General features: G+C 38.2%; 1 protein-coding gene and 1 non-coding gene across 2 annotated transcripts; both read right to left on the bottom strand.

Moving 5' to 3' along the window:
• Positions 1-5,650: 5,650 nt before the first annotated feature.
• Positions 5,651-5,757, bottom strand: LOC131224424 (small nucleolar RNA R71). The gene has a single exon (XR_009160909.1). It is a non-coding gene; the product is annotated as a small nucleolar RNA R71 (small nucleolar RNA).
• Positions 5,758-23,999: 18,242 nt separating this feature from the next.
• LOC131223573 (jasmonate-induced oxygenase 4-like) lies at positions 24,000-55,114 on the bottom strand. Its single transcript, XM_058219010.1, has 3 exons — positions 54,618-55,114; positions 53,915-54,245; positions 24,000-24,449 (listed from the first exon to the last, which is right to left on the bottom strand). Exons 1-3 carry the CDS (start codon positions 55,112-55,114, stop codon positions 24,162-24,164), a joined length of 1,116 nt encoding a protein of 371 aa, XP_058074993.1. The 3' UTR covers positions 24,000-24,161.
• Positions 55,115-72,089: the final 16,975 nt, after the last annotated feature.

Below are 72,089 nucleotides of genomic sequence, written 5' to 3' on the forward strand. Positions count from 1 at the left end.
ACCCTAAACCAAGAAGCCCTGACCGTGGGAACCTTGATGTATGTATTGTATATCCACTCTGTCTCTCCGTTTTGTAAGCTCAATTTAGGACATAAACCCAGGAAGGAAGCAGATCCAAATATCAGGTGGACCACACCATGGGAAAAAGTAATGGTTGACAATTAAAAACTTGTTGTGAGCCACGAAAGTTTCAAATCAAGTTAATATTTTTTTTTTCCCTTCATCTAGGGTCCGTGAGTCGTGCGATATATACTATCAACTGGTTGGATGGTACATAAACATTACAATGGCCCTAAGAAGTTTTCAATGGTGGGCGTTCAATCACTACTGTTTCCTACAGTGTGTTACACGTGAGATTTGTTAGATTTGTTTCTGCTGTATTTTTTGAGCCTTTTACATGTGGAATGGACATGGTTTGGCTAGTGACCCAACACCATCCAGCTAGATGATGTCAAAGATCTCTAGGCCGGCCCATGATGTTTTTGTTTTATCCATACCATCCATCCATTTTGTCATCCCGATTTAGGGCATGAACTAAAAAATAGGCAGATGCAAATCTCAGTGGACCACACCAAGAGAGACATTGGGATTGAATGCTCACTGGAAAAAACTTTCTGGAAATCACAAAATTTTTGGATCCAGCTAATATTTGTGTTTTTTCTTTCTTCATGTTTGTGTGACCTTATAAACAGATTAGATAGAAAATAAACATCACAGTGGGCCCTAAGAAGTTTTTAACGATGGAAATTCAATCAACATTGTTTTGTGGTGTGGTTCACCTGAGATTTGAATTTGCTTATTATTATTATTATTATTATTATTATTTTTGGTTCATGCTCTAAGATGATCTGGAAAATGGATAGACAGCGTGGATAAAACAGATACATTATGTTGGGGCCACAGAGCTTTGACACCAACTAACTAGTTGATGTTGGGGTCGCTAACCAAACTGCCTCCTGTACAGTACACACAGCGAGATAGGCTCCACACCAGGTGGTTGAGGCAGGGCTGTAGCTAATCCGTTACCCTTTACCCTGTATATGATGAGAGAAGAAAGACGTTTTGGAGCAAAAATCTTCATGCAATTAAAGTGTCCGACTAATTTTCCGCAGTTTCCCACATATTTTGCAGGGAAAACATTGAAGTTTTTATGAAGATATTAGTCCAAAAATTCTACTAAAATAAAATTATTTTGAAATATTTATTTTAAATTATTAAATCAATTTAAAATTTAAATATTATATTATTATAAAATTTTAATAATATTTTTTTAGAAGGAATTTCAAAAGAGAAACAATACCTTTTTCAAAAGGGATTTCAAAAAGCTAGCTTAGTAATCGGTATATATAATTATCATCGCACTCCCTTTCACCTTCTGTTACATTTCTTTAAAGGCAGGTGAAGTGTGCATGCTAACAAATGAGTTGGTTGCTTGGGTGGGCCCACTAAGATATTTATATAAAATCCATTTTAACTATTAGATGTGTCCGCTCATGTTAGGCCAAGGAACCCTCATTTATGATTCATGTGAACTCAGGCAATGTACAACGCATTGATTATTATGGCTGACCTGAATCATGAATAAGCCTTATTTTTAGGCTCTAGGCCCAAAATTTGGTGTGGCATTTAATGGTTGGAATGGATATTATCTAATCATCATGACAGGCCTGGTAGAAATCAATCTTACAGGTCTCTCTCCAGGGTTTTCTTTGGGGTGGTCCACCTGAATCACAGGTCAACTTGATTATTTTACCTGGCCTAAACTTAGATTACACATCTAATGGCTGCAGTAGATTTCACATACAGTTGAGAGAGACATCCAACATTAATTTTCTTCGGATTCATCATAATTAGTATATGAAATTAATCCACTTTAATTATTAGATTCCAAACAAAAATTTAGGCTTTAACCCAAAAATATACTCATCTATGGTTCACATGTGCCGTATTATTGAAAATAGTTTGGAGGGTGAACATTGCATTTTACACTATTTTCAATCATGTGGTAGATTGGAATCACAAATGGAGCAGATGTTTGGTGTTAAGGGTCAAATATTGTATATCGGACCCTAGTTATTGCCTGAATTTATGAACGTCATACTCTTTAATGGCCTGTTTTAATCGTGTTTATGTTGCAAGGTGGATTTATAAGCATGGACTGAAAAATGGTACTAAAAGCATGAATTTGACACTCATAAATCACCAAGGCAAGGGACAGACTCCAGGGGACCAAGATCGATGAATTTACACGCCAGAGATCTGAGAAAATCGAGAAACTGGAGCTTAAGTGGCCCGAAAGACATCCAGAATGCAAGATCATAGGGTTCCCACCATCCGTTCAGCTCGAAACTTCATACATGGCCTGAAGACCATAAATTAACCGTACATGTCAAATTTCATCCGTTCGATCCTTGTGAAAATGGCCCAACGGATAGATCAACCCCTAAAACTCTGATTTTGGGCCCACCTGCTATCTGAATATGCTTCAAAATTGGTATCAACGCGTTAAATGAGATGAGAATACAGATGGATGGAGCGGATTTCTCACAAACATCTTCAAAGGACTTCATGTACATCACGTGTGCACAGTAGACAAGTGCATTAGCCGTGCACTAAAATTCTCAAAGTCGATTAGCACATGCTGACCGACTGCATCTTCTCCAACTCAAAAAAGGACACAGCGTCCTCCATTGTCCGTCTGTTTTTCACTAGTGGGCCCCACTCGTTACCCTTTTGCAGAATCTAGACCGTCTATTTCATCCATAGGGGAGTCTGGACCCTCATCAAGGTCACCTCTTGGTCCCATGCACCTGATCACAAGAAATATCCTTTCAACATCAAGATGAACAGTGGAATGAAAATATCATGGGCCACCACGGTTTGGATCTAAAACTGAGCAAGTCTGCATGTTTTTTTTAAAGGAAAAGACAGTGGGCGGCATGGATTTTCCTACCTGCATCAATCATGGGACAACCAACTATCACAGCGCAGGACGTGCATGCTCTGTTTTGCGAAAGTGACTTGCGGACGATCTTTGTGGGCCACCATTTTGCATCATCAGCCCAATCCGGACCGTCCATTAGACTCCGATGGACATTCTTATCTAGACCTAGATGAGGAAATCGGACCTACACAGCAAGAACGACGTCCATGTGTTTAAAATGCAAGATGGACGGTACGAATAGGGAGCTGCAGTTCATCTCTGTGGGTCACGATTTCAATCTGAAATCTGTCCATTCCACCGAAATTTCACCATAAATCCGGTGGAAGGAACGGATTCCTCCAACTCTGGATAATATAGGGCCCACCATCAACGTGCGACAGATTCCTGCGTTCGGTTCCGCTGCGAACTGAACTGCATAAACCGACTCCCAGCACCGACTCTCCTCCTTTTGTCTATAAAAGGGAGAGGACTAGGACGTGCAAATGATCTTTGAAAGATCTAATCGTAGCTTGGAGCTTGGGATTTGGAACGTGGACGTGAAGCACAAATCCACGGCTGAGAAGTTGGACGTAAGAGACAGAGAGAGTATTGTATTTAGAGTTTTTATTTGTTTTTTTTTTTTATGAGATGTAGTCCAATCATGTTGGGCTAAACCTCTTAGCTAGGGCTAAGAGGAAAAGCTTGTAGCGTGATGGGAGAATTATTTGCTTGTGCCTTTTGTTTAGACTGAACTGATGTTGATTTTAGTTTAATTAAGGAAATGTTTCTAGTTTTTAATGGTCTGTTGTGACTAAAATTACAATGGGTCTACGATAGCTTTGAGCATGTTCCTTCCCTTTTTATGTTTATGACGTCAGGAAGCCCTATTGTTCACCATCGTCTCCTGGGCATGGTCGGATGACGGTACCTTTCCTAACCTTTATAGCATGTTGATTGGTTGGTAATTAGTTTAATTCTGTTGTTTGTCCATTCTAATTCATATACTTTTCATCTCTTTAAAATTATATCAGAGGAAGTTCAGTTTAATTTTCATGATTTTTGAAGCAGGCATAAGATCTCCCTGATCTCTACAAGTGGATCCTCGGAATCCTTAGTTTCTTATCTCTGATTTCTCTTAAGTTTTACATTAATCTCTCACCATTATTCATCAATTTATATTTGATTTAGATTTCATCTTAGGCTAGTTCTATTTTTACCTAGTTTCAGATTACATATAGGTATCAGTCCCTTAGGATTCGACCTCGGTCTCACCGAGTTTATTACTACATCACAACCCTATACTTGGGGAGTGAACAAGTTTTTGGCGCCGTTGTCGGGGATTGACGGCTACGATTCTTTGAAATTAATTAGTTTTAGAATTATTTTGAGATTAGGATTTTACTAACTTTAGTTTTAGATTTTTAATTCTATTTGATTTCTAGAACTAACTTGTTTCCTGTTTTGTAGGATCCTGACATAAACTTCTAAATTGGTAATCCTTTTCTAATTCCTCTACTTTTTCTATTTTTAGAATTAGGGCTTGAGTTTTAGAAATTTTCTAATTCTAGTAGTTTTCTATTTTTAGGAAATAGTTTATTTTTAGAAGCTTTCCTCTTTTGTTTTTAGAAACTAGGTTAGTTATTTCCCTTTTTAGAAATTCTTTCTAATTTTAGAAACTAACTTTCTATTTTTTTTTTTAATTTTTAGTAACTTTTTAATTCTAACTCTTTTAGAATCTAACTTTGTTTCCTAATTTTATTTTTAGAAATTTTCTACTTGTAGGCTTTTTTTAGAAACTAACTTTCCTATTTTGTAGGCTTTTAAGATAGAAATTTCTAATTTGGTAAGTTTTTTCTCTACTTTCAATTTTTCAGATCTCTTTTAGTAACTTACTTTCTAGTTTAGGACTTTCCTAATTTATTTTAGAAATTTTCACTTTCTTTTAGGAATTTCTTCTTTTAGAAACTAGTTTACTTCTATCTTTCTTTTTAAGGATTTTCTAATTCTAGACATTCTCTTTAGAAACTGACTTGTTTTGTTTTCTTTTGCAGGTTTTTAACTTAGGGACTCTAATTTGATAACTTCTTTCCAACCCTCTCTTTCTTTTTAGATTTTCTTTTCCTTTCTTATGATTAGGTTTCGAATTTGATTGAGGGCTGCAAGTGTTTCATGTCCAAGTGGGCCCATGAAAACACTCGACGTCTCTTGACTGAAGGAGGATTAGTTGAGGGGTTAACTATCCATCACAGGACTAAACACCACTCGAAATCCCCTGAGTTAATTGAAGTAATGGCTGAAAACTAACCTCTTCTACCCCAACCTAAGGTGGAGGATATTCAGGATGAGAATGAAGTGCATCAAGCACTCCCGCCTCGTACTTTACGAGATTATTTACAACCAGCAGGGGTGAGTACACCCTCATGCATGATTTTTTCTGAAAATACAGGACATATGGACATCAAGCCAGGGGTTATCCAACTCCTTCCTAAGTTCCATGGGCTTGAATCTGAAGAACCATATCTACATTTGAAAGAGTTTGATGAGATCATAGCCACTTTATATTTTTAAAATGTGTTTGAGGACACAGTCAGGCTGAGACTCTTTCTTTTTTCCTTAAAGGAGAAGGATAAGATGTGGTTATATTCACTGCGTCCTAGATCCATTGGCATATGGAATGATATGCAAAGGAAATTTATAAAGAAATTTTTTCCACATCATAAAACGATTACCCTTAGAAAAGCAATCATGAACTTCACTCAAAAGGAGGATGAAACATTTTACCAATGTTGGGAAAGGTTCAAGGATTTGGTCAGTTCATGCCCACAACACGGCTTTGAAACGTGGCACATCACAAATTTTTTCTACGATGGACTGACATCTTCCATACGCCAAATGGTCGAGACAATGTGTAATGAAGAATTCATTAATAAAAATGTTGACGAGGTATGGGATTACCTCGATAGTCTTGCTGAAAGAACACAATCATGGGACTATTACCCAAAATCGAATACCACGTCTAGGCCGACTCAATCTAAGGAGAAAGGTGGATTGTATCTCTTGAAAGAAGAGGATAATCTCAAGTATAAAGTGACTACGCTCATAAGAAAAGTTGAGGCCATAGAAGGAAAGAAGGATAAGGTTAATGAAAGTGTTTGCGGCATCTGTGATTGCAACATTCATACAACTGAAAATTGTTCTACGATACCCACCTTTCGAGAAGTGTTGAATGAACAATCCAATGCCGTAAATACTTATCAAAGACTTTTCAATGGACCAACCTCTAATACGTACAATCCTGGTTGGAAAAATCATCCAAACTTTAGTTGGAGAAATGGACAAACTGCTACCCCTCAAGGTTTCTTCAATCAAAATCCAAATCAGGGGAAACCTCAAGAAGAACCGGTTCAAAATTCCATGCAAGAGCTGACCCAAGCAATGCGAGATTTTATGTAAAAGATGGATTCACGTATGACGGTTATAGAAAAAGAGATGCTTCCTGCACAACCGCTCCCCAATCCTAAACCACAATACGAGATAAGTAATCCCAGCTCTTCAAATCAAATGGAGCATGCTAAATCCATCACCACTCTTAGGAGTGGGAAGATCATTAATAAAACCCTTCCGGTTAGGCCCGAAAAGTCTCAAGAACCAGAAGAGGACAACAATGATGGATCTAGTGAGGCCTCACAAAAATTAGAACTAAAACTTCTAGAAAATTGCTAGTTGCTCCATTTTTCCAACGGTTGGTCGCACTAAAACCTCTCCCTAACTCTCAGGATATCCTAGAGGTGTTGAAATAAGTGAAAGTCAATATTCCTCTACTTGATGTTGTAAAACAGATACCTTCATATGCCAAATTTCTGAAAGACTTATGCACGACTAAACGACAACAGAGTATTCAAAAGAAGATCTTCTTGACGGAGAAAGTGAGTGCCATCCTAAAGCAAGACGTGCCACAGAAATTCAAAGATCCCAGTAGCCCAACCATATTATGTGTAATCGGGGACCATCGAATTGATCATGCACTTCTTGATTTAGGAGCGAGCGTCAATCTGATTCTTCACTCGGTATACAGACAGTTAGGTTTGGGGGAATTAAAACCCACCCTAACCACACTACAACTTGCTGATCGCTCTATTCGTATACCAAGAGGGATAATTGAGAATGTGTTGGTCCAAGTTGATAGATTTTACTACCCTGTAGATTTTATCATCCTAGACACCGAACCCATCAATAACATGAACACTCAAATTCCTGTCATTTTTGGTCCCCCATTCCTTGCCACTTCAAACGCAATTATCAATTACAGGAATGGTGTTATGACTATGTCTTTTGGGAATATGATATTAGAGTCAAACATCTTTTTCAGTAACGCCAGAAACTTAGAGGATGATGATGACTTCCATGACATTAACATGATTGACTCTTTCGTGAAAGATACGACACCTCTGACCTTATCCTCTGACCCTCTAGAGACGTGTCTGGCCCACTCCCATGATTTTGATGATGACATGATTAGGGAGACGTGTGCCTTGCTTGATACTGCACCGGTACTTGAAGTTAACCGGTGGAGGCCACAATTTGAAGAGTTGTCCCAAACTGATGTAGTGCCTCTACCGTCTAACCTCAAGCCACCGAAGCTTGACCTAAAACCTTTGCCCTCTGATTTAAAATATGTCTATTTAGGTCAAGATGAGACATACCCGGTGGTAATCTCTGCCCACCTGGAGAAAGAACAGGAGAGTATGCTCATATCTACTCTCATTGAGCATAAGGGAGCCCTTGGATGGACGATAGCGGACCTTAAGGGAATCGACCCATCGATTTGTACTCACCGCATATATCTTGAGGATAATGCGAAGACTGCTTGGCAATCACAACGTAGACTAAATCCAAACATGAGGGAAGTGGTTAAGGCCGAGGTTCTTAAACTATTGGATATGGGAATCATATACCCCATATCCGATAGTTAATGGGTGAGTCCAACTCAGGTAGTTTCTAAGAAGTCCGGGATCACCATCGTAGCCAATGCCAATAATGAACTCGTGCCAACTAGAGTTACTACTGGTTGGAGAATGTGCATTGACTATAGGAAGCTGAATATCGTCACGAGAAAGGACCGCTTTTCTTTGCCCTTCATTGATCAAATCTTGGAAAGACTAGCTGGTCATTCCTATTACTGTTTCCTTGACGGGTATTCAAGCTACAATCAGATTGAAATTGCCCCTGAGGATCAGGAAAAGACCACATTTACATGTCCCTACGACACCTTTGCCTACAGAAGGATGCCATTTGGATTATGTAATGCCCCTGCCACCTTTCAGCGATGTATGACGAGTATCTTTTCTGACATGGTGGGAAAATATATAGAGGTCTTCATGGACGATTTCTCTGTTTTCGGTTCATCTTTCAGCTAGTGTTTAGAAAGTCTTAAATGTGTGCTGAAAAGATGTGAAGAGAAGAACTTGGTACTTAATTGGGAGAAGTGTCATTTCATGGTTCATAAGGGAATTGTCCTTGGACATATTATCTCGTCCAAAGGAATCGAAGTGGATAAGGCAAAAATTGATCTTGTCTCTAACCTACCTCCACCCAAGAACATACGGGACATGCGATCCTTCTTAGGACACACTGGGTTTTATAGAAGATTCATAAAGGACTTTAGTCTCATCTCTCGTCCTTTATGTAATCTACTTCAAAAGGATGCACCATACGAGTGGACTGAGCCATGTTAGGAAGCTTTCACTAAGCTTAAGGGCATCTTGACTAGTGCACCCATCATACAACCACCTGACTGGATCCTTCCTTTCGAGCTTATATGCGACGCTTCTGATTATGCTCTTGGAGCGGTTCTAGGTCAGAGAAAAGATAAGAGGCCTTACGTCATTCATTATACGAGTAGGACTCTAAATTTTGCCCAAGTGAACTACTTGACTTCGGAAAAGGAACTCTTAGCCGTAGTGTTCGCCTTGGACAAATTTAGGTCTTACCTGATCGGATCCAAGATCATTATCTACATAGATCATGTGGCACTTAAGTATCTTCTTTATAAGAATGATTCTAAGCCCCGCCTGATAAGATGGATCCTTCTACTCCAAGAATTTGATTTGGAAATTAAAGATAAAAAGGGAGTAGAGAACGTAGTGGCCGATCACCTTTCTCGCCTTAATACCTCTGATTCCCTTGAGGCGACCCATATCAATGATATGTTCCCTGATGAACAACTATTCAGAGTCTCCCATTCACCTTGGTTCGCTGATATTGCTAATTATCTTGCCACAAGTTCCATATCGATACATTAGACTGCGCAAGATAAGAAGAAATTCTTTATCAAGGTATGCAACTTTTTCTGGGACGATCCATATTTATTTAAATATTGCCCAGACTAAATCTTAAGGAGATGTGTGTCAGACGTTGAGCATCAGAGTGTCATCTCTTTTTGTCATTCACAGGCCTGTGGTGGTCACTTTTCTGCCAAAAAGACCACAGCCAAGATTTTGCAATGTGGCTTTTACTGGCCCACTATGTTCAGGGACACTCATGAGTTATGCAAAGCTTGTGAGCGTTGTCAGAAATTGGGAGCGTTGTCCCGTCGAAATATGATGCCCTTTAATCCCATTCTTATCATTAAGGCATTTGATTTCATGGGACCATTCCCCTAATCTTTTGAAAATCTATATATTTTGCTCGCTGTAGACTATGTCACTAAATGGGTTGAAGCGATTCCATGTCGGAATAATGACCATTGCACGATCATTAAATTCCTAAAAGAGAACATCCTTTCTCGATTCGGAGGACCTCGAGCTATCATTAGTGATGGGGGCTCACACTTTTGTAATAGGCCATTTGAGAGTTTAATGAAGAAATACGATATCTCTCATAAGGTGAGCACCCCATATCACCCACAGACAAATGGGTAAGTTGAGATTTCTAATAGGGAGATCAAACACATTTTGGAGAAAACGGTTAACCCTGATCGTAAGGATTGGTCAATCCGATTGACTGATGCCTTATGGGCTTACCGTACTGCGTTTAAAACCCCTATTGGAATGTCTCCCTTTAGACTTGTCTATGGGAATGCTTGCCACTTGCCTGTGGAGTTGGAACATAGAACCTATTGGGCAATCAAAAAATTGAATTTCAATTTGGATAACGCTGTCACTACGCAAACTTCAGTTGAATGAACTCAAAGAAATCCGGAACGACGCATACGAGAACTCGAGAATTTACAAGGACAGAATGAAGGCGTTTCATGACCAACGTATTCTACCGAAATCATTCACACCTAGTCAGAAATTCCTTTTGTATAATTCTCGATTACATCTCTTTCTAGGTAAGCTTCGATCTCGTTGGACTGGCCCTTACATTGTGGTCACTGCGTATCCTCATGGGGCCATTGAGATAAGAGATCCTGACAATGGCAAGGAGTTTAAAGTAAATGGACATCGCTTAAAGCCATTTGTCGAGAAATTTGATTCAGAGGACATGTCTATACCTCTGACTGATCCTGTTTACTAGGATTGATCTCATAGTCTGATGGAGGTATAGATAGGTTTCCTGTTTTCATTGGACTAGGGTAGTTTGCTTTATGCTGTTCTAGGTTAATTTATCTTCTACATTGTTTTAGGATAGTTTTCTTTTGTTGGTTTCTCTCTTGTGCTGACTTGCTTTCATGCTGAGATCTTTTTATAAAAACTTCTTGAATCTCTCGTACTGGTACAATCTTCCCATCACTTCTCATTTACTTTCATTGTCTCATGTACATTGCGAGCATATCTTTTACATTGAGGACAATATAGATTTTAGGTTGGGGGTGGGAGATTAGGTCTCCTAATCGGTGTTTTCTTGGTCTTAAGCGTGAAAATTGTGAAAATTTTTAAATTTTTCTGGAATTTCGTATGAATTCGAAGTGATTTTGACGACCATCTTGGATTTAGAATTACAAGATAAGTGATGTTGGAAATTTATGACTCTTGGATTCAGCTATTTGTTAGATTTCACAGTTAAGTTCGAACTATTAATCCATGGTTAGAGGTTTTAAATATTGATTGAGTCATGATTTCACAAAATACATCTCGCTTGCACATTAAGGGTTCAGTTCGATATTAAAGGATTAACTTGGTGATCATTAAGCTTGAAAGGAACCAACCTGAGAAATTGAAAGGATTGGGCGAATGGTCTACACCATAGGTTTGCTCCCTATAGGTGTAGATTTAATTCCCCATGGATGATATGTGAAAAAAGTTGGGTGTACAGTCGTCACCATGGGTTTTCTCCCTATAGGTGCGGATTTGATTCCCTTGCTCATCGATGGAAAAATCAGAAGTTGGTAGGTTGATCTATGGGGTAGGTTTTGGGTTTAGGTTTTGGTTGACATGAATTCTCTTATTAGTTACCAATGATATCACGAAATAGAGAAGTGAACCTTAATGATAAAGTGGAGATTACATTATACACTCATGGATCTTAATGTTTAAAATTTTTGCTAATTGCTGAATTAATACTTTGATCATGATTATGAAGTCTACTGTGCGCTTGAGTATCGGTGAATGTAATACCCAACATTCATGAATCTTAGACTTCTGGTATCTGGATTGTTTTCGAAAATCACTCGAGTTCTTAGAAATCGTCCTAGAAATCTCAATTTATTTTTCGCATACTTTGCTCAGGACTAGCAAAATGCTGGTTGGGGGTTGTGTTGAGGGTCAAATATTGCATATCAGACCCCAGTTATTGCCTGGATTTATGAACGTAATACTGTTTAATGGCATGTTTTAATTGTGTTTATGTTGCAAGGTGGATTTATAAGCATGGACTGAAAAATGGTACTAAAAGCGTGAATTTGACACTCATAAATCACCAAGGCAAGGGACGGACTCCAGGGGACCAAGATCGATGAATTTACACGCCAGAGATCTGAGAAAATCGAGAAACTGGAGCTTAATTGGCCCGAAAGACATCCAGAATGCAAGATTACAGGGTTCCCACCATCCGTTCAGCTCGAAACTTCATACATGGCTTGAGGACCATAAATTAACCGTACATGTCGAATTTCATCCGTTCGATCGTTGTGAAAATGGCCCAACGGACAGATCAACCCCTAAAACTCTAATTTTGGGCCCACCTGCTATCTGGATATGCTTCAAAATTGGTATCAACGCGTTAAATGAGATGAGAATACAGATGGATGGAGCGGATTTCTCACAAACATCTTCAAAGGACTTCATGTACATCACGTGTGCACGGTAGACAAGTGCACTAGCCGTGCACTAAAATTCTCAAAGTCGATCAGCACACGCTGATCGACTCCATCTTCTCCAACTCAAAAAAGGACACAACGTCCTCCATTGTCCGTCCGTTTGTCACTAGTGGGCCCCACTTGTCACCCTTTTGCAGAATCTGGACCGTCTATTACGTCCATAGGGGAGTCTGGACCCTCACCAAGGTGACCTCTTGGTCCCATGCACCTGATCACAAGAAATATCCTTTCAACATCAAGATGGACGGCAAAATAAAAATATCATGGGCCACCACGGTTTGGATCTAAAACCGGGCAAGTCTGCATGTTTTTTTTAAAGGAAAAGACAGTGGGCGGCATGGATTTCCCAACCTGCATCAATCATGGGACCACTAACTATCACAGCGTAGGACGTGCATGCTCTGTTTTGCAAAAGTGACTTGCGGACGATCTTTGTGGGCCACCATTTTGCATCATCAGCCCAATCCGGACCGTCCATTAGACTCCAACGGATGTTCTTATCTAGACCTAGATGAGGAAATCGGACCTACACAGCAAGAACGACGTCCATGTGTTTAAAACGCAAGATGGACGGTATGAACAGGGAACTGCAGTTCTTCTCTGTGGGTCACGATTTCGATCTGAAATGTGTCCATTCCACCAAAATTTCACCACAAATCCAGTGGAAGGAACGAATTCCTCCAACTCCGGACAATACAGGGCCCACCATCAACGTGCGGCAGATTCCTGCGTTCGGTTCCACTTCGAACTGAACTGCGTAAACCGACTCCCAGCACCGACTCTCCTTCTTTAGTCTATAAAAGGGAGAGGGCTAGGACGTGCAAATGATCTTTGGAAGATCCAATCGGAGCTTGGAGCTTGGGATCTGGAACGTGGACGTGAAGCATAAATCCACAACTGAGAAGTTGGACGTAAGAGACAGAGAGAGTATTGTTTTTAGAGTTTTTATTTATTTATTTATTTTTTTTTATGAGATGTAGTCCAATCATGTTGGGCTAAACCTCTTAGCTAGGGCTAAGAGGAGAAGCTTGTAGCGTGATGGGAGAACTATTTGCTTGTGCCTTTTGTTTAGACTGAACTGATGTTGATTTTAGTTTAATTAAGGGAAAGTTTTTAGTTTTTAATGGTCTATTGTGACTAAAATTACAATGGGTCTGCGATAGCTTTGAGCATGTTCCTTCCCTTTTTATGTTTATGACGTCAGGAAGCCCTATTGTTCACCATCGTCTCCTGGGCATGGTCGGATGACGATACCCTTCCTAACCTTCATAGCATGTTGATTGGTTGGTAATTAGTTTAATTCTATTGTTTGCTTTGTCTCCTGGGCATGGTTTGGTGATGGAATCCATTCTAATTCATATACTTTTCATCTCTTTAAAATTATATCAGAGGAAGTTCAGTTTAATTTCCATGATTTTTGAAGCAGGCATAAGATCTCCCTGATCTCTACAAGTGGATCTTCGGAATCCCTAGTTTCTTATCTCTGATTGCTCTTAAGTTTTACATTAATCTCTCACCATTATTCATCAATTTATATTTGACTTAGATTTCATCTTAGGCTAGTTCTATTTCTACCTAGTTTCAGATTACGTACAGGTATCAGTCCCTTGGGATTCGACCTCGGTCTTACCGAGTTTATTACTACATCACAACCCTATACTTGGGGAGTAAACATTTGGGCCCTTAACCTCTCACGAGGTGACTCAGCTGCAGTGAGGGTGGATTTTACATAAACATCACGAAGAGCTAAACATCACGAAGTGCGACGCCTAAGCCACCAACTCATTTACTTGATCTCCAAGGGAAGGTAGTGGAATGACAATTTCGGCTATGATCAAGAAATTTAAATTGATTTAAGACAACCATTTGATTTTACTGGTTGATTTGGACCACCACTGCCAACCTAATAATAATATTGGACATCAATTGGATGGTTAGGATTGTGATTAAGTGTAGTTGACCTCACCATTTGTACTTACGTATATCACACGTTTGTGGATAAGAAAACATAGCTTAGGACTAAGTGCATGAAAACCACCTCATGCACATAATCGTACGTGGACTTGTTGGCATGCACATCACTTATCTGAACCGTTCACTATGTCTCTTAATCCTTCAAACGGGAAAAAAATCATAGCAATTAGATGGTTCTAAGAAGCCCTAGCTGGGTCCATCTTCTACGAACAATTAATCTTCTACGTCCATTTTACATACCAGTAACTGGATGTTTTGGATCATCTGATTAATATGAATTTTTCAAGGCAGAGCATGGAGAGTGAACTGGACTTAATGACGGTCCAGACAGGTGATGTGGATGCCACTGAGGCCATATCAAACTCTGTGCACGGAAAGTTTTCGACAGGTGGTCGCAATTAGTCTTTCCTATCCTGGTCGTGGTGAGCTAGTTAGACATATGGACGTGCATAGCTGCACATGACGAGATGGGGTTTGTTATCGGTAAAAAAGGACTAGTCAATAAGTAAAAATCAGCTCGAACCTATATGTACAATGTGAGGAGGTCGGCTAACACTAGTCATGACCAGGGAGCTCCTTAATGACCAAGGAAAAATACTCTGTTATATACTTCACCGAACGACCCCGAGTTCGGCCATCAGGAGATGGAGTCTCTCTATTTACGTCAGACACCGAGCCCTTCCATGGACCTATACATTTCCGAGCTGATACTCGGAACATATCCTGGAAAAGGATCCCGAAATACGACCTCATGCCGCATGACAAAATGAAGTGGATAGTCACCCGTCTATATTTTATTAAGGAAAGGAGCTCGGTCATAACCCTCTGACGTGACTCCCCAAGAGCAGGTTGGTAGGTCGGTAATCTGCTTAACGTGAAGGGAAAACTCGACTACAACTCACTAGAAAATCTAGGTCGGCAAAACTCTCTATTCGGAATAATCGTTTCTTACCACATGCCTCTACTAATTCTTACCTGATTTCGACTGTAAGTACCCGGGAGATTCTAGCTGAGGATCTTGGAAAACGATCACAACATGGATCCGCCCAAGATCTCTGCTGAGGATGTCGGGTGATACTCATGACATGCATGGGATCCGAATCCCTCTGTGACATGCTCCTACTAAATAGGGAGATTGTCATCTATGCCACCACCCTATCTAAACCATAAAAAAAAGCCCCTAATAATGAAAGGTATGCACAATCCAACTAAGAAAATAGTCCTAAAAACCTAATGGATTGTCATCTATGCCACCACCCTATCTCGACTATGAAAAGAGCATCCCTAATGATGAAAGGTACGTACAATCCGACTAAGAAAATAGTCCTAAAAACCTATTAGGACTATTTTCTTAGTCGATTGTGCGTACCTTGCTTGTCTGACTTTGGCATCGGAGGGTCCCCTACTGCAGCTAAAATCTCCATTATTGTCTTGTTTTATAGGTCTCAACTAGTCAAAGAAGGACATCCAGATTTCTGCATCGGCAGGTTTATTGTCACCTCTTCAACGCTAAAAACACCCGTAGGAAGGCATCCAAGCTTTGTGGACCACCATATTGTATATTTAAATCCACTTCGTTCATCGTATCAAGACCCTTATTTTCAGTATAGATATAAAAGATTAGCGTGTAAAAAGAAAACTCCCATGGGAAACGACAATTTATTTTATTTTTTTTCTTTCGGTAGAAACGACAATGGGAATGATGTAACTGCTTGTAAAACCTCTAAGCTGGCGCATGCAGTGTGGCCCATTCGAGCTGGTGTTAATTGATTTTTGTATTTTTACTTCGTCCTGATGAGTTACATCTAATTAACAGCTTATACGAAATATACACGTTATAGTGCATTCTATTCCTGTTCTTTCCGTTGGTGTGATCCACCTGAGATATGGATCTGGATGATTTTTATCCCAAGGGTCTGAAAGAGAGGATAAAGTCTGACGAACGGAGTGGATAAAGCATTTGGGTAGTGGATGAGTTGCACATGTGGACATCCAAGCCTTAAAGCTGCACATGCATGAGATGGATTAATCCTCCCGATATTTTATAACACACGTGCTCAAAAAGGCATCTTGAAAATGATGGGCGGTGACAGAAACACAGGTGTATTCGTTTTATCCCCACCGTGCATCCATTTTCCGGATCATTTGATAGCATCAATTCAAAATGAAGAAGATTCAAAGCCCAATAGAATACAACACAAGGAATAATGAGGATTGAATGCTCTATTGAAAACTTCATAGGATCCGCATGGATACCATCAAATAAGTTTTTTTTTTTTTTTTTTTTTTTTTTTTTTAACGTACAACAGTAAATAAGTAACTTATTTAAGATAAGTAAATTTAGTTTAAGATAAATAGTAAATCAGATTTTTACACAAAGTTAATCACTTCAGATTAATAAGTGAAAATTAAAATAAGTTACTTAATGCATATGTAACTTATTTTTAGTAATTTATTATCCAAACGTTCCCTTAGGATTACAAAAGTGTTGAGTCAAGCTCTTTCATCAAATTTCTACATGGATATTGAGAGATTTGAGACATTTTAAGAGTTCATGTTGCAATTTGTGTTCTTAGTTTTTTTTTTTTTTTCTTTTTTAAATAAAGCTCTTTCATCAAGGTTTATGTGACCGTATAAACAGGTTGGATGGAAATTAAATATTACTGTGGCTCTAAAAAAGGTTTCAACAATGAGCGTCATCATTCCACTGTTTAATATGGTGTGATTCACTCGAGTTTCAAATCTACTTACTTTTTTAGCCTCATATTGCCATCCAAGCCATTGATAAGGTCTAACATACCTGAATGATGGAGAAAATACAAATACCTGTCTGTCCAAAACTTTTGCAGCCTACGAAAAGTTTTTAATGGTCTTCAACACGTTTTCCTGTGGTGTAGTTTACCGGAGATTTGGATCGGCTTATGTTTTGGGATAGTGCCCTAAAATGAGCTGAAAACGGATGGGTGGTATGGATATATGACACATTCATCAAGGTGGGCACCACACAGTAAAGGTAACACCCATTGGGGGCCACCTTGATGATGTGTTGTATATATATCGACACTGTTCATCTATTTTTTTGGGTCATTCTAGGATGTGATAAAAAGAAGTAGATCTAAATCACAAGTTCTCTACGCATTAGGAAATGGAATTGATTGAACACTACCCATCATTAAAAACTTCCTTAAGTCCACTTCGCTGTTAGAAGATCCAATATGTTTGTTTGCCATGGATAAAATGGGACAGATGGGAATGAAGGGAAAATACAAATACCATCATGAAAACTTTTATGGGCTATAAAAAGTTTTTAATGGTCACGCACCACTTTTTCCAATGTTGTGGTGTGAACGCTGGATGATAGATTTGCCGAGGGGATGGGAGATCGACTCTTACTTTTTCACCGGTTGTCTTGCTCGAGAGCTTTTGTTTGGGGTAAAATGGTGTAATATTTGACCAGAGTCGCTACTAACTAATTATCATGATTCTATAGTTGGTTAGACCCCGTAGAAATGTTTAAAATTAGGAATTCGATAATCTTTAAACCGAAGATAACTTGTGAATTTACGTTATAGAGATTTCAAATAAGGGACCTCAGTTAAGAGGAAGGGTGTTAGGCACCCACTCTACCCGTACGCACGTACAGTCTTTACTTTACAAGATCTAACTAATTTCTGATCAGGAATAAGATTAGTTTTTGCATATGAAAAATGTAATGCGTTGTAATGACAATGATAATTGACCGATCCAAATTTTTGATAGGCAGGATTCGATTATATCAGCAAGCCGCAAATCATACGTTCAAAACGATCAAGTGCATAGTGCAAAGTAGGTATGTCTGATATGCTTGATGCTGTATAGATGTTTATGATAAAATGACGCCTAACCGACTAAGGTTTCTAGTGGACCTGCTTCATATATGGTTCTCATATTAATGCATGGCGAATGATCATGGCCTTCATTTTTTACAGACATTTGCATGGAGTACTAGATGGTTAGGATGAATAACCCCTTTTTTGGGGAATGTCCTACAAAAATAATACGTTTTGGTTATTTTCCTTCATTGTTAATTTGTACGTTAGCAACCACCCATTGGAATTTTCAACCGAATGGAACTGTTATGAAGTAACATTCAACATGAAAAGTTACATAATAGTATAACAACAATCAACGTGCAAGATAATGAAGCATTAGTCAATGTGCAGTGATACCCAAATAAACATGCATGCTCTATTAAATTAGTTTTAGGGACTTCTTCAACCTCCTTTAACAATAAACTGGCACATGGGTCGTCGACTGTTGATTAGCAACCTTGAAATCCAATGGAGTCACATGCTTTGCATGCGCATGAGAAATGTCACAAATGACTCGTCTCTTAATACGGCAATGGATTAGAGACAATTGTGTAAAGAAAAAGAAAATGAACTTTTTGAGGATCAATTTAAGTAACAAACTTCCTGAAAAAAAGAATGAAAGAAAGACCATTGAAAGGTTACTACCTTGTGTATAATATGCATCCGAGTAGTTCATTTTCTTTGAATTTTTTGGTAAGAAATACAATTATTATTATTATTATTATTATTATTATTTTTGGTTTTGTTTGGGTGAGAAGTGAAGATCAATTTATTAAATCAGAAAAGAAGCACAAAAGAGACGATAGGGCAATACGTAAAAATTGGGCATGAGATGGAAAGCTATTGGAGTATTGCAAATAATAACATGGTTTTATTATTATTATTATTATTTTAATAACATGGTTTGTGAAATGGGTTTAGTGGCTATAATCTCAAAGGCTTGAAATGGAGTGTCCTTCACAACGAATTCTTTCTAGATTTCTACAGATGATCATATCCTTTCTTCCTTTGAGATTGCGTCTAGTTACAAAAATAAATCCAGTAAACTTTCCATTTTTGAGGAACTTGGCACTATAACAGGATTAACATTTTTCCTCAAACAGGAAATCCTGTGCTTCCATCTTCATGATTCCTGAGTTTGAGGATTTTAAAATCAGGTGTTATATTTAGGAAACTGTTAAAACTTGTAGCTTTTTTCTTTATGTATGGAGTCTTTTTCATCCTATAAGAACCCAAAGTTCCATTAATGAATTAATTATATATAGATTGTCCATTCCACATTCCCATTAATGAATTAATTACATATAAATTGTCCATTCTGCATTCCCATGTAAAGAGAGAGACTAACGATTTGGCCGGCTTGTTGGCCAAAGGGTCCTTAGCCTTCCCTTTGCATTGGGAATTTCTTTAGGTTATCTTTGGTTGCACCGAATATCATGAAATTTCATGATATTTTCACACCAAATTAGACTGATTAATCGCTTATCTTTCCAAAGAAAAAAAACATGATATTTGTTGCAACCAAATGCACCTTTTGTTTGATGTAATCTCTGTTTCTTTTCTTTCAAAAAAGAAAAAATCATCCTTAATTATCACAAATAAAAATAAAATATAACAGTCATAATTCATAGTTCATTTATAAACCATCATTAAATTTGGTCGCTTGTCTTCCCAAAGAAAAAAATCATGATATTTGGTGCAACCAAATGCACCTTTTGTTTGATGTAATCTCTGTTTCTTTTCTTTTATTTATTTATTTATTTTTTAAAAATCATCCTTAATTATCACAAATAAAAATAAAATATAACAGTCATAATTCATAGTTCATTTATAAACCATCATTTAATCAAGCAAAATTTTGGGAGACTCAGATTAAGAATCCTAACTATGGCAGCAACTACCAATTAATTCATCATGCTGCAAAGCCCTCCAAAGACGATCATTTCAAAGTAAGTGCCTTTGCTATAAAAACAGTTTCATCAAATATGCCTTTGTGCGAGAAGTCCCGAAAAACAATTTAATAATTCAGAAATTGGCAATTATTAACGTTTTGTATTGGATGCACAGTGCCCTTACGATAAAAATAAGATAGATCCACATAACCGAGTCCTTAATTCCCTTTCCAAATTTACAGTCATCCGAACTTGGAAAAAAAAGAAAGGATCTCAGAAATACCTATTAATTCACTGATGAGGCTTATAGCTATGGCTGATTTTTAATGGGACAAGTAAACAAATATTGGGACCACCTAGGTGGTAAGTCATAACTACACTCCCAATCTGAGCAAAATTGATAATCTTTTCCTTGATCACTTAGGTAGAGAACCCACACCTTATAAAAGTCCATGCCAAGTTTTCATTTGAAATTGGTGTGTTATGTAACATATTGTTCACCACCAATACCACTACATATCACTCAGTATCACCCCATATCAGGCTGTTTTGGGTCGATATGGTGCCAATACACCCATATTGTTCATGGGGAATTTTGGTACATATTACGTGAAACATACTGATTTTGGAGGATAGTTTAAACCTTCTTAGAAACCATGCAATATGTAAAAAATGTGAAATCAATAAAAGAAATTCCAGACGCTGAATTGTATATACAAAAGGCTTCGATAATGAATCTTTGATTGATGATCCATATTTAAGCATTTTAGTTATCTACTTGGTTTGCTTATTGAACTGGGTGAAAGGTTTTAATATTTCATGAGATTGAGAATATCACTATCATTCGAAAGTATTCCTATGCCACCACTTATACAATCCGGCTTGATACAAAACCAACCATTCCCTCACAATTTTCGGTGGATATAACAGAAGACAGGCAGAACTAGTATTCCACATACAACTTGGTGTAGAAGTAAATGATCTGCATGCCCAATGACTAATTAAAATACTAAACAAACACTTATCTCTAAATTCAACAAGTCCAAATAACACGTACGTACATCACAATTATAAGGAAAAAAGGAAAATGAAAACTAGAACCTGCTATGCAGCCAGCCTCAAACTGCAAACTAATTCGATCGAACAAATTCAATTGCAAACTAATTTTGTTTGAAAAAAATTCACTGTTCAATTCACCCGAATTTGATAGGTTGGATCGAACTAGTTTGCTTCAATTCCATCAAGGATTCACTTTATACAACCCTTAAAGAATAAAAAGAAGAAGAGAGGTATAACAAGAAAATCCACCTGGATTTCAGGTGTTAATTAATTGGGTAACTCGTTGGGTAGCTATTGGGTTACTTTCACAACCCGAAAGTCACGTGGGTGGAACATCAGGTGTGCTGCCTCATTTTAACCACTGAACCCAAATTCATAATCATCCATAACTCAGGTAAGCCACACCACAGGAACAGTTGGGATGAAATCCCCACCGTTACTTTTGTGCAATCAACAAATTCAATTTCACAATACGAATCATCAAATGGACAGACTGAAAATTGACAACGCAACATCACAAATAAGGTTGGACAAGAAAACACACATACAATTGAAGGTTATAAACAATGACATCCACCCTAAAACACAAAATCCATATCGAAATCATCATCTCCAATCATATAAGAATACAAGACCGACTTACATCTATTAGAAAACCAAAATCTCTTATCTTGTTTAATACTTTGCACACACAATTCAAACAAATAGGAATCCACTTCAACTGTCCTCTTTCTCTCTCTCCGTATTTTTTTCTTTCCTGATATGAGGTGGCACCAACGACTATAATTACACTCTAGAAGAACATGTGCAAATGAAAAATGAATATTAAAACCAAACCTTGAATATCCAAAACCACATCCAAGAAGAAGAAATATTGGTGTGATTTGACAAGCAAATACTCTAAAATTCAGTGTAAGATTGGGCCAGAAATCAGGCAAAAAACGAGAATCATAAGAGCTTGTTGTAGAGCATTCTAAAACCTAAAACAATGTCTTTTTGATAAAAGCATCAGGTTGGAAAGGTCTGCAAACTATAAAAAATGAATGCATTCCCTTTCTATACATGGAGGATAATTTTTAGTGAAGGATGCAATCATTTTCATCATCATCTTAGTAGAAGAAGTACAGGTGGAGGAATTACCTCTTTTTTTTTTTTTCCTGGGAAAGTGGACATATGCCACTGTATGTTCCATTAATCACTGAAATTTATAGCCATTTGGGTGGGTCCCAACATAAAGATTAGGGACCTCACCTATCATATAACCACAACCTAAACTAGACACTTTAACGCCTCCTCAGCTTAAACTAGACACAACATCTGCCTTCCAGAAAAGGCTCAAGAGAGAAAATGAACAGAAAACAGCTGCCACTATCCACAATGCCCCTGATCAAGGGCATCTTAAGGCTCCTAGGCCAGCTTTATCCAAAACAAGAGCGCCTCTAACTAACCTCGGAAGGTCTGAGCGGAATCTATGGTGGAGGAATTACCTGTCTGTGCTCGAGCACATACATTGGGGATGATTGCCCAATCCGGTGTATACATTTGTGGTCCTCTCCTACGGACCACCGTATGATTCTTTCCATTTTTTTTTACTTGTTTCCTTTTTTCGTACTCTACCATTCTTTATAAATTAATAGAAAAGGGAGATTAATATTCATTTAAATTACATGAGGGGATGAACATAGTTAATACGCATTAAAGATATGAATTAGGAAGCTTACATCTCACAATCAAGCCTTATTTTCCTTCCAACGTGTCACTTGTATAGAAAATCTGAGCCATTAAGGGCCCACACCATATAGATAATTGGAGGAGAAAAATCGACCGATCTGTTGGTCATACGTACAGCTTCTATGGTGAGATAGGTCATTGGGTATCAATGATTTTGACAGGTAGCTTCCCATTGGTGGACTATCCCCAATTTCACCAATGTCAAAGCCACCTCTGTTAAATGGCTTTGACATTGGTGGGAAATATAACATGATGGCTCCATCCTGAAATCAAGAAGGATAATATAATTCCATTGATAGGGGAAATGCAACAACGGTGAACATTCAATTGAGAAGTGGCCTAAATGGTGGCTAGAATAGTAAATTCGAAAAGAATTTAAAGGAACGTTTCATCCACAGTGGGCCCCAATAGACCAATGATTTGATCATTGAACTGTCGAACCTACCTGTTAAAACTGAAAACTTGGATAGGTCATTTTGCTGATTGAAATATACCAACTTGATAAAGTTAGTGGTAGTTTATACACTTAGACAGCATGTCAGCTGCACTCTTATTATCATAGAACCTAATCAATATGCCAAAAGTGCTAAGACCGATGTAACGCACTAAGAGAGAGAACCAAATAAATGTATGTTGCATGTTTGTTTACACACAAGTGCACCGGTTTGGTTCCGATTCCGAAAATCATAGAATTGGTTACTTTGGTTCGGTTCGGTTCTCAGTTTGGGGTTCTGTAGAACCAAACTAGACCATAGAACCAAACTCTGGAACCGAACCTGTAACCGGACCCCTTGGTCAATAAATATTTATATTTTATTTTATTTTTTTAACATAAAAAGCTACACCATTCATCAAATGGTTCACAACATAAATAGAGATCTTGATAGCAAAATTATTTTGGGAACAATAAGGGTCATAAAAACAAACAATGACAATATTACTCTCTCTAAAAATTTCCAGTAGAGGAGCTTGGGCTGGATCGTAAAAACAAAAAATCATGCAATTGGTCTGGTTTATAAAAAGCCTAAAACTGTAGAAACGAACCGGCTTTTTACCGTCCGGTTTCAATTCAGTTATATGGTGTAAACGGTCTGGTTTCAGTTCTAGTTTTCCTGAAACCATTAGTAATGGTTCAGTTCCAGTTTCACCCCAAAACCGAACCGAACCGAACCGAACCATGTGCACCCCTATACACACATTCACACACACACACACATGCAACCAACCCACGTTCCTCATTGATGGCCTACATTGTGCCAGCATTTTGTGTTTCATTAACGGTCCTTATATATATGAATATTAACGGTCTTGATTCACATGGAGATAAACTGATCATGACATGTATCATATACCTATTGTTTTTCCTAACACCAGAGGTAGCATCCTTTTATTATTAGATGCAATGGGTTCCACATAGCCCACAGCAGGCCACACACACCTAACATGAGTGCACAAGCTACCATGTACCATGCTTACGACTCCTCTTTTCGGGAGCAGTGAGTGGATAGATCACCACCGATCAACTTCAAGCACTCCACGTGTGATTTTCCACGTGGGCCCTTTGTCCTCATGTATAGTCTGTAGTCGCCAAAGGTGATCGGTTGATACAAGGCCGGTCGGTCTGGGGTCACAAGCGTCGGTGCTGGCCCCACCTGTACATCATTCTTGGGGTTGTAGAAGAAGGCAACGGACAGCCTCTCTTGCGTTGAATTCGCCATCACTCGGTGCTCAACGCTCTTGAAAATGCCATTGCTCAGTACCTAATATAAACCACCCAATCACCGAGAATTAATTATTAATGAGAAAAAAAAAATAATCTTATGGTTGAGTGCGATGGACCAACCATACACACTTAAAAATTACTCAGAAATTGCAAACTAGACATACAAGACTTTGTAAAGTAAGCTTACTCTACAAGGATTGTGCATGGGCCCACTGTGGTGTATGTATGGCATTGAACCTGTCTAGAAGTGTCGCCTATGGCAAAAGTTGGATTACCCAAAAATCAGCCTATCTTGAATCTAAGTTGGTGGATGGTTGTTAATTTTTACTTGTGATATGATATTAGATAATGACTGAATAGGCTTGACTTTTGGAGCATCCAATCCATTGAGGCTGCGTTTGGATTGATATACCACATGTTAAATAAGGGAAGAAACATAATGATTAATTACAGTAGGCATTTTGATTTCGACGGAAAAGCTATGAAACGGATTGGCTACTCCCCAAGCCACCAGCCAATGGCTGGTGGTGGGTGCTCTATGGGCCCCACCATGATGTATATGTTTCATCCATGTTGTTCGTATATTTTTCTAGATCATTTTATGGAATGAGACCAAAATTAAGTATATCCCAATCTCAAGTGGACCACGTTATAGGAAGCAACGTTGAATGAACGTAGACAATTAAAACTTTTTTGGGGCCATAAAAGTTTTGGATCAAGATGATCTTTGGTTTTTTGCCTTTATCTAGGTATGTATGACCTAATCAACAGATTAGATGTCAAATAAACAGTACAGTGGGCCTCAGGAGGATTTTAATGATGGATATCCAATCACCATTGTTTTCCTTTGGTGTGGTCCACCTGAGACTTATATCCCTCTCATTTTTGGAATCAAGCCCTAAAATGATATGTAAAAATGGATGAAAGGCATACATCATGGTAGGGCCCAAAGAGCACCGACCACCAGCCACCGGGCTGGTGGCAGTGGGAGTAGCCAATCCGTTCCTTGTTTAATGATGCCCACATTTCTCCCGAATGACCAATAGAATTTCTGCATGCTCTTCTGATGCATACGACACAATATACACTCGCCATCAGATGTACGAGGCCTACACAGATGCGTGTGTTAAATCCACTCTACCATCAGTGGTGGAAAATCACAATAATATATTTCAAGGATCTTGAAATTCGGTAGATCAAGAGCTCAAGTAGTTTATCGATCCCACATGAAACATAAAAAATGAAAATGTCGAGTGTTGACATCTTCCCATAGCTGATAATGAAGTATACATGCCATCAAGACAGTTCATAGGGTTCTTACAACTCAGATACACTGTAATATCAACTTTCATTATCATACAATAAATATTAAATTCTGGAAGTTACATACTTCCTGGGAAAACACCGATGCTATATGGTCGACTTTTGACCAATGCAGCTGACTTGTAAACAGTAATTATTTTGATGTTGTATTACCTTAACACCTGTTTGTGGACCTAACCACGCACGCTCTTAATATATTGGTTGGATAGAATACATGTAACAGTGTGGGCCATGTAGGTATAAGCAAATGGACGGATAAGGCGAATTGCAGGGGACTAACTTTTCACATGCAAATGAATGTTTATATACCAAGCTTGTTAAAATAAAAAATAAAAAAATAAAATAAAAAAAAATAAAAGAAGAAGAAGAAGAAGAAAGAATTAAACAATCCTGATTATGGGTCCTGGTATAGATTTATGAACAAACGTTACATTTATTTGGTTATCTCACTATGGGTTGGTGGACTTTTAATGAACGGTGTAAAATGAAAGAATTCAAGGGTCCTGCATCAACAAACAAGTGTCCATGACTCCATGGCTAGAATTGGCCAACCAATGTAATTTTGGGACAGTGAGTTAAAAACAGTGGGTCCCACAATTTAGTGGGATTAATTTGAGTTATGTATTATTAATTACATTAGAGTTTTCGTAAGCTTCGCATGTGTGTACAAGGCATCTCATGTACATGCAGCACGTGCCACCATTGAGAAATAACATTGCGGCCCACCTGCTGGAATTTTATTTTTGGGCTGGGAACATTTACACAGTAGACCCATCTGATGTGCAGCTTTGAAATTGCACATGTTGGCTACACTAACATATTGGCACCATGTGTATGAGGTATTTTTAAATAATATATTAGCTATTTTTAAATATGTGCTGAAGCTCTCTAATTTAGTTATAAATTACCAAGTTGAGTCAAGCAAAGACTATTCCTTTTTCTTCTGGGCAAGCCCGAATGCCGTTGTAAATTCTGTTTATTGAAATGAGATAGCGTTTTCTTTAAAAAAAAAAAAAGAAAAAAGAAAAAAGAAAAAAAAAAACAAAAAACAAAAACAGTCAAGCAAAGACTATTAGATATGATTCAATAACCATGTTTCTAAAAACCATCTAGACCTTTGATTTTCAGAGTTGAACAGGAGCAATTGAAAATGTGCTAAACTTGCGTTTTTATTTATTTATTTATTTTAAATTTTAAATTTTAAATTTTTATTATGGTCAATATGAAGTGGCATCCAGAAGATGGACAGTTGTGATCATCAGAGGATCTGAGCATGTGGGCGCCAGTTGGGACAGATATGCTGGTCATGGTTTAGAAAGTTTTTATCCAGCCAGTGATCTTTCCATAATTAATCTAGAAAACAAAATATTTTTCTGGGAAATGAAAACGTGCGTTTGACTAATGAGATTAAATATCTAAGAAGTTGGACAGTTGTGATCATCAGAGGATCTGAGCATGTGGGCCCCAGTTGGGATAAATATGCTGGTTATGGTTTAGAAAGTTTTTTATCCAGTCAGTGATCTTTCCATAATTCTAGAAAACAAAATGTTTTTCTGGGAAATGAAAACGTGCGTTTGACTAATGAGATTAAATATCTAAGATTAACATTTTCATGGGTCACCATCTCTTGATTTGAAAGCAGGAACCGATTGTCAAGATGCTTGTGGTCACATGGAAAAGACCATCATGATAGTTTACCACCATCTCTAGTCTCATCGTCCATGTATATGGTGTTTATGAATATCAATCTAAACCATCCAAATTATAAGACATGCTTCTTTGGATGTGTCATATCCCAGCCTATCTAACTGATCAAGCAACCCTAACCACCCAATCTAATACCCAACAAACCCTGGTTTGGTTTAGGGCCCATTTGGATGTACCTAAAAAGAGGTGTTAGCGGCCTAAAAACTAGTTGAGTCAAATGCCGGTTTGTGTTTTGCATGTGGATGCACTTCTGCAAATCCCATCTTATCCACTCACCGTGAGCAAATATGCACTAAAAAAGGTCACTCACCATAGATCAATTTGACTGCACGCGTGAAAACCATTTTATGAAAAATCCCTTTTGAAGAAATGTGCCTTAAAAATCTCTTTAAATGGTTTAAAAATAGTATTGTTATCCTAATCACATGAATAAAATCACACATATGCTTCAGATATTATATTGAATTGCAGAAAAGGATTATTAATGCATGAATTATAAACATCATAAAACTGAAAGTTAAATGCATACTATAGATCATTTGGATGTATATTGATGAATTTGGCTCTGATACCCACTATTATACTTAGTTTGATTTGTGGACATTATTTCTTGAAATTCAACCATTCGACAGTTTTCATTCTTAGCTGTTTGACAAAAATGTTCACTAATCTAATAATCAGATAATCAATTATGCATAGGTTTTAGGTGTTGATTATCTAAACTTTAACCCACAACTTCGACTGTTTAATTGGAATTACGTTTATTCCACCTGTGCAATTTCAATGTGGTTTATAGGTGCCTGTGTATTATCTATTATGCTCTTCCAGAGTATCAATGTTTCGGCTCAAAGAAGACTGGTGCATTAATGTGGACTCGCAGTCACGTCCGGGACCCCAAATGAAAGGTTGGATTTGCCATCACCATATGTCGCCAGGTGAGGTTGATATGTAGGAATCATTGGATGATCCTAACCGTTCATCTTTTAAAACTTATTTGGAGTGGATTATATTCCAACAATCAGCTCAAAGGATCTTCTTGACCGTTGGATTTGAATGTACTCTCTCGAAAATTTTCTTTCCACGGGACACATTTAGCGAAATTGATTGATGGTCAAGATCATCCCGTTTGCAAGTTTCTTAATTACCTGGGCCCACCTAAGGTAGCAACATGAAAATTGACGGTTCATACTAGCCAAAAAGTCTCTCCATGTGGTCCCAAGAGAGTAACACATGGCGAAATGAGGTTATAAAAAAAGTTCCATTGATAATAATAATCAACCATGGTTTAGAAAAATAGAAATTTTATGATTTCCTTAACTCCAGTCTCTAACAATCATACACGTGTTTTTAATACTAACAACTAGTGCCATTGCCTACGTAATCCCTTACCGCATGTAGTTGCCGTGCTATTCTAAAATGAACCGGGTGGTTGTTGGGCTACTATCTTCTCACGTCGTAGCCATGGATAAAAAGGCTGCAATTGTCATGTTGACTAGGTCCATTAAATGATTGGATTCAACAAACCAACGGTATGGATTGCTGAAGCATCGCCTGCTTGTGAGAATTCAAAATCCTGACCGTAACGGGATCAGATTAGGTGGTGGAGCGAACCTTGATGTATGTATCGTATATCCATGCTATCCATCTGTTTTGTCAGCTCAATGACATGATCTCAAAAAATAAAGTAGATCCAAATGCCAGGTGGACAACACCCACCATTAAAAACTTCCCTGGGTCCAGGAAGACACGAATATCAACTTAATCCAAACTTTTTATGGCCCACGATAAGTTTTTAATGGTCTTTTTAATCGTCAACCACCACTAATTCTTTTGGTGTGGTCCACTGGCATTTAGACTTGCTTCATTTTTTGGCTAATGCTGTAATATGAGCTGAAAAACCGGATGAACGGCGTGGATATACAGCATATATATCCAGGTGGGGCCGCGGTCAGGGCTGCACCTAATCCACTCCCACCGTACCTACGGGTTAGTTGCTTTCCCTAGTTAAGCGCCACGTGGGGTGACTATTGTTGAACTCAAATGTTAGTTTTACACTATTTATGAAATGCTTGTAACACATGGTGTGGTCGTACCGCAATTCAGACCATCCAAAATCGCGAAACCAACTGCGAACCGAGCATAAATGAGAAGATAATATCACCAATGTGATTTTTCTCTTTAAATTCGGACTTCCCACCATCTTACTATTAACTATCCATTTATTAACTATCCATTTGGAAGGTAGATATCATATATACAAGATTGATTCATTCTATTTTACAATGATCACCAATCTCACCAGCCTATAAAAAGCTAATAGGAAGGAGACACGTGACATTGTATGAGGAATAAGAGAGTGGATGAAAAGATATTCAAAATATTTAGTGTTTTTTTTTTTAATCATAGTTGGTATAAATTCAATTTTATACGTTATTGGATAGTTGATGAAGTGATCTGGTTGGGTTATTCAAAAGTTAACGAGTCAAGAGAGAAACACGGTTGAGCAGTTCAAGATACAGAAAGCGATTAAGTAATAGAACAAATCTTGACCAACAAAAGAGGAACAATCACAAAAGGAAAATGTAATAAGAGAAAATTCTAGAGAAAGGCCCTTCGACTACTATAATCATTGGAGTAACAAAAAAAAGCATATGAAAGAATAAGTTGCAATCGAACTTTATAAATAGCAGGGAATTCAACCGATGAAGATGTCTCATACCAATTGAATTAAACAAATCTATCAATTTACTTTATCTCAGTTTATCCTAAGAGTAGCGATAATCCAATAATAGTAATTTTTAGGTATAGTTTTTTGTTATAATCTAAATCTAGAATCATATGTAGGATTTGTTCTTTATCTAATATCATGCAGTTCTTTCAAGAAATGCATTCTTGCAGTCGCCCTTAGTAATCGACTGTGAGTTTTTCCTATTATTTGATTAAACTAGTATTCTAAAGAGTCATTTTTATGCAAGGAAAAAAGCAACCCATCTTCGGAGGAAGAACCCCACCCTCTGACGATCGCCTGATTATTATAAAATTCCGCAAGTGGTTGAGTAAGCGACCGATCTTCTCAGAATCCAGTCATATAGTTCATATTAGATGTATCTTCTTATTTCAATGCTTGGGGTCGAAGTTGATCAGTTTGGATCGAGCCGCTATATCGATTCTGGCAGGCTTGTACACATTACATGTGAAAGAAAGCAAACTGAATGCCAACAATTTTAGCACACTTAGTGGGGCTAAAAAAACTAGTTGGCTGTCATCAATATTTATTTTGCGCCAACCATGCAAAAAGAATAATTTTGGCATACCTAATGGGAAGTAAGGGAACTACAGGTGAAAGATCTTCTTGGAAGATCAAGTCTGTTACCTCCATCTAGGGTGTTTAAGTTCCTTTTGCAACAGATCATTGATGAGATTTTCAAAAGGGGTTTCGCTATCACAGATGATGTGACCGAATGTGTCTGGCCATATGACCTGTCGAGTTCTTTTATGCTTAATTCATCTTGGAATCTAATCAAAGGAACTTCAAATACAGTGACGTTGGGGGACTGGACCTGACAGAGTTCATTACCCCAAAGGTGTCGGTGTTCGTGTGGAGATTGTTACAATATGCTATCCCTGTTGATAGCAGAATCCAAGCCAAGGGCATCACGCTGGCATTAAAATGCCGTTGCTGCGAGCAGGGTAGTTCTCCCCATCCTGTCATGGAGATGATTAATCATCTATTCCTTGAAGGTCAGCAGATTGTCCTAATCTAGACTCATTTCGAGGCTCAATGCGGCGTCTCGTCTTCATCTCAGACTTCTGTTGTATGTAGGCTCTTATAGTGGAGAAGAGTGAAGGCGCCGGGTACCTCATCCCCCTGTGTTAGATTTTCTCTTCCCCTTCTAATTCTATGGGAATTATGGAGGGATAAAAACGAAGCAACGTTTGGGGATACGGCGATGAATGCCAGAAAATCCATTGCCCAAATTAAATGGTGGGCCTCCCAGGTATTTCAGAATTTTCAAGAACCGATCCACCCCTCTGTTTGGCATATAAACAGTTCCAGCTCCCCTATTAGTTGTCAGCGCTGGTTTTGCCCAATTGTGATCAAGTGGAAGCAACCTACTCCAGGTTGGGTTAAACTAAATGTCGATGGGTCCGCAAGGGCAACCTCGGTATCTCAGGTGGAGTCGGTGTATGTTGAAAGGATAATGACACATTTATTTTTGCCTTCTCCGCAGGTTATGGTTTTGGTTCGAATAACCTTGCTGAATTGCGTGCTATACATGATGGAATGGTGTTATGCTTACAGAAAGGGATGAACAAGGTCATAGTAGAATCGGATTCAAAGATGGTAATTGGCATTCCTATTGGCAAAGCTGTGTGCCCATGGAGACGGAAACCATGGGTAGCAAGGATTAAAATCTTGAACCAGTTGGGAGCCTTTTCCTTCAATCACATATTCCGCGAGGGCAATGGCCTGACAGATGGAATGGCCCGGGTAGGGAGCAGGACACAGTCGGCAGCCCTGCATGTTCAATTGGCTTCTCTTCCGATGCAGGTTAAAGGCATGATTTTTCTAGATAAGGTTGGTCTTGGATCAATACAGACCGTTGCATATAACTCATAGCTAGTTTTTCCTGTATAGTGGTATCTTACGATAGGTCGTCCCGATCTTTTTGTAGCGGGGTCGACCCGAATGAGTCTCTTGGAGTTGTAGGATGTACATCCAAATCCTTTCTGATATATAAATGAAGTGCTTTTGTTTTAAAAAAAATATTACGAGGCATACTTACCAGTGCAATAATTTCTCAGAATCATGAGCTGAAGGGGCGGTTGTAATGCTTCAACAGCCACTAGTAATGTTGTTATAGCCAACGAGCCTCCTACTCGCGAGGAAGAATTACAAGTTCAACAGGTGCATGAGTAAGTAAATCAACCATCTAGTTTGGTGTTTGTTCCACCAAATTTAGATAGACCATCAACATCTCGGGTTGAACTTGTCGAGACTATGTCAGCAGAGATAATTGATGTGCAAAGGGGGATTCAGTACATTGTAAAATTGTCGCGAGTTCAGGCTAAGCACTCACAAGCTTAGACCGAAGCCTTTAATAGGTGAATGGTCAGCCATACTAAGAGCATAAATCGTTTTGTGGCTTAATTTGTTTGCCGAAAGAGCACCCGTTGCACATCAGCAGGAAGTTGTACTAATTCTGTTGGGAATTTGTCACCTGTACCACCAGCTCAGCCAGTGCTACAGACACTTTACGACGAAACACACCATCTATTCCTATCCTTAGGCCAATTCAGGACATGCAAAATTCACCGATATTGGTAGATTTCAGATATCCTGAATATATCCATATACAAGACATGCAAAATTCACCACCACTGATAGATTTTATGCATCCTGAAAATGAGAATAAGAACTTAATCCCTGAAGTCAAGAATCAAGGGATACCTGGGGGATAACCAGTGGAGAAAAAATCAACCTTATAATGAAGAGCAATATCAGATTAGTTTAGAAATACCTCCATTTTTCACATAACAATATTGGGAGCATAATCAAATTGTTCAATTAGTTTAGAAAGTCGTATGCCAAATTCTTGGCCAAACTACTAATCCATTTTATTATAAGCCATATCCTGACTGGATTGACTAGCAATATCCATACTCAAAGAATTATCGACTTGACTTTACACTGTTTACAGGTGATACAGGTCAATCAATTGTAAAATACATCAGTTGTTTTACCATAAAATGTGCAGAGTTGGCCAATCACGAATGTTATATATAAATTATAACTATTTGGTCATTCACTCACTAGGCAGCTTACACTTGATATTCTAATTTACTACTAAATTTCATACAAAATTGTCAAGAGATGAAAGAAAACTTTCAAGTTCAATTCTTCTATAACGACAAAGAAATTTCTATAGCCAACCTTACTCATTTTTGGCAATTGCCAAGAGAATCGGTTGAAAATTATATTGCTCGTTTAAGAGAACAAAAATTCGATGCAAGACAGTCATGATTGAAGCAGAATTTGTCAGGTTAGCTCAAGACGGGCTAGAATTCAAGCTTCGAAAGAAGCTTATCAGAATGAAATTCACAGATCTTTATGATTTGACTAGAAAGTTGTCTTAATATGAGACTCTGCTTCAGGCGTCAATGCGATAAAATAATTTGTTAGCATCAATATATTATTGTAACCTTAATTATGATGTTGCAGTAGCTGAAGTAGTGTCAAAACAACAATTTATATGCTTAACATTAGTTAAAACAGAGGCAACGACATCTTCTAATAAGAATGCTCAAAGAACGTACACCATTGATATTACTCATGCTAACGAAATCTTTGATATCATGTTAGCCGAAAAATTTATCAAAATTCCTATTAACCATAATATTCCAATAGCTGAAAAATTGAAAAAAATTAATTGTTATAAATGATATGAAAGTCAGTTGCATTCCACTAATAAATGTGTTGTTTTCCGGAATGATATTCAAGACAACATCGATCATGGTTGCTGAAGTTCTGTGAAAAAGAAAAAAAAAAAGCAATGCTGATCAACACTGATCCGTTTCTGTCCAATATGAAAATTAATATAGCCACCATTAATCCTCAAAGGTTGGTTTGGTCACGATAAAAAAATACTATTGGAATTCAAATGAATCAAGCCAATGAGTGAAAGGATGGCAAGATTAGTATGAGGCCTAAGCCTATGGTCGAACAGATCGAAGCACATCTGCAGGTAATAATTTCAAATTATCATCACATATATGAGAAATGTGTGACATTAAGTTGATCAAATTGAAGATTTTATTAACAAAAATATCAAGCATGACAATCAGTCAATCGAAAGTATGAGGAAGGAAATTCCTTTTACTTATAAAAGGTTAAATATGTCAGTGATCACCTTAGGCCCGTCCTAAGGCAAATGATGGTTAAACTTTGGCCTGCTAGAGAAAGAGTTTGAAAAAGGTCAAGTCATCTAAAATTCTCAATAGTACCGGAAGGGATGACTCGTACTTAGAAACGACATTGGTAAAGGCAATAAGCAATGAAAAGAAAACAATTAGCCGCTATATGGGACAAATCTTAGATAAAGTACCTGCCAACCCAAACGAGATTGACGATACCAAAGTCAAAAGAAGAAGAACAAACATCGATTAATTCGGTCAAACTTCATGTGGGGTTTGACTTAGTAAAAAATCACAATTATGATAAGGCAAAAATGGATATGAAAGTATTAGGCAAATACTCAAGTAATGAAGATTTTTTAAATGATCTTCTGATTGAAGAATTACTTGTAAAAGCAAGAACATTAGAACTAGCCTATTCTAAACTGAATAGGAAAATCAAGAATGAAGTTGTAAGTGAAGTAGATAAGCAACTGAATTTGGAGACACCTAGGGGCAATTATTCGAATTCGGTAACACGGATTGGTTCATTCTCACTGATTATATATGATTGCAATATGGTGTTGATACTACCATTAAGTTTCTATGTTAAACCATTTCAATTAAACAAGATGGAAGGATATTTTGAAGAGTTATGTCCTCCTATAATTATACAACATGGTTCATTTAACTCCGAGAATTAAGCTAAAAAGATATCGACCGTTATAATAGAACCAAGATTCCCTTCTGAAAAAATAAATATTAAAAGATCGACTCTTACAACGACCCAATACTTGAAGTCATTGTCTATCTTTATGCACTTGGAAGGGTATTCGATCACTTGAGTTCTAGTTAATAATGAAATTATTGCTAAAATCTCCCAGCCAGAATGATGCATAAATAGGGAAAGACTCTAGATGACCTTATTCTGACTCATGTCATAATGAAAATTTTGCTAATGGAGTAACAAAAACGTAAGGTGTTTTATCAATTGTACTAATGGTGGGAACTAAGACGGTGGTAGACGTTTTATTTATGGTTGGAACGTCTTCCAATTACAATGCCTTACTTAGATGATGTTGGATTCATTCGATTTCATGCATTCTATCATCATTACACCAATTCATGATCATCTGGAATTAAAATAGTAGAATTGATTTTAACTAATAACAAACCATTCTTATTCACGTCTAATGTGACCGAGGCTTATTTATATGGTAATAAGATCGTACCAATATGATTTATAGGACGAGAAAAGAATAGGAAATCATTTGGAATTAATGCAAAACTCAACCCAAATAATGTCGTACATGATATTACTACTATGATTTGGTAAAACGAAGAGTTATCGATCGAAGACTATAATCCCCTTCAATGCGACTACAAACTGCATGATAAAAGAAATCCCATGATGGACAGATCTTCGTTCAAGGCCGAATTCACGACCTAAGTATGACAGCTAAAAAAGAGTTTACGAAAATATGATAATGGATATGTTGATGATATGACTGAAATAATAACACCACCTAATCAAATAATTGAAGATGGTATTAAAATGAAGGATTTGAAAGTATCCCTAGAAAAATTAAAGGATTTTTAAGCTTAAGTTTAAGATCATCTAATAGAGACAAGTTTGGAGACAAAACAATGTCCCAAGCCTATATTTATCAGTGGATTATTTGATTCCCAAATACAACTCAAACTTATTTACTTAAAGAGTTCATCAATTGTTTCTCCTGAGATTATCATGAGTTGCTTGAATTAGACAGAAATCTGGTTAAACACAGGTTACTTATGAAAGAAGGCTATTGGCTACATATACAACCGCCTAAGTGGATGATGACTGAAGTGACGTAAAAGATAAATGAAGAAATTAACTGAATTTTGAAAGAATGTTTCATTAAACCCATCAAATATGTCGAATAAATTTCTAACATATTAGTTGTTATTAAGAAAAAACGGTAAGCTCATAGTATGTATTTGCTTTTGGAATTTAAATCGAGCCACAATACCAATTGATGAGTATCCTATGCCTATGGTCGATCAACTAATCAATTAGGCTGTTGGACATCAAATAATATCCTTTATAGATGGTCATTATAGATATAATTAAATGAGCATTGCATTAGAAGATGCCCCAAAGACAACCTTTAAAATTTATATTCCTTTTGGTATGTTTTGCTGGGTTGTAATGCTATTTGGGCTTTAAAATGTAAGAGTTACTTATCAAAAAGATATGAATATCATTTTTCATGATATGATTGAACAATTCATGAAATCCCATATCGATTATGTGGTAGTCAAATTGGCCAATTCAACCGAACATTTTAGCTACTTACGAAAGTCATTTGAAAGAATGAATATTCATAAATTAAAGATGAATCTTCTTAATAGTGCTTTAGGTGTATCTGCTAAAATTTTTATGAGGTTCATAATACATCAAAGAGGAATTGAAATCGATAGTATAAGGTGCGAGCAATAATAGAAGTTTTGCCGCTGAGAAATAAAACTGAGTTACAAAAGTTTCTTGGCAAAGTTAGCTTTATACGATGATTTATTTTTAATTATGCTGGAAAAAACTAATATGTTTTCTCCTATATTGAAGTTGAAATAAGGAGATGAGTTCAAATGAGAGGCAAAACATTAGTTGGCTTTTGACAACATTAAGAATTATTTGTCCATGCCACCAGTGTTAATGCCACCAGTAAAGTATTGACCGCTCAAGTACATTGTCGCGACTTCTATAGAATTGGTTGGAGTTTCGTTATTACAAGACAACGATGATCGAAAAGAGTGTGTGATTTATTATCTTAGTCAAACATTGTTAAATACCGAGATGCGATATTCGGAAATAGTTAATGTGATTACAGTAACTAATTTAATAAAATATATGTTAAATCGATCGATTCTTAATAACTAAATTGGCAAATTGGTTCTTACATTATTTGAGTTTGATTTAGTATATATGCCATAAAAGGTTGTAAAATGACAGGTCATAGAAAATTTTCTGATTGATCATCCTTTAGACATAGAAAATCGACTTTCTTTGAATTAGAACATATTTGATCAATTTAGCTCCAAAATATTCATATAACCACATCTGGACAAGCCGGATAGGCCTAACAGAGTGGTAAAAGCCCTCCGGGGTTGCTTCAAACATATTGTGATAAAGGTGGCCAAGTACAAAAGCGTTGACTACAAGCTGATGTCCTTGAGCGAGTGCCTCAGTTAGATGGATGTATTCCATGGTAATTGGAAGAGCACTCACACATAGAAGAAATTAACAAATCTACATCAAAAGGAAAGCCATATGTTTTTGCTCATCAACTTCATTTTAAGATTTGTGTTGTAGAGCTATAAAAGTGGAATATACCTTACTGGCCTTGTCTAGAAGGAGAAAGGAATGTTGATTCTTTGAAGCAAAGGCCAGATAAACAGGCTCACCAACAAGCAAAAGATGGGTGAAGGTACATATTTATATAATTATTAGACCCATGGGACCGCATACAAAATAAAATGTATTGGTTGGTTGACTCCAAAAAGTATAAATTGCTGCAAGGAGGAAGGTATTGGCTAAGTATTCGTGTAAAAAAGTTTGTTATATTGATATATTCCAAACTACTTTCATGTGTCACCATGATGTGCTTCAACACAAGTAAACCATTCTACTTAACCATTCATCAATTTTGGCCATGATCTCGAAGACTTAAAAGTATTGGAAGGATTGGGAAATGATCGGATTGAACAAATAGAACTTCATCGGGGCACTTTGGAAAACATGATTCGATTCCACGAATCTGTTCGTGAGGAACCACAGGTTGAAGGGCTTGACCAGATGTCAACAATGCCTTGTTCGATTTGATGGGGGTATTGAAAAGACTGTCATTTACAACTTCTAAAGAAAGAACATCTAGATCTTTTGATGAATGATTCCAAGTGGAAGGCTGAAACGGAAGAGGAGGAATGCAAAGAAATAATAATCAAGAAAAACAAGACTGCAATGGGAGTTTCGACAAGAGAGAAGAAGCAGATGATGAAAAAAGATAAACACCGACTTAGAATTGTGTTTATATTGGCCGAGATACGTGCGCATTAATGAAATGATAATCGTGACTCCTCGTACGATATGATTCTATGTGATGTATCACATGGACAACCTAGAGGGAAGAGGCAAATTCTATTATAATGGGAAGACAACATGTGGACTAATGGTTGAATATTGCATTAGTTACATTGGGCAACGGAACAACGTTGCTTTCACTTTTTTCCTAAAGGGTGAAGCGATGTGGGGGGCAATGTTGTACCCTATTTCTGGTCATTTTGGAAAAAAATCAATAGGAGGACATGTGGTGTGATGCGCCAAATTCAAAAATCGAGCTCACAAAATTTTCAATTTGCTGAATCCGGTGCCGACAGCTTTCGTAGTACCCCATTCTCGGCTCCTAGCGCGCATATGCCATATTCTGATCCTAGAATCCTATAAGGAGGATTTTTCAACGTACATTTATCTTATAAGAAGCATAACCACAAATATCCAAATCACAAAGGCAACATCAGCATCACAAATCCATTAATATAAACATTTGAGTACAACGCTGAAAGGGAAATACATATATCAAAATCAAAGCTCCATGAGTTCGCTACATGTTTCAAGCTCAATGCTGCCGTAACCTAACATTACCTACACGCATCTATCATGCATAAGCTTATAGAAAGCTTAGAGGGTGGTGAAAGTGTATGTACAAGGTAAGTACCAACTATGCAATATAATGCCATAAATCATACTATATCGGAATAAACGGAAATACTGACAAGATCATGAATCATACGATATCAGAGTAAACGAAAATACACTGGTAAGTCCATGAGTGTTATCAGCTGTGCCAAGGATATGCGATGCATGACATGAATGCTAATGGCCATATCAATGCAGAAACATGGCAACCCAAAATGCTAAGTGTTGCGGCTGCAATGTAATATGCGGTGTGAATGAAATGACCAAGCTGGAGTGAAGTTGGGATGATAGTACATAATATTGTAGGCTATGGGGTCCATCACAAGGGACTTCTATCCAAACCAATCCCATACCTAAATTTGGATAGCCCGACTCAATGTAATAAACTCCTGAACTTAGGTTAGTCGCGCGCCCCAACCGAAATCCTTGCCATTACGAAGGTACACAACAATTAGTTGCGACCACCAGTCCGAGTGGATAGTGAATGAATGAATGAATGAGAGTATGTAATTCTTGCTCAATAAGTCTACATATCAGTATTGTACATCTTTGGGATCATCACCGGGGTCTAGTACACTCTGCGTCACCCTCCACCCCATCAAGTGCACAACTTGGTAAGTGAAAGAGACCTCACTATCCGCCTGCTAATATCGGGCCCAGCTCGTTGATAGCGGACCCATTCCTCAAGCTGGTCAAATTCAGCTTAGCTATACCTACTCCCTCAGGCGGGTAAGGCCACACCCCCTTCCAACCGACCACGACACAGTGGGAGACACGGTCTACTGGTATACGACTCTTATGTGCTCATATATATCCACTCGGTCTTGACGTTGGAGCATCCTCTGGTACCAAAAGGGTTTAGAAATTTTCATCCAGGGCCATCTATGGGGGCCCGATGCTAGAAGCAGATTTTTGATGTTCCATCTGGCCATCCACAACATGTCTGTGGAGGCTACGGCCGTGATGCCGCTATGGCGTACAGTAATCACAATACATAATGTAAGATGTATGAGTCATACAATCTAGTCATGCATCAATCTCGCGCATACCGTGCACTCATGTGAGACGATCTCCGCCTATCAGGGAATCTCATAACAATCTACCCAATGACATATGCAATGGTTAACCAAATCTCACAACAAATATACAGATGATACTTATGGGTATGTATCATGATGCTATGTTGTCACATACTCATAATCGGTATTTACAACCGGCACCGATAATTGGCCTATACAATCGGAACAATCAGAATCCGCCTCGACAATCGGAATCAACCTCGATGATCGGCCGAACAAGGCCTAAGGGAAGGTCATAATGTGGACATTAAACTATCATTGCCCATCAATGTGCCTATTTAACCAACATTGCTCCCAAGGAGTGGCCCACATAGAGCCAAACATATAGTGGACCCATGGCCTCACACAATGGCTTAATGTAAATCACGATGGGCTTCACTCAAGGGCTTAATATACATCACGATGGGCCAAATACATGGGCGTAATATACATCACTATGGGCCACGACCCATGGTCCTCAAATACATCATAATGGGTTATGACCCATGGACCTCAATATACATCATAATGGGTCATAACCCATAGGCCTCAATATACATCAAGTGGGTCGCATCAATGGCCGCACCAATGGTCCTCATATACAACAAGTGAGCCGCATTAATTAGCTGCACTAATGGGCCTGATATACATAACAGGTGAACCTTGCTCATGGGCCTTAAATACATAACATGTGGGCCCTACACATGGGTCTCATATGCATCAAATGGGCCTCGTATCTGGGCCTTGAATACATCAAAAGGGGCACACGTCGTGGGCCTAATACATATCACAATGGGCCTTGCCCATAGGCCATGAATACATCACAATGGGCCTTGTCCATGGGCCTCAAGTTTAAGCAGGTGGGCCCCATCATATAAGCCTTAAATACAAGGTAGGTAGGCCCCATCATATGGTCCTTAAATATAAGGCAGGTGGGCCCCATCATATTGGCCTCAAATACAAGGCAGGTGGGCCCTATCACATGGGCCTCAAATACACATCATGATGGGCCTCATGGATGGGCCGCACTAATGAGCCTCAAGTGGGCTTGGACCATACCAAAAATCATTTCAATAGTTGTAGGTGTAACATGTGTATCACTATACATGTTGAGGGTCGAATATTGCATATCAGACCCCGATTACTGCCTGATTTTACGTACACGATAATGCCTAATATTATAATTTAATCGTGTTTTTGTTGCAGGATGTAATAAAGAGCCATCAAAAGGAAAGCCATATGTTTTTGCTCATCAACTTCATTTTAAGATTTGTGTTGTAGAGCTATAAAAGTGGAATATACCTTACTGGCCTTGTCTAGAAGGAGAAAGGAATGTTGATTCTTTGAAGCAAAGGCCAGATAAACAGGCTCACCAACAAGCAAAAGATGGGTGAAGGTACATATTTATATAATTATTAGACCCATGGGACCGCATACAAAATAAAATGTATTGGTTGGTTGACTCCAAAAAGTATAAATTGCTGCAAGGAGGAAGGTATTGGCTAAGTATTCGTGTAAAAAAGTTTGTTATATTGATATATTCCAAACTACTTTCATGTGTCACCATGATGTGCTTCAACACAAGTAAACCATTCTACTTAACCATTCATCAATTTTGGCCATGATCTCGAAGACTTAAAAGTATTGGAAGGATTGGGAAATGATCGGATTGAACAAATAGAACTTCATCGGGGCACTTTGGAAAACATGATTCGATTCCACGAATCTGTTCGTGAGGAACCACAGGTTGAAGGGCTTGACCAGATGTCAACAATGCCTTGTTCGATTTGATGGGGGTATTGAAAAGACTGTCATTTACAACTTCTAAAGAAAGAACATCTAGATCTTTTGATGAATGATTCCAAGTGGAAGGCTGAAACGGAAGAGGAGGAATGCAAAGAAATAATAATCAAGAAAAACAAGACTGCAATGGGAGTTTCGACAAGAGAGAAGAAGCAGATGATGAAAAAAGATAAACACCGACTTAGAATTGTGTTTATATTGGCCGAGATACGTGCGCATTAATGAAATGATAATCGTGACTCCTCGTACGATATGATTCTATGTGATGTATCACATGGACAACCTAGAGGGAAGAGGCAAATTCTATTATAATGGGAAGACAACATGTGGACTAATGGTTGAATATTGCATTAGTTACATTGGGCAACGGAACAACGTTGCTTTCACTTTTTTCCTAAAGGGTGAAGCGATGTGGGGGGCAATGTTGTACCCTATTTCTGGTCATTTTGGAAAAAAATCAATAGGAGGACATGTGGTGTGATGCGCCAAATTCAAAAATCGAGCTCACAAAATTTTCAATTTGCTGAATCCGGTGCCGACAGCTTTCGTAGTACCCCATTCTCGGCTCTAACGCGCATTCCCAGATTTCGATCCTGAAATCCTACAAGGAGTATTTTTCAATGTACATTTATATCATAAGAAGCATAACCACAAATACCCAAATCACAAAGGCAACATCATCATCACATATCCACTAATATAAACATTTGAGTACAATAGAGGGAAATACATATGTCAAAATCAAAGCTCCATGAGTCCGCTGCATGCTCCAAGCCAGCGTTGCTACGCTTTAACATCACCTGCACGCATCTATGTGCATTGTTATAGAAAGCTTAGAGGGTGGTGAAAGAGTGTGTGTACAAGGTAAGTGCCAAGTATGCAATATAATGCCATATATCATACAATATCGAAATAAACGGAAATATCTGACAATATCATGAATCATACGATATCAAAGTAAGCGGAAATATATACTAGCAAGTCCATGAGTGTTATCAGCCCAAGGCTATGCGATGCATGACATGAATGCTAATGGCCATATCAATGCGAAACATGGCAACCCAAAATGCTAAATGATGCAATGAATATGCGGTGTGAATAAAATGACCAATCTAGAGTGAATTCGGGATGATAGTAGTAGTATTGTAGGCTATGAGGTCCATCACAAGGGACTTCTATCTAAACCAGTCCCATACCTAAATTTGGATAGTTAGAGTCAATGTAGTAGAATCCTGAACTTAGGTTAGTCGCGCGCCCCAACCGAAATTTTTGCCTTTACGAAGGTACACAACAATTAGTTGTGTACCACCAGCCCGAGTGGATAGTGAATGAATGAATGAATGAGAGTATGTAATTCTTGCTCAATAAGTCTACATATCAGTATTGTACATCTTTGGGATCATCACCGGGGTCTAGTACACTCTGCGTCACCCTCCACCCCATCAAGTGCACAACTTCAATAATCGACCTCGGCAATCAGAATCGGCCTTAGCAATTGGCCTTGATAATCGGCCTCCGCAATCAAAATCGACCTCAGCAATCGGAATCGGCAATCAGAATCGGCCTCAGCAATCGGCTCGATAAGCTAAATCGACCTCGACAATCAAAATCGACAATCAACAATCGGAATTGGCCTAGACAATCGGAATCGGCCTCGACAATCGGAATCGACCTCGACAATTAGAATCGGTCTCAGCAATCAGCCTCGATAATCAGAATCGGCAACCAAAATTGGCGTCAGCAATCAGCCTCGACAATCAAAATCGGCCTCAGCAATCGGCCTCGGTAATCGAAATCGATAATTAGAATCGGCTTCAGCAATCGGCCTCAATAATCGGAAACGGCATCGACAATCGGCCTCAACAATCGAAATCGACCTCGACAATCGGAATCGGCCTTGATAATTGGCCTCAACAATCAAAATCGTCCTCAGCAATCCGCCTCGATAATCAGAATCGGCCTCAACAATTGGAATCGACCTCGACAATCAGAATCGGTTTCAATAATAGGCCGAACAAGGCCTAAGGGAGGGTCACAATGTGGACATTAAACCATCATTGCCTATCAATGTGGCCATTTAACCAACGTTACTCCCAAGTACTGGCCCACATAGAGCTAAACGTATAGTGGGCTCGTGGCCTCATGCAAGGGCCTAATATACATCACCATGGGCCTCACTCAAGGGCCTAATACACATCACGATGGGCCTCACTCATGGGCCACATATGCATCACATTGGGCCTCACTCATGGGCTTCATATACGTATTAATGGGCCACACCAATGGGCCTCATATACATCAAGTGGGCCGCATCAATGGGCCCCATATACATCAAGTGGGGCGTATCAATGGGCCGCACCAATGGGCCCCATATACATCAAGTGGGCTACATCAATGGGCCGCACCAATGGGCCTCATATACACAATAGGTGGGCCCTACTCATGGGACTTAAATACATAACATGTGGGCCCTACACGTGGGTTCATATGCATCAAATGGGCTACATATTCGGGCCTCAAATACATTAAAAGGGCCACACATCATGGGCCTAATACAAATCACAATGGGCCTTGCCCATAGGCCATGAATACATCATGATGGGCCTTGCCCGTAGGCCTCAGATTTAAACAAGTGGGCCCCATCATATGGGCCTTAAATACAAGACAGGTGGGCCCGATCATATGAGCCTCAAATACAAGGCGGTGGGCCCCATCATATGGGCCTTAAATACTAGGCGGTGGGCCCTATCACATGGGCCTCAAATACACATCATGATGGGCCTCATAGATGGGCCGCACCACGGGCCTTAAGTGGGCTTGAACCACACCAAAAATCATTTCAATAGTTGTAGGTGTAACATGTGTATCACTGTACACTATCATTCTATGGGGCGCATGGCCCACTAATGATGATCAGCACTATCCAAACATTGTCTAGGTAAATCAGCACCATCCAAACATTTCCCATATAAATCAGTACCATCCAAACATTGCTTATGTAGATCAACGCCATCCAACCATTGTCCAAGTGAATCAACACCGTCCAGCCATTGTCCACGTGAATCAGCACCATCCAAACACTGTCTAGACGGTGCTGATGAAACACATGCATCAGTGTGACCTGGCACCGTCCAACTATTGCATCACCGTCCAGATGGTCTGGACGGTGTGGATGAAACAAATACATCACGGTGGGCCTCTATATACATACATCACAGAGTGGTCTGCACAGTGGCAGGTGTGGATGAAACAAATACATCACGGTGCAGATGACACATACATTACGGAGGGGGGTCCCACACGGTAGGTGGGTCCACACGTGTGGGGCCCACCAGCAAAATGGATGGACGATCGTGGATGAAACATGTACATCAAGGTGGTTTCCACCTGAAATTTGAATCTGTTTCATTTAATCGACGGTGTGGAGACACACGTCCATCAAGTGGGTCCACGTCCAATGTACGGACGACATGCGTACACACATACATCATGTTGTGGCCCACCAGCCAGCCATCTGGACGGGGGGGTGGGTGTAAAATGGATGGACATCGTTAATAAAATACGTGTACCATGTGGTTTCCACGTGCGTGTGGATCCCACGGCTGTTGTGCAGCATTGATAAAATACATATATCACAGTGTGGCCCAAGGATGCACGGTGTGGATATAACACGTACCACATGATCAGATCCACAGAATTGTGACGTTAATACATCAGCTATATAACTGGAGTGAGGTACACCAGCCGTCCGATTCCCATCGTCCAAGGTCTGGACGGTGTGGACGAAATACATACATCATGCGTGGGCCATACGCGCACACACACGCCAGGTGGGCCACACACCTCATCATCAACACACAAAAAAAAGAAAAAAAAAGAGAGAATGAGAGAGGAAGAAACGTGAGAAGGGGAGGGACCCCGCTACTATGGGCCCTCCCTATACAATGCATACATCAAAATGGGTCTCACCATATGTGGGACCTTAAATCACAAAATCAAATAATGATATCACCCACCTTTGATCATGTACTTCTCCTTCCATTAACGCATTCTAGAGCTCCAATGGACGAGACTCAACGGTCGAGATTGGTTGTGGAGGGTGGAATTGGGTGGTAGGGAGTGGGCCACACTAAGTTTCTCTCTCATGGACGTCCACCTCTCTCATGGTTGCTTGGGAGTGAAGAGAGAGATGAGAGAGAGAGGTGATGTAAGAGGGTGATGGGTGAAAAGGTGAGTGATGGATGGGTGTACTTGATGGGTGGAGCGAGAGAGAAAGAGTTGACTTTAGGGGTTGCTTTGGGATGGGTGTTGTACTTGACATGATGGGATGTAGTACTTAACATGATGGGATGGAATACTTGATATTTGATGTGCTTGATGGGACATTCTCTTAGAATTGTAATACGCGATATTTTTCCTCGAACTGAATGCGGGCCCACATCTCCTGGCCTGGGTATCTCCTTGGCGCGCAGACACGAAGTCGGAACCGTAGCGACGGCGTGGTCACAAGGATATAAGTCTTAGGTTGAGCTGACTCTGGAATACGGGATGCGACTTAAGGTCGCGCGCAACTGCTATATACACATCGCGAGTCACCGAAATTTGACTGTGAGGACTACGGAAGCCTATAGAATAGTACATGATAGGATACAGGTCTCACATGTGGCATCACATGAGAAATAAGAGGTGGATGGAAAAATCTTCAAGATACTTAGAGCGCTTTTTACAAATTCATAGTTAGCAACCGAGGGGGCCTTAGCCATTAGTGAGATATAATTCTAGCTCTTTTAGAGTGGTATCTCACTGATGATTCAAATTCAATTTTACATATCATTGGATGGTTGGTGAAGTGATGCGGCTGAGTTATCCAAAAGTTTAACAAGCGAAGGGAGAAATGTGGTCGAGTAGTTCAAGATATAGAAGGTGATCGAGAAACAGAATAAATCTTGGCCGACAGAAGAAAAACAATCACAAAAGAGAAACATAACAAGAGAATAATCTAGAGAGAGGCCCTTTGACTACCATAACCAATAGAGGAATGAAAGAAGCATTTGGAAGAATAAGTTGGAAGAGAAATAGCAGAGTAATCTAATAGGGCAAGAGGTCTTATACTAATTAAACCAAACAACTCTATCAATTTACTTTATCTTAACTTATCTTAGGAGTAACAATAATCTAGTAGCAGTAATTCTTAGTTATAGTTTTTAGCTGTAATTCAAATCTAGGCTCATAAGATAGATTTATTCTTTATCTGATATCAAACAGCTCTTTCAAGAATCGCATTTTTGCTGTCGCCTCTAGTGACCGATTGTGATTTTTTCTTGTTCTTTTTTTTTTTTTAAAAAATAATAATTTAAAATTGCACTCATATTCTGAAAAGTCATTTTTTCTATAAAACAAAAAACAATCCATCTTTGGAGGAAGAACCCAACCCTTCGATTATCACCCAATTATTATAAAATTCTTCAATTAGTTGAATAAGTGATCGACTGATCTTCTCAGAATTTGGTCAGATACGTTCATATTGAATGTATCTGCTTATTTCAGTACTTTGGGCAGAAGTCGATCGGTTCGGATCGAGCCGTTATGCCGATTTTAGCACGCGTTCATATTGAATGTATCTGCTTATTTCAGTACTTTGGGCAGAAGTCAATCAGTTCGGATCAAGCCGCTATGCCGATTCTAGCACGCCCGCACACACTATACCCAAAAGAAAACAAACCAAGCACCAACACCATCTAGAGCTGGACTCACAAATTTTTAAATGGTCTGGATGGTTACACGTCAATGTAATTAACATGTGAAGTCAATTCAACCAAATGTGGTGCTCGGTTCGGACAGCCACGCCCGAAATTGTCTGCAACAACTGTTTTATGGAGTGCATGCAACACCCAACTTCTGTGGGCCATTGTATTGTATGTGTGCCATCCAGTCCATCCATTAAGTGATAATTTGTATGTTAACCCTGAATACAGAAGATCAACCTGATAAAAACTCATATGAACTGTAGTGCCAGGAACAATGTAAAATTGCAGCTAAAATTACCTCTTAAGTTGACATGGTGTGGGCCACTTGATTTTGGATCAAGCTAATTTATGTCTTTTCCTTCATCTACGTGGAGGACTGTTGATCGATGAAACATACACAACATGGTGTCCCGACACACTATACTACTTGCCCATTGTTCTTTTTACCTCTAGAATTTAGCATAGAGAGTCCTAATTGATGACGTGGATATCCTACATACAGTATGGTCGGCCCACAGGGCTTTAATGTTGTATGCCTTCCCTAAAACAAGCCGCGGTTTCCTCGTAGTTTGAAAGCCAAGCTGCCAATCAATTTTACCAGATAATACTAACTACTTGAATAAAATAAATGAGACAGATCCATAACTTAAGTTAGATAAGTCACAAGAAACAAAAAGGACTTAACACATGCTATTGAAACATTCAAGTGGATCCCACCACAAGAAACAGTGAGGCAAGATGGTCGTTTAATTAGCTACCACAATGTTTATTTGCCATCTAACTCGTTGATAAGGACAAGGATGAAGGCAAAGCACAAATATAAGCTTGATCTGAAACTTTTGCGGCTCCGAAAGTTTTTAATAGTGGACATCAAATCACGACTCTTCAGGTGGCATAATTTACTTTAGCCTCGGATCGCTTCATTTTTAGGTCATGCTCGTGATGACGCGGATTAGCCGATAGGTTGAGTAGCCGGACTCGCTACGTCACGTCACCAAGTTACGTGAGCCCCACCATGATATATGTTTTGTATCCACACCATACATCCATTTGGAGAGATCATATTAGGGCATGATCTAAAGAATGAGTCGGATCCAAAGCTCAAGTGGAACCCACCACGAAAATAGTGGAGAGAGTGATACACACCATTAAAAACTTCCAAGGGACACAAAAGTTTTCGATCAAGCTGATATTTGTGTTTTCCCTTCTTTCATGTCTCCATTAACACATGACCAGTTAGATCTCAAATAAACATCATGATGGACCTTAGGAATGTTAATGGTGGAAGTCATTCTTCCCACTGTTTTCTATGGTAGGGTGTACTTGAAATTTGGAATGCTTCATTTTTTGGATCATTTTCTAAAATGATCTCTCCAAATGGATGAGCGGTGTGGATAAAACACATACATAATAGTGGGTCTTCCTAGAACTTGGTGACGTCACTTCAATAGGGAGTCTTGCAATACTCAACCTGTCAGTAGCTAAACCGCGTCCCCTAATGAGCTGGTAAAATAAATGAACTGACAGAGTCGTGTAGCCAGCAATGTCCCAGTCACTGTTTTAGGCCTTGGGCCACGTGTTGGTTCAGAGATGAGGGCACGCAACCAGGACGTCGGTAATGTGCTGCGGGGAAAACTCTATAGCCACATCATGGTTCATGTGTTTTATCCACTCCGTCCATCTAATTTGCTAAATCATTTTAGCCAATGAGAAATAAAAATGAGGCTGATGGAAATCTTAGGGTGGACAAACAAGCCGCGGTTTCCTCGTAGTTTGAAAGCCAAGCTGCCAATCAATTTTACCAGATAATACTAACTACTTGAATAAAATAAATGAGACAGATCCATAACTTAAGTTAGATAAGTCACAAGAAACAAAAAGGACTTAACACATGCTATTGAAACATTCAAGTGGATCCCACCAGCCCATGGTTGATGGTCGGTGATCTGTGGCCCCACGATGGTGTATTTATTTCATCCATGCTGTTCATCCATTTTTACAGATCATTTTATGGCTCGATCCCAAAAATGAGGGGGATATAAGTCTCAAGTGGATCACACCACAGGAAAACAATAGTGATTCGATATCTACCATTAAAATCTTCCTAATGCCCACTGTACTGTTTATTTGACATCCAATCTATTGATTAGGTCATACAGACCTAGATAAAGGGAAAAAAAAAACAAAAAATAAATATCAGCTCTATCCAAAACTTTTATGACTCCCAAAAAGTTTTTAATGGTCAATGCTCACTCAACACTGTTTCCTGTAATGTGATCCACTTGAGATTGGTATATACCTCACTTTTGTTCTTATATACTAAAATGATCTATAGAAATAGATGGACGGCATGGATGAAACACATACACCATGGCGGGGCCCACAGAGCACGGACCACCAGCTATTGGCTGGTGGCAGGGGAGTAGCTCATCCGTTTCCAAATACGCTGACTAAAATGTACAACGTACTGTACGCAGCGAATACAACACGGATCTCCGTGTGTTCTACAGTATTGTTATTATAGAATCTACTCCGTTGATTAATTGGCCTTCAAAAACTTAGATGGACTAGAACCTGCAAGATCGCACAGTGCAACCCGCTTAAGTTCTGGATCAGCCTACTGTTTTAATTTACACTTCATCCTAGTGAGGCCCACCCGATGAAGGGATTAGATGGAATATAAACCACACAGTAACACACACAAGCATGGTTGTCATACTGATTATTAGACTCACGACCTAAAATCAAAGGACACGTCTGATGGAAGGAGCAGATGTTACACATACAACGTGATGGGCCACAATGCTACGGTGGTATACAGGTTTGTAGAGCAGTAATCGAGGTTTTCGGTACAATTACGGAGCGCATGATACGTTACCAAAACTCAGGCAAGAGAGATTCTTGGAAGCTCCAAAAGGTTGACTCGGTCTGGTCAACTCGGTTTTATGAATATTTAAAAACTCGAAAACGTCACTTTGAGTGTGAGTTTTTATTTCATCTGTATTAGTTTACTACGTTATAGAGAGAGAGAGAGAGAGAGAGAGAGAGAGAGAGAGACTTCCCTGAAACAAGCTGCGGTTTTCTTGTAGTTTGACATCCACACTGCCAATCAATTTTGCCTGCTCATGCTAAGTACTTGAATAAATTAAATATATGAGACAGATCCAAAACTTAAGTGAGCCACAAAAAACAAAAAGGACTTAACACATGCAATCGAAATATTCACATGGCCACCGTAATGATTATATGCCCCTCCAAAATAATAAGGATTGGACGCCCGCCGTTGAAACATTAAGATATTTGCAATTGAAACATTCACATGGCTGCCACTAATCCAAACTGTCCTTTATTCATCAGAAGATGAATGGAAAATAAAAATATGATCTATGCCCAAAACCTTTTTTGTGTCCACTTGAGTTTCGGATGTTATTATTTTTGTGCTCGGGTCATAAAATGAGCTGGCAAAACCGTATGGATTGGATAGCCCGGAACAGCTTCTCCCTACGGGTAATTCCACTGGTTGTGCAGAAGATTTTGGTGGGAACTGTTGCTTTTGCAGGGGACATGGTGTGGCTCGTGTAGCTAGTGTCAAAACAATATCGTCTACTATGATATATATGTTTTATCCACAACATTCATTCATTTGCCAGATCAATTCCGGGTGTGAGCTTCTTTGAGGCAAAAAATGTGAGATCTGTATTGTGGAATTGACGAATAGTCTATGCATCAATAAAGGAGATTCAACACAATAATTTTAATGCGTACCTGATTTGAAAGACATCCTAATGTCTCGATGTCGCCGACGAGAATTTTGATCTTCCACACCTCACATCTTTAGAAAAATTTCTCAATGGGATCAGGATTTTCTCTCTTATATTGGTGAGGGGACTAAGACATCTATTTGTAGAAAAGAATGTCAGAAGTTTACCCATCACACTTCTTTCCTTTAGGGTCTACACACCGTATGTTTCCATATTTGACTTAATAACCAAGTATAGGGACCGCTGTTTAAACATCTCGCCCCAAACTTATTTACAATGATCACAAATAAAGTGGGGCCCACTGAATCCCTCAATCTAAATAATCTAATGATCAAATCTAAACCAATGATCATGTGTGGCCCACTTGATAGAGTCTTACATAAAAGTTTTAAATCAAGCGGATATTTGTGCTTACCCGTCCTCCAAGTCAGTGTGATATTATCAATAGGTTTGATGGCAAATAAGTGTTACTCTAAGCTCAAGAGGCTTTTTTACTAAGGGTATTCAATCAAACAAGATTTTCTTGTAATGGGTTCACTTGAGATTCGCATTAGCCTTAATTTTTGGACTCACACTTAGAATAAGCTAGTAAAATTGAATAAAACACACATCATAGTGGGTCCACAAATCTTTGGGGTTCACCAGCCAACCGCTCGGATTAAGTGGTGTTGCCAACGCCACCCTGAGTGGTCTTGTTGTGATGTGAGGCGCTGTGGGGCCACCATAAGTTATATATTTTATGTACCTACCGTCCATCCGTCTATGACAAATTGACTCTGTTCATCTGTTTTGCAAGACTACGACAGGACACGGGTTTAAATATAAGCAAATTCAAAAGGCATGCGAGCTTTCCTGGAGCTGACCAGGATGTTTATATGCCATCTAAACCATTTATTGGGTTTTACCACTCACATAAGCTGCAGCAACAAATGTCATCTTAATTCAAAACTTTTGTCAAACGTAGGCATTCAATCCTTATTGTTTCGTTTCATGTGGCCCACCTGGTTTTTAAATCTTCTTTATTTTTAGGTTCATGCCCTATTGTCGCTTTTCAAAAACGATAGACGGAATAGATTTCTCACCGACATCTCTGTGGGTCCCACATAGCCCCGGGCACAGGAATATCTCCGTGCTGGAAACGGATTGGGTACTCCTCGGCCCCTGTCACCAGCCAATGGCTGATGGTCAGTTTTTTGTGAGACCCAGCATGATTTATGTGTTTCATCCATGCCATCCATATATTTTTTTAGATCATTTTATGGTACAAGACCAAAAATGAGTTATATCACAATCTCAATTGGACCACATTACAGGAAACGTGTGTTGAATGAACGTTGACCGTTAAAAACTTTTGGGGGCCATAAAAGTTTTGGATCAAGCTGATCTTTGTTTTTTCCCTTCATCTGAGTCTATATCACCTAATCAACAGATTGGATTTCAAATAAACAGTACAGTTAACCTTAGGAGGATTTAATGGTGGATATCCAAATACTATTGTTTTCCTGTGGTGTGGTCCACCTGATATTTATATCCCTCTCATTTTTGGCATAAATCCCCAAAATGATCTGTAAAATTGGATGAACGGCATGGATGAAACACATACATCACGGGGGGCCCACAGATCACCAACAACCAGCCACCGGAATGGTGGCAGGGGAGTAGCCAGTCCGTTTCCCTCCGTGCCCGGGTTCACAGGCCGCTTCCATTAAATTACGCTGACTAAAATCCTGTACAACGTGCTGTACGCAGCGGATACAACACCGATCTCCGTATGTTCAACAGCGTTGTTACAGTGCAGCCCAGCTAAGTTCTGCATCAGCCTGATGTTTTGATTTACACTTCATCCTAGTAAGGCCCACCCGATGAACGGGTTGGATGGAATATAAACTACACAGTAGCCGCACGCAAGCATGGTTCTCGTCCCCTCTCCAATGTTCCCTGTGATTATGGCCACCTGACTAGTGAATCTTAACGATTTTTGGCCCCACAACCTAAAATCAAAAGACACGTCTGATGGAAGGAGTAGATGTTATACACACAACGTGATGGGCCCACAAATCTCAGGTGGTATACAGGTTTGTAAAGCAGTAATTGAGGTTTTCGGTACAATTACGTAACGCATCATGCGATACCAAAACTCAGGTACAGGTGGCAAGAGAGATTCTTGGAAGCTCCAAAAGGTTGACTCGGTCTAGTCAACTCGGTTTTATGAATATTTAAAAACTCAAAAACGTCACTTTGAGTGTGAGTTTTTATTTAATATTTAATATTTAAAATATATAAACATTGCCGAGTTTCCACAGAGATTTTCTAAGTTTTGACCGGTTGAGTTTTTATCGAGTCAGATTGAGTTTTTCTCTAGTTATGATGTAATCTGTTCCAGTCGACTTGAGTGGAGGCGAGTTTTTTTTATTCAGTGACTGAGTTTGAGAGAGAGAGAGAGAGAGAGAGAGAGAGAGAGAGAGAGAGAGAACCTGAATCTGATCGCCGACGTTGATAATAAACGAGTTGGGAGCTGCTTTAACGGTGACCCAAGCGTCGCCTTTCCGAACTTGGAGGCCGTTGACACGATCATCAGGTAGAAGAAGGGTTAGGGCTCCAGGATCGGAGTGTGCAGATAGACCGAGAGTCAGGTGAGGCTCTGGACATTTTGGATAGTAGTTCACCCTCAAAGTCATGCCCATTTCTTCCCCTCCAAAGGTATCATGTAGAGATTCTTCTTCCATTCCGAGACTCTTTGATAACAACCCCGTCACAACCTCAGATAGCTTGGCCAACTCGTTTCCATACTCATCGATTATAGCCCTACATCCAACAAAAATTCAATGAACAAGTGTTCACAGGCCATTGCGATGCATTGGCAAAAACCAAATTGGCAAAAACCAAATTAGAACTGGAAAAAACTCGACTCGACTCAACCTGATTTCACTAAGACTCTAGAAAAGCTCGAACCGATCATGACTCATTTAAAACTTGAGAAAACAAAACACTGACTCGAACATGGCCTGATCGTACAGAGATCAAGTGGGCCGCATAGAGGAAATGGATGGTTAGGATCAACATACACGTTGTCTAAGTGGATCATTGAATGCTCATGATGGGTTCCACTAGATTACTGGCTGGAAGCTTGTTAGAAGAAATTTGGAATATGGATGTTAGCAAATGGTTCTAACTTACCTGAGAGAAGCAGGAAAGGTGGGCCATTTGTCCATGTTCCTGATAGAGTAAGGCACGAGATTAAGGAAGAAGTAGTCACCCCAGTCAAGAACAGTGGTCTTATCCACCCCAAGTCGGCTACCGTACCCCTCATATGTCTTGGGAGAGTTGGAGTAGGTTTCCTTCATCTCTAAAGGGAGATGAAAAAAATCCCTCCATGCACCTTTGATCCTTTCCATCAATTCCACACTAACCCCATGATTAACCACTTGGAAGAATCCCCATTCCCGGCATGCATCCGCCACTATTTGACTGGTCTTTTCGCGTTCACCGGCATTGCCGTAGAGGCCTCCAAGATCAATTGCTGGGATGTTAATATCGCTTGTTTGATCGACGCAATCCAGGGAGGGTCTCTCCGATGGCGGCTTGATGTAGCTGTTGGGTATGGCTCTCGTGCCACTCTCGGACAGTGACTGAACTCGGACGATAGGCTCCGGCCACTTGGTTAGACATTCCATGTCGTCTGTTTTCTTCAAGCAATGATCATTAATGGAAATAGCTGTGTACGCAGCAGTTGGAGGTCATGCATATAAATAGGTTAAATGAGGAGGGAAATACTTACAGTGATAGTTCTCAATCACTTCCTAAGTTGTGGTGTCTCATCCCGATACATGTTTTACAATTTGGGTAACACGCTGAGTTGAACCCAGCAACTCGATTGAGTTTTACTCAATATTCGGAAAGATTAGGAGCTGTGCTAGCTTGGTTTATATATATATATATATATATATATATATATATATATATATATATATATATATATATATATATATATAAAGGAAAATTCATTCTCTATGTTACACAATTGCAAAAACAAACAACCACACTACAGTCTTGTACTAAAAGGTTTCTCAACATTTGACTTTAACACCCATTGTCGTGGAAAAACACACGCAAATGATCAACGTACACGAGACCAAAATGCAGAAGAAAATGTCAAACAAAAGTCAAAAGTGTCAAATCTAAACAAGAAACAGGAGAAATAATGATTTACATTATATGGCTACTCCACAAGCATCAATAGAGAACTTTCTTTTCCACTATAAACAATAGAAATATAAATACAAGTTTTATCTCTCACACCCATAAAAAGAATACTTTAAAAGATGAAGTCGGATAGATAGAACTCTCTACAAAGTGTTCTCTATGTATAGACCACACCACATGAGAGAATACGTCACAAAGCCTAGAGTAATTGAGCTTCACCGTCCGTGAGGAAGTGGAAAGAGAGAAGGAAAGAAAGAGAGAGGAGAGACTATCTTACTAGGAGACTCTTACTTCTCCACTGTCACAACAATCATGATCATCCACAAGTTTGGTAAGCCACACCCTAGGAAATGTTGGCGTGTGATGCCCACCATTAGTTTTGTGTTGGGCCCGCCACGATCTTTATATTCAGTCCAATTCATTCATTTGATAAGCTTGATTAAGATGAAAGATTTACCAACAATTACACTATTCCAAATTCAGGTAAGCTATGCTATGTGAATTTAGAGGGTTTTAAGTATAAATATATGGGGGTGTCTCCGGAGAGAGCCCTAGCTCAATGGTGGACAGGGTGCATTTCCACAATGTCTCCAGTGCCAACGCGGCTTAACTATAAAAAGAAAATATATGGGGTGTCTAACCTGTACGCAAGTGTTTCCTAGTGCTAAGACCGGGTAATATTCAATACCTGAATAGGAGAACTCATCCTTTCCTGGCTTAAGTAACTAATGACAACTCTCTCTAATGTGTGGAGATGATTTAACATGTGTAAATAGACCCCATCCATCGGGTAGACCACCCCACAATTGGTCCTGATCCTAAAAAAGTAGGCTGATTAAACATACACTCAATTTAAAATTACACAAAATCCCATGGAGCACGCGCTCTCTCTCTCTCTCTCTCTCTCTCTCTCTCTCTCTCTCTCTCTCTCTCTCTCTCTCTCTCTCTCTCTCTCTCTCTCTCTCTCTCTGTTTTTAATTAAGAAGAGGTGAGAGCACACCACCTGTAATTTCGTTGATATGAGTAAAATTTACAAAACTAGGTGGGCGAGGGTGCTTGACCTTACCCCTTTTTAATATGTTAAATAAAAATTTCAAAGTCTCCATCAAAAGAAACAATGACTACCTAGTTCTGGCCCATACATCATCACAAACTTGCAAAAAACCATAGATTTACATGAACCAACCTATAGATGAGGAATACACGCCATGCGGTGTTGGGCATGGAAGCATCACACAGATGTGACTAAGACATGAATCAAATAAGCACAGATATAGAAAATTCAAGAATGCACAGAGAACACAACGATTTACATGGAAAAACCCTTGCAAAAACAAGAAATGGAATCAACTTACATGCAAACACTAGAGTTGAAAACCCCAGATCCCTTTCTCCAAACCCTGGCTCTCCCTAGAATGATTTTCCAATCACCTTAGAATTACCCTAATCTTGTATTATACCCATATATATAACTTGGATCCAGAATTAGAAACAATACTGCAAAATTACATAGAACTTTGTAAACTGTTGATAGGACTTTCGATAAGATTGACTCCAATCGAGGGTTGTCAATCAAGTCGACCAAACTTTCGATCGAATTGAAAAATTCCAAAATTGTTCAGAGAGAAAACTTATCTGTTTAGATTTTATGAATCGAATCAAGAGTCTCTTTGATCGAATCGAATAGGACCAAGAAAATCAGAATTTCTCGATCAAATTGACTAGGGTGTTAATCCTATAAAAAATTTCTGTTCTGTATAGATTGAAGGCACCCAATTTCAATAATCTCCATGCTCCACTGCTCCAAGGTGCTTCCTCCATCTCTAATAATCTCCATTATAGCTCCATCATCACTTCTTGCACACACTCCGTTTTCATCAAACATTTGTCAAGCCTAGAGAAGTTAAGCAAAATATGAACTTCTCTGTAGGAATAAATTTCCACTACAAGAAATATGATTTTCACCGACGAAAATTATTTTTATCGGTAAAAAGGACTTTTACCGACGAAAATAATTTTCGTTGGTAAAAATTTAGTTTTACCGACGAAATTTGAATTTCATAGGTAAAAGTGCTTTTTACCTACGAAAAATTATTCGCTAAAAGATGTTTTGAATTTTTGGAAAAAAACATTTTGAAAATTTTAGTTTTACCGACGAAATTTGAACTTCGTAGGTAAAAGTGCTTTTTACCGACAAAAATCTTCGTCAGTAGTTGTTTTGAATTTTTGAAAAAAAAAATTCAAAATTTTGGCGCTATTATGAAAAATTCGAGGTAGGACTTTTACTGGTGAACATTTTCGTTGGTAAAAATCATAAAACAACTTTTACCGACGAAAAATTTCATCGGTGAAAGTGTTATATTTTCACTTGGAAACTTTTGACGAACTAAAACTGTCGGGAATAATGTTTTTACCAATGAAATTTTTGTCCGTAAAAATGTTATATTTTTCACAATTTTTGCGGTAAGATTTTTACCGATGAGAAGTTTCGTCGGTAAAAAGCGCAAAACCACTTTTATTGACGAAAATTTTCGTCGGTAAAAGTGTTATATTTGTCACTTTAAGACTTTTCGCCCGGAGTTTTACTGACGAACTAAAACTGTCGGGAATAATGTTTGTATCGACGAAAATTTTCGTCGGTAAAAATATTATCTTTTTTACTTAGAAAATTGACTTTTTTTATGAGACTTTTACCTACGAAATATTTCGTAGGTAAAAATCTCTCTCTCTCTCTCTCTCTCTCTCTCACACACACACAATATTCCAGCACAAAATTCCTGATATACACCTGTTGCATTATATTTCATCATGATATACACTTGTTATATAATATATTTTATCTTATTCACATTCACATCCATTTAAACCCAAGCTACGTAAATCCATCCAAACATAAACTACATCCATCCAAACAGAAACAATCTTATCCACATCACATTCATCCACGCATAAATACATATAAGTTTAACATCATAAATAAAATACAAAAAATTATTCATAGCCTATTTCCTAGTGGGGCTCACAAAATTCATTGTGGTGAACACATTGCCGACTGTGCACACACACCTAGGTCCTTATTCATACGTTCATGGTAGATTCAAAATAGTTTCAATACAAGGTCATGAGTTCAAATACCCATTGTGGCTGTATGCGACTCTGGTCTGTGAGTGTGTGTTAAAAGAAAAAGAAAGAAAGAAAATGTTGATTTATCTTTTAGGATGAGCCTAATGGTACTTGGTGATTTCTCATCAGGTAGAAATTATTATTAGTGAGATTAGGCTACTAATAATTATATTAACATGATAAAATATTGTACGTATATTTGAGCAGACACCACAAAATAAACAATCCTATGGAAAAAAACAAATGAAAAGAGAGAGAACATTTTGGTTAAGGTTTAGGTTATAGGTTAAGGTTTAGGTTTAGGTTATAGGTTTAGGTTTAGGTTAAGGTTCAGGTTTAGGTTTTAGGATTTGAGAATAGGTTTAGGTTATAAGTATAGGTTTAGGTTAATGTTGTAGGTTATAGGTTTAAGTTATAAGTTTATGTTAATGTTGTAGGTTATAGGTTTAGGTTTAGGTTTAGGTTTAGGTTTATGGATTTGAGAATATATTTTGGTTTTAGGTTTAGATTTAGGTTTTACGTTTAGGTTAAGGTTATAGGTTTAGGCTTAGGTTTAGGTTTAGGTTATAAGTGTAGGTTATAGGTTTAGGTTTAGGTTTGGTTATAGGTTAAGGTTTAGGGAACTGAGTTTAGGTTATAGGTTATAGGTTAAGGTTTAGGTTTAGGTTATAGGTTTAGGTTTAGGTTTAGGTTTACGTTATAGGTTTTGAGATTTGAGAATAGGTTTAGGTTATAAGTATAGGTTTAAGTTATAAGTTTATGTTAATGTTGTAGGTTATAGGTTTAAGTTTAGGGATTTCAGAATACATTTAGATTTTAGGTTTAGGTTTAGGTTTTACGTTTAGGTTAACGTTATAGGTTTAGGTTTAGGTTATAAGTGTAGATTATAGGTTTAGGTTTAGGTTAGGTTATAGGTTAAGGTTTAGGGAATTGGGAATAGGTTAAGGTTTAGGTTTAGGAAATCGGGTTCGGGTTCGGGTTTAGGTTTGGGTTTTCAAGTTTAGGTCTAAGTTAAAGAGTTGAGATTAGAATTAGGTGTAGGTTTAGGTTTAGGGACTTGAGAATACATTTAGGTTTAGGTTTTACGTTTAGGTTAAGGTTACAGGTTTAGGTTTAGGTTATAAGTGTAGGTTTAGGTTAGGTTATAGGTTAAGGTTTAGGGAATTAAGTTTAGGTTATAAGTTATAGGTTAAAGTTTAGGTTATATGTTAGGGTTTAAGCTTAAGTTATAGGTTTAGGTTTAGGATTAGGTTATAGGTTTTGGGATTTGAGAATAGGTTTAGGTTATAAGTATAGGTTTAGGTTAATGTTGTACGTTATAGATTTAGGTTATAGGTTTATGTTAATATTGTAGGTTATAGGTTTAGGTTTAGGGATTTGAGAATACATTTAGGTTATAAGTTTAGGTTTATGTTTTACATTTAGGTTAAGGTTACAGGTTTAGGTTATAGGTTTAGGTTTAGGGATTTGAAAATACATTTAGGTTTAGCTTTTATATTTAGGTTAAGGTTACAGGTTTAGGTTATAGGTTTAGGTTTAGGTTAGGGGAATTGAGAATAGGTAAAGGTTTAGGTTTAGGAAATCGGGTTCGGGTTCGGGTTTAGGTTTTCAAGTTTAGGTTTAGGTTAAGGAGTTGAGATTAGGATTAGGTGTTGGTTTAGGTTTAGGGATTTGAGAATACATTTAGGTTTTAGGTTTAAGTTTAGGTTATAGGTTTAGGTTAAGGTTTTAGGTTTAGGTTTTTCGTTTAGGTTAAGGTTACAGGTTTAGGTTATAGGTTTAGGTTTAGGTTTAGGTTTAGGGACTTGAGAATACATTTAGATTATAGATTTAGGTTTAGGTTTTATGTTTAGGTTAAGGTTACAGGTTTATGTTATAGGTTTAGGTTTATAAGTATATGTTATAGGTTTATGTTTAGGTTTAGGTTAGGTTGTAGGTTAAGGTTTAGGGAATTGAGAATAGGTTAAGGTTTAGGTTTAGGAAATCGGGTTCGGGTTCGGGTTTAGATTTAGGTTTTCAAGTTTAGGTTTAGGTTAAGGAGTTGATATTAGGATTAGGTGTAGGTTTAGGTTTAGGGACTTGAGAATACATTTAGGTTTTAGGTTTTAGGTTTAGGTTTAGGTTTTAGGTTTAGGTTAAGGTTATAGGTTTAGGTTTTACGTTTAGGTTAAGGTTACAAGTTTAGGTTATAGGTTTTGGTTTAGGTTAAGGTTATAGGTTTAGGTTTAGGTTAAGGTTTAGGTTTTGGTTATAGGTTTTGGGATTTGAGAATAGGTTTAAGTTTAGGTTTAGGTTTTGGGGTAAATCTAAAGCTCAAGTAGAAAAGTTTTCGATCAAGCTGATATTTGTGTTATTCCTTCTTCAGGTCTAGGTCTATGTGAACTTACCAACAGGTTGGATCTCAAATAACCACCATGGTGGGTCCCAGGAAGGAATCAATGGTCGGGGGCATTGGCTCCACCATGATGTTTAGTTTTAGGTGTTGGTTTAGGTTTGGGGTTATACTAAGGTCTGCTCCAACAATTTCGAGCTAATACATAAACACAGCCTGTCCATATGGCCAGGCTACTCCAATGCTATTCATAGGAAATTGACAGCTTTATCATGGTCATAACAACGGTTCTCACCTTTTAGGGACTCCCGCTTAACATCCGGATAACTTCGACGCACATCCGGGTCCGCTCCATCAATTTCAAGCAAATACATAAACATGGCCTGTCCAAATGGCCAGGCCACTCCAATGCTATCCATAGGAAATGGACATCTTCATCATGGTCATAACAGCAGTTCTCACCTTTCAGGGACCCCGCTCAACATCCGGATAGCTCCGACGCACATCCGGGTCTGCTCCATCAATTTTGAACTAATACATTTAAAAATAAGCTAGGCATCTATTTTTTTGTGAATGAGAACTAATCTTCCAAACTATTCATCAGGTAGTCCCTACAATGGAATGTTCCATCTATACAGTTATTGACCAATAAATAAGATCCAATCTTCCAGACTATTCATCAGGCAATCCACATTTTACAGGAATTCAATATCTATAAAATAAAAAATTACAACTTAGAATACAAAATTCAAAGAAGAAGAAGAAATCAATTGAAATGTATCATAATGCATGATTAATGGTTCCATATGGCTGAAACTTGTTTTAATATTTCTGTGTGCTAATGTCATCTCTTATCTAACTTGTTCATTAGCTCACATAGACATGAATGAAGGGAAAACACGACTATCAGCTTAGATCCATTCATAAGCTCGCAAAGACATGAATGAAGGGAAAACACAACTAATTATGATACTGTTTGCATGATTAATGGTTCCATATGGATGGAACTTCTTCATTCTCCATATGGCTGGAACTTCTCCAATAGAAACTAAAACGATCCCTAAAGATTCGGTTGTATTAAACCTGGTTTTATGAGGATGTGCTGACACATGTGATGGATGGGTTGGATTCTATGCATGCATCACATGGGCCCAACATCTACCCAGTGCCACCGTAGCTTATGGTACTAGTACCATACCCCAGGAAAAAAATACCTCACTATGAATCTTGGCAACATGACAAGCAAGACCCATCTTCGAGAAGAACGTTTTTGTTTTGACAAAATAAAGTGGACCATGGTTGCTAAAAAGACCCGACGAACCAAACAACAATGGATCATAGTATGCAAAACCATATCTAAGTTATATATGAAAAGTTGTCCAAAATTGGTTAACATGGCTAATAGGAAAGACTTGTAATTGTTACCTGGAACCAACAAATAGATCATCGAATTTGGCAACTTGTGTTCACCATTTCTGTCATATGAAGAAAAAAGTCACAGATAGAAGAAGAAATTAGTTAGGCAGATCACGTTAGAAATAATTTCTTTTTACTCCACAAAGTTGCCATGATGGTGCAACTATACCTTATGCCTTCAAGCAATTCCATGAATCTTTTAGTTCCATCTTCAACTGGTGGCATTCCTGGAGCATGTTGTAGTCATCCTATATCATCTGCCAATCCATGGATAGTCTTTTGTGCCCGAGAAATGAGGCTAGAAGTAAACATGTGAGAATCACAGTTCTCTTACATAGAGAAAATCAATGGGATTTTACTATGTGCAGTTAATCAAACAAATATAGAACTAAGGATACTAATATTGAAAATTAAGCTCCATAAACTTTCAATAAGTGCTCTTGTTAATGCATTAATCCATGTGACGAATGCCTCAAAAATGTAGATTGTAACATTTAAAGCGATAAAAAACAAATTCCAATCTTATGGGGTTGAGAAAAGTGATAAGGCATTTGGTGGTTCTAGAGGGTCGGTTGATGGGTTTAAGAAAGGGATTAGGCATGGGCGGCTGTGAAGAATAAGGATAATTTTTTGGGAAGAACCTTAGTGGGAAGATGAGCCAGAGTCTTTCACATTTCCGAAGAGTAGAAGGGTGGAAGGGAAAAAACAACTATCACGTACACATGGAAATGAGTTTACAGACCAACTAGGGTTCTGGAGAATACTGATGTTCGCATTGTGTTGTGAAGTTTAGAAAGAAAGAAATAGAGGGATATTTGAGGACAAGGAAAAATCTCTAAAGGAGGTAGTGGAGAGGATTAAAAGTCACCTCATAAGGTGGACTCCTGTGTAGCCAGAGTTTCAAGGGATCACCAACTCAGACTTCTTTTTTTTTTTTACAAGTGGTTGTTGGTATTGAATAGTGAAACCCCAAAGGCAAAACATTTTGTGCACCAAAAAGTTTTATTTGATCCTTGGAAGATTTCCTATGTTTTGACAAAATTCACCTCTTTTTTTTTCTTTTTTTTTTTTCCTTTTTTTGTATTTATTGAAAGGCAAGAAAGTATTATTAAAAAGCAAGGAACTAAAGATACAACAGACCTAGCAGAACACAGCTGAAGCAAAATAATGAAAAAAGAATGACACAGAGAAAAAGAGGACGACTGATGAAAGCAGCTAAAAACAAAGGGAAGTCCTCAGCCAGATCTCTTATCCTCAATCTATAGAGATTAATTTCTCAGCACATGTGTCAGCACACGAACTATTTGGATGACATATAAACATCATGGTCGACATTCAAATTCCTCGAATCCCTAATTTGTAATATAAAAAAATTCCCAATTCAGGGTCCACATTCAAATCTATAAGCCATAAAATCCCCAAATCCCTAAATGGGGGTCCACATCAAATTGGGAATCCACAAATTCCTAAATCAACATTAAGATTGAGAGAGATTGAAAGAGAGAGATTCCTTGCATTCATGATTAAGTCTTCAACCGAGCTCAGAGAGAGAAAGAAGGGCGAGCGTGGGTAGGGAGGGTGTTGTTTCGGCTCCCTCCCTTTTTTAGATCAAATAGAGAGAGAGAGAGAGAGAGAGAGAGAGAGAGAGAGAGAGAGAGAGAGAGGATGGAGAGGATGAGAGAGAGAGGGGGTCGAGAGAGCACTAATGCTCCTCGAGCTCCGAGTTGTATGAACGGTTTAAAGGATATCAAAGTTAAATGGGCCCCACTGTGATGCGTGTCAACCATCAACACCGTGCATTTGATGGGCCCCATTTAAATTATGGGATATCCCAAAAATCAGCCGTATACGGAACTTAGGTGGACCATAACATTTAAAATCATGTCAAGAAATGCCTAAAACATATAAAAGCACTTGGTGGGGCCCACTTGAAATTTTGATGCATATGAAACTTGGTCTGACTCCTCATCTAAGTGGGACACACATAATGGATCGGCTGGATTTGTGAACCACATCTCGGTGGGCCCAACAAATGATTATGAATATTTTAATGGAGGGTAACCCCTCTCAACTTTTGTATGTGGTGTGGCCCAAAAAAGTCACGGATTGACTTGATTTTTAAACCCTAGCCCACCATGGAATGGTACATCTGACTGATGGGGTTGATGTTCGACACCCATCATGGTGGGGGCCACATAGCTCGACCGTATGAGAAGTTCCCATGAGCTTGACCGTATGGAACCTTTTCCCATACATACATACATACATACATACATACATACATACATACATATATATATATATATATAAAATAAATTATAAAATTATTATATATCCATCATTAAAATCCTCCTAAGGCCCACTGTACTGTTTATTTGACATCCAATATGTTGATTAGGTCATACAGGGTCAGATGAAGGGGAAAAACAAAAATTAGTTTGATCCGAAACTTTTATGGGCCCAAAATATTTTTTAATGGTTGACGCTTATTCAACACTGTTTCCTGGAATGTGGTCCACATAAGATTTGGATATATCTCATTTTTAGTCTCATACCATAAGATGATCTTTAAAAATAGATAGACGACATGGATTAAACACATACATCATGGTAGGGCTCACAGAGCACCAACCACCAGCCATTGGATGGTGTCAAGGGGAGTAGCCAATCTGTTCCCCTTATTTGTGGTGTGGTCCATTTAATCTTTGGATATGATTCATTTTTTTGATAATTCTCTAAAATTATCTCAAAAAATGGATGAATAGTGTGGGTTGATCCCAAATTTTTGGTAAATCCAAAACTCAAGTGTACCATGCCACACGAAACAGTGTAGCATGATCATTTCCACCGTTGATACCTTCCTTGGGCCCACAATAGCGTTTATTTGACATCCAACATGTTCATAATATCAAAAAGATATAAATGAAGAGAAAACACAAACATCAGCTTGATCCAAAACTTCTATGAATGTTATTTTTAATAGTGGATGTTCAGTCCCTACTTTGTAGTCCTCTTAAGCTTTGGACCCGCCCCATTTTTTAGTTAATATTTTAAAATGATCCGAGAAAAGCATTCAACGGTATGGAGAAAGTCAATCCATGACTTAGGTGGGCCAAGAGCTTAAAAATAAAGTCAATCCATGACTTGGGTGGGCCACACCACATAATATAATGGAGAGGGGTTTCCTTAAAACATTCATAATCATATATTATTGCTCTTCTATATTTAAGTTCTTTATATGGGGAGTTGGGAGTTCTCCCAAGGTTCTACTTATGAAGGTATTTTTGGGTGTTGGTTGTTTTTCTATCAATTGATTGGGTTTGCATGTATTCGCTATTTTACGATGAAAGCACTAGTGAAGTAATGAAGATTCAGGTATACAGATGGAAATTTAATAAGGGAATGTTTGTGGTTGGTCTTCGGTTCATGTCTCTCTCACATACTGCATCACATGGGACTATTTTAGTAGGCCACAGTTTACATAATGATCTACAAGGCATGCAAAGGACCTTGTCACTCTTGAAGAAGCTCTATTTAATCAATTTGTTGAAAATTTTAATTAGTAGTTTTATTTATTTATGTATTTATTTATTAGTAGTTCTCTTTCAGCCATCCTAATTCACATTCTTACGTTGTTGTGGGAGTGTTCTTTTCTAACGCTTCATGCTTGTGGAACTAAATGATATTTTGGGCTCGCCATCACCTCATATTACAATCATTCTATTAACACCTTTTTTTAAAAAAATTTATTTATTTGGGCCTCTTTATCATTTTGTCACTTATTCATTGGTTACATGCCCATGCTTTTGTGTTGAGTCATTTATTTCATTTCTGTCAAATTGATTATTTTAGGATTTATCTGGGAGACCTCTATATAAAATTGTTGGTTACCTCTCTATGAATTAGAAGTCAGCATTGTTTTACCTATATGAATTTTGGTAAGGGTGTCTTATTGGCTTGCATATTGTTTAGTTTGTGTATAAGCATATAATGCTTGAATTATTTCTAGAAATTGATGGTACCATTTATATAAACTAAAGACATAATCATAATGCTTCACAAAATTGACACCATATGTGTGTGTGTGTGTGTGTGTGTGTGTGTGTATTGCTGAAGAGGATTAACACTTGATTTTGGGACAGTTTCTCCTTATGTAATCGATTGATTTCTTTGTTTCTCCTATGATTATGGTAATAGAGCTATTGTTACTAAACGGAAATAGTGTTTCTTCATATAGATGTTTCTTGCTTTACTTACCTTTTATGTTGTTTTTAAATGTATTAGCTCGAAATTGATGGAGCAGACCCGGATATGCGTCGAAGCTATCCAGATGTTGAGCGGGAGTCCTTGGAAGGTGCGAACCGCTGTTATGACCATGATGAAGCTGTACATTTCCTATAGACAACATTGGAGTGGCCTGACCATTTGGACAGGCTGTGTTTATGTATTTGCTCGAAATTGATGGAGCAGACCCAAATGTGCGTCAGAAAATGGGCCAAATATTCTGGTCAAAATTGTGACCGAACTTACTGACCTTATGAGAACCTAAGAATTGATATTAGTAAGTTTTGTGGGGCCCATCATGATGTGTGTCAAACATCAACACTGTAGATTTGATGTGTCTCCTTTAGGTTGTGAGATATCTCAAAAATCATCTGTATACGAAACTTAAGTGGGCCATACCATCTAAAACTATGTGAAGACATCCTAAAAAATATAAAAGCACTTGGTGGGGCCCACATGAGTTTTGGATGCAGTCGAAGCTTGGTCTGACCCCTCATCCAAGTGGGACACTCATTTAGGTAGGCCCAATATATGATTATGAATCATATCTAATGATTAAATGGACCACACCACAAATAAGGGGAACGAATTGGCTACTCTCCCTGACACCATCCAATGGTTGGTAGTTAATGTCTGTGAGCCCTACCATGATGTATGTGTTTAATCCATGTCGTCTATCTATTTTTAAAGATCATCTTACGGTATGAGACCAAAAATGAGATATATCTAAATCTTAAGTAGACCACATTCCAGGAAACAGTGTTGAATGAGCGTCAACCATTAAAAAACATTTCGAGGCCATAAAAGTTTTGGATCAAACTGATTTTTGTTTTTCCCCTTCATCTAGCCCTGTATGACCTAATCAACATATTGGATGTCAAATACATAGTACAGTGGGCCTTAAGAGGATTTTAATGATGGATATATAATAATTTTATAATTTATTATATATACACGGAAACGCTCACCTGCGAACTAGTTCGTACGTACCACGTACGAACTTTATATGAAAAGTTGTCCAAAATTGGTTAACATGGCTAATAGGAAAGACTTGTAATTGTTACCTGGAACCAACAAATAGATCATCGAATTTGGCAACTTGTGTTCACCATTTCTGTCATATGAAGAAAAAAGTCACAGATAGAAGAAGAAATTAGTTAGGCAGATCACGTTAGAAATAATTTCTTTTTACTCCACAAAGTTGCCATGATGGTGCAACTATACCTTATGCTTTCAAGCAATTCCATGAATCTTTTAGTTCCATCTTCAACTGGTGGCATTCCTGGAGCATGTTGTAGTCATCCTATATCATCTGCCAATCCATGGATAGTCTTTTGTGCCCGAGAAATGAGGCTAGAAGTAAACATGTGAGAATCACAGTTCTCTTACATAGAGAAAATCAATGGGATTTTACTATGTGCAGTTAATCAAACAAATATAGAACTAAGGATACTAATATTGAAAATTAAGCTCCATAAACTTTCAATAAGTGCTCTTGTTAATGCATTAATCCATGTGACGAATGCCTCAAAAATGTAGATTGTAACATTTAAAGCGATAAAAAACAAATTCCAATCTTATGGGGTTGAGAAAAGTGATAAGGCATTTGGTGGTTCTAGAGGGTCGGTTGATGGGTTTAAGAAAGGGATTAGGCATGGGCGGCTGTGAAGAATAAGGATAATTTTTTGGGAAGAACCTTAGTGGGAAGATGAGCCAGAGTCTTTCACATTTCCGAAGAGTAGAAGGGTGGAAGGGAAAAAACAACTATCACGTACACATGGAAATGAGTTTACAGACCAACTAGGGTTCTGGAGAATACTGATGTTCGCATTGTGTTGTGAAGTTTAGAAAGAAAGAAATAGAGGGATATTTGAGGACAAGGAAAAATCTCTAAAGGAGGTAGTGGAGAGGATTAAAAGTCACCTCATAAGGTGGACTCCTGTGTAGCCAGAGTTTCAAGGGATCACCAACTCAGACTTCTTTTTTTTTTTTACAAGTGGTTGTTGGTATTGAATAGTGAAACCCCAAAGGCAAAACATTTTGTGCACCAAAAAGTTTTATTTGATCCTTGGAAGATTTCCTATGTTTTGACAAAATTCACCTCTTTTTTTTTCTTTTTTTTTTTTCCTTTTTTTGTATTTATTGAAAGGCAAGAAAGTATTATTAAAAAGCAAGGAACTAAAGATACAACAGACCTAGCAGAACACAGCTGAAGCAAAATAATGAAAAAAGAATGACACAGAGAAAAAGAGGACGACTGATGAAAGCAGCTAAAAACAAAGGGAAGTCCTCAGCCAGATCTCTTATCCTCAATCTATAGAGATTAATTTCTCAGCACATGTGTCAGCACACGAACTATTTGGATGACATATAAACATCATGGTCGACATTCAAATTCCTCGAATCCCTAATTTGTAATATAAAAAAATTCCCAATTCAGGGTCCACATTCAAATCTATAAGCCATAAAATCCCCAAATCCCTAAATGGGGGTCCACATCAAATTGGGAATCCACAAATTCCTAAATCAACATTAAGATTGAGAGAGATTGAAAGAGAGAGATTCCTTGCATTCATGATTAAGTCTTCAACCGAGCTCAGAGAGAGAAAGAAGGGCGAGCGTGGGTAGGGAGGGTGTTGTTTCGGCTCCCTCCCTTTTTTAGATCAAATAGAGAGAGAGAGAGAGAGAGAGAGAGAGAGAGAGAGAGAGAGAGAGGATGGAGAGGATGAGAGAGAGAGGGGGTCGAGAGAGCACTAATGCTCCTCGAGCTCCGAGTTGTATGAACGGTTTAAAGGATATCAAAGTTAAATGGGCCCCACTGTGATGCGTGTCAACCATCAACACCGTGCATTTGATGGGCCCCATTTAAATTATGGGATATCCCAAAAATCAGCCGTATACGGAACTTAGGTGGACCATAACATTTAAAATCATGTCAAGAAATGCCTAAAACATATAAAAGCACTTGGTGGGGCCCACTTGAAATTTTGATGCATATGAAACTTGGTCTGACTCCTCATCTAAGTGGGACACACATAATGGATCGGCTGGATTTGTGAACCACATCTCGGTGGGCCCAACAAATGATTATGAATATTTTAATGGAGGGTAACCCCTCTCAACTTTTGTATGTGGAGTGGCCCAAAAAGTCACGGATTGACTTGATTTTTAAACCCCAGGCCCACCATGGAATGGTGCATCTGATGGGGTTGATGTTCGACACACATCATTTTGTGGGCCACATAGCTCGACAGTATTAGAAGTTCCCATGAGCTTGACCGTATGGTTCCTATTAACATACATACATACATACATACATACATACATACATACATACATACATACATACATACATACATACATAAATATATATATATATATATATATATATATATATATATATATATAAAATTATTATATATCCATCATTAAAATCCTCCTAAGGCCCACTATACTGTTTATTTGACATCCAATATGTTGATTAGGTCATACGGGGCGGATGAAGGGGAAAAACAAAAATTAGTTTGATCCAAACTTTTATGGCCCCAAAATATTTTTTAATGGTTGACGCTTATTCAACATTATTTTCCTGGAATGTGGTCCACTTAAGATTTGGATATATCTCATTTTTGGTCTCATACCATAAGATGATCTTTAAAAATATATAGACAACATGGATTAAACACATACATCATGGTAGGGCTCACAGAGCACCAACCACCAGCCATTGGATGGTGTCATGGGGAATAGCCAATCCGTTCCCCTTATTTGTGATGTGGTCCATTTAATCTTTGGAAATGATTCATTTTTTGGATAATTCTCTAAAATTATCTTAAAAAATGGATGAACAGTGTGGGTTGATCCCAAATTTACGGTATATCCAAAACTCAAGTGTATCATACCACGCGAAACAATATGGAATAATGATTTCCACCGTTGATACCTTCCTTGGGCCCACAATGATGTTTATTTGATATCCAACATGTCCATAATATCAAAAAGATATAAATGAAGAGAAAACACAAACATCAGCTTGATCCAAAACTTCTATGAATGTTATTTTTAATAGTGGACGTTCAGTCCCTACTTTATAGTCCACTTAAGCTTTGGACTCGCCCCATTTTTTGGTTAATATCTTAAAATGATCCGACAAAAGCGTTGAACGATATGGAGAAAGTCAATCCATGACTTAGGTGGGCCAAGAGCTTAAAAATAAAGTCAATCCGTGACTTGGGTGGACCACACCACATAATATAATGGAGAGAGGTTTCCTTAAAACATTCATAATCATATATTGTTGCTCTTCTATATTTGAGTTCTTTATATGGGGAGTTGGGAGTTCTCCCAAGGTTCTACTTATGAAGGTATTTTTGGGTGTTGGTTGTTTTTCTATCAATTGATTGGGTTTGCATGTATTCGCTATTTTACGATGAAAGCACTAGTGAAGTAATGAAGATTCAGGTATACAGATGGAAATTTAATAAGGGAATGTTTGTGGTTGGTCTTCGGTTCATGTCTCTCTCACATACTGCATCACATGGGACTATTTTAGTAGGCCACAGTTTACATAATGATCTACAAGGCATGCAAAGGACCTTGTCACTCTTGAAGAAGCTCTATTTAATCAATTTGTTGAAAATTTTAATTAGTAGTTTTATTTATTTATGTATTTATTTATTAGTAGTTCTCTTTCAGCCATCCTAATTCACATTCTTACGTTGTTGTGGGAGTGTTCTTTTCTAACGCTTCATGCTTGTGGAACTAAATGATATTTTGGGCTCGCCATCACCTCATATTACAATCATTCTATTAACACCTTTTTTTAAAAAAATTTATTTATTTGGGCCTCTTTATCATTTTGTCACTTATTCATTGGTTACATGCCCATGCTTTTGTGTTGAGTCATTTATTTCATTTCTGTCAAATTGATTATTTTAGGATTTATCTGGGAGACCTCTCTATAAAATTGTTGGTTACCTCTCTATGAATTAGAAGTCAGCATTGTTTTACCTATATGAATTTTGGTAAGGGTGTCTTATTGGCTTGCATATTGTTTAGTTTGTGTATAAGCATATAATGCTTGAATTATTTCTAGAAATTGATGGTACCATTTATATAAACTAAAGACATAATCATAATGCTTCACAAAATTGACACCATATGTGTGTGTGTGTGTGTGTGTGTGTGTGTGTATTGCTGAAGAGGATTAACACTTGATTTTGGGACAGTTTCTCCTTATGTAATCGATTGATTTCTTTGTTTCTCCTATGATTATGGTAATAGAGCTATTG

The sequence above is a fragment of the Magnolia sinica genome, chromosome 13 (assembly GCF_029962835.1).
Source record: "Magnolia sinica isolate HGM2019 chromosome 13, MsV1, whole genome shotgun sequence".
Taxonomy (NCBI): Eukaryota; Viridiplantae; Streptophyta; class Magnoliopsida; order Magnoliales; family Magnoliaceae; genus Magnolia; species Magnolia sinica.

Bases quoted from the DNA above. Each gene is read 5' to 3' on its own strand.
- LOC131223573 (XM_058219010.1), bottom strand. From the start codon at position 55,114: ATGGAATGTCTAACCAAGTGGCCGGAGCCTATCGTCCGAGTTCAGTCA. The intron at 54,246-54,617 runs GTAAGTTAGAAC...TGTTGGATGTAG, and splicing joins ACCTTTCCTGCTTCTCTCAG to GGCTATAATCGATGAGTATG. The intron at 24,450-53,914 runs GTTCTCTCTCTC...GGTTTATATTAG, and splicing joins ACGTCGGCGATCAGATTCAG to GTACTGAGCAATGGCATTTT.